Genomic DNA, 72,089 nt, shown 5'->3' with positions numbered 1-72,089 from the left:
CTGTAGAAGGTTGGTGGTGTTTTCCTGATCCTATCACTACCGCAGGCAGCTAAATAAGCTACAAGTTAGTTTTTTGCGAGCTCTGCACAGTGTTCACCTAAAGCTACCTGTAGAAGGTTGGTGGTGTTTTCCTGATCCTATCACTACCGCAGGCAGCTAAATAAGCTACAAGTTAGTTTTTTGCGAGTTCTGCACAGTGTTCAGCTAAAGCTACCTGTAGAAGGTTGGTGGTGTTCTCATACTACAGGCAGGCAGTTGATTTTGCTAGCTGCAGTATCAGTATATATATATCCCAGCTTAGTGCAGCTACAGGCCATTAGTATGTCTGGAAGGCCAACAAGGAGAGGCAGACAATCACAAGCCAATAAAAGAGGGCAAGCAGGCTCTGTGTCTAGAGGTAACAGTGCTGGTCGTGGAGACTGTGCATCCTCATCAGCACGTGGCTGTAGGACACGCTTGGCGTTTTTTTCGGCAGCTGGCCGTGTTGAGCGGCAACATGCGGAAGACATGGTCGAGTGGATGACCAAGCCGTCCTCATCCTCCTCATCCTCTATCACCCATGCTCAGGGTACTTTGTCTGGCAAAGCAGCTGCCAACGCGGCCTCTTCCCTCGGCTCAATGGCATCAGTGACTCCTTCCCTAGCCCCACCATGTCCTCCTGAGGAGTCCCTCGAACTGTTTGACCATAGCGTTGGGTACATGCTCCAGGAGGATGCCCAACGTTTAGAAGGCTCTGATGATGATACTGAGCTAGATGAAGTCAGTAACGTGAGCATGGACAGAGGGGGTGCCCAAGAAGGACAGCAATCTGGCAGTCATGCTCCCTCTGCTGCAGCATACTGCCAGGTTTGCTCCAGTGAAGAGGAGGGAAGGGATGATGAGGTCACTGACTCAACGTGGGTGCCTGATAGGAGAGAGGAGGAGGAGGAGGAGACACATCACCAACGAGGCAGGATGCCCTCCAGGGGCCAGCCTAAGGGCAGCACACTGACTGCATCACACCCCAAAGCTCCGCATGTGCAGGGCGCTGCTGTCTCTGCGCGTTATTCCAAAAGTTCTTTGGTGTGGGCCTTTTTTGAGACGAGTGCATCAGATCGCACCGCTGCTATTTGCAACATATGTCTCAAGCGTATCTCGCGTGGCCAAAACATCTCCCGCATGGGCACCACATGCTTGACCAGACATATGTCGACCTGCCATGCAGTTCTTTGGCAAGCGTATCTAAAAGACCCACACCAAAGAACAAAGAGGACCTCTCCTTGCTCCTCAACAGCTGAGATCTCCAACCCCACTATACCTTCAGTCCTCTCTGAGACCTGCACTGAGAGGAATGAAGGTGTAGAATTAGGTGTGTCACAGCCAAGTACTTGTGGGCAATCTGTTTTCGGTACACCGATGTCAGATTGTACCAGGCAAATTTCCCTGCCCCAGCTGCTGCACCGCTGAAAGAAGTTTGCTCCCAGCCATCCACATGCCCAGCGGTTGAATGCTATCTTGGCAAAATTGCTAGCACTTCAACTGCTGCCTTTTCAGTTGGTAGACTCTGCCCCCTTTCGTGAGTTTGTGGAATGTGTGGTTCCTCAGTGGCAGTTACCCAAACGCCACTTTTTCTCACGGAAGGCGATTCCGGCTCTCTACCGGCATGTGGAAGGCAATGTCTTGACCTCACTGGACAGGGCGGTCAACGGTAAGGTGCATATTACCGCTGACTCATAGTCCAGCAGGCATGGACAGGGACGTTACCTATCTTTCACGGCACATTGGGTGACTCTGCTGGCAGCTGGGAAGGATGCAGGACAAAGTGCAGTAGTGTTGGAGGTTGTTCCGCCACCACGCCTCCAAAATGCCACTACTAATGATTGTGACACACCTCTCTCCTCCACCTCCTCCTCTTCTTCTTCCTCCATGGCCTCTTCCTGTGCTTGGTCCTCGGAACCAGCGGTGCTCCGTAGCCGTTCAAGGGGCTACGCAAGTATGCAGGCCAAAAGGTGCCATGCGGTGCTTGAGCTGGTGTGCTTAGGGGACAGGAGCCACACTGGGGCAGAGGTTCTGTCAGCTCTGCAGGGGCAGGTTCAGAGGTGGTTGACGACACGCCAACTTAAGCCAGGAATGGTGGTTTGCGACAATGGCACCAACCTCCTCTCTGCCCTCCGACAGGGACAAATGACCCTTGGTGGTGCAGCGGTTCTTGGGCAGGTACCCGGGCTTACAGGATGTCCTGAGGCAAGCCAGGAAAGTCTGTGTGCATTTCCGCCGGTCATATAATGCCAGTGCTCGGCTGGCAGAGCTCCAAAAGGAGTTTAACCTGCCCAGAGACTGGGAGGTTACAAATTCCTGTTTCTGGACAACGTGTTGCTGAGGCTTCGGTCAGTCAAAGAAGGAGCGGTGGAGAAGGTGGCCGTCTGACCGATGTGTTCAGACAATTTTTTGGTCCGCAGCCCCAAAGTATGATCGGTTCCAGCAACCATCGCCAGCGTCTGTTTTACATGGTGCAGGAATACCTAGGGGCAAGATCTGACTTGGACACCTTTCCCACCAAAAATCCTCTGGGTTACTGGGTCTTGAGGATGGATCACTGGCCAGAGCTTGCACAGTATGCATTTGAGCTACTGGCCTGTCCTGCACTCAGCGTTCTTTCAGAACGCACATTCAGTGCTGCTGGAGGCTTTGTAACCGATCACAGGGTGCGTCTGTCCACCGACTCGGTCGATCGACTGACCTTCATAAAAATGAACCAGCTACCAAGCACCTGATGCTGATGTAACCGAATAATTTTTTTTGAAATCTCTGATCCCTTCAAAGACTGCCTATGCTGATGCTGAGTGACTATCCTGAGTAATTATCCTCTTCCTCCTCAATGATCATGCTGATAGCTTATAAGAACATTTTTGGTTCTGGGCACCGCCACCAGTGCCTAAGGCCCAATTTTTCAGCCCCTGTTTAACAGGGACATGTAATTACAATTTTTGATGCAATACTTTGCAGCAGGGCTCGTTCCTGCATTCCAACTAGAGTATCTGTGAGGGGTTGCAGTGTTGTGGCACCAGCACCAGTGCCTAAGGCCCAATTTTTCAGCCCCTGTTTAACAGGGGCGTGTAATTACAATTTTTGATGCAATACTTTGCAGCAGGGCTCGTTTCTGTGTTCCAACTAGAGTATCTGTGAGGGGTTGCAGTGTTGTGGCACCAGCACCAGTGCCTAAGGCCCAATTTTTCAGCCCCTGTTTAACAGGGACATGTAATTACAATTTTTGATGCAATACTTTGCAGCAGGGCTCGTTTCTGCATTCCAACTAGAGTATCTGTGAGGGGTTGCAGTGTTGTGGCACCAGCACCAGTGCCTAAGGCCCAATTTTTCTGCCCCTGTTTAACAGGGGCGTGTAATTACAGTTTTTGATGCAATACTTTGCAGGAGGGCTCGTTCCTGAGTTCCAACTAGAGTATCTGTGAGGGGTTGCAGTGTTGTGGCACCAGCACCAGTGCCTAAGGCCCAATTTTTCAGCCCCTGTTCAACAGGGGCATGTAATTACAATTTTTGATCTAATATTTCACAGCAGGGCCCTGAGAGGGCTTACAGTGTTGTGGCCACAACAAAACCTAAGGCCCAAATTTCTGCTGAGTATATAGGGCAGGCCCCTACTTTCAAACATCCAACTTACAAACCACTCCTACTTGCAAACGGAAGGAGACAACAGGAAGTGAGATGAAATCTACCCCTAGGAAGGGAAATTCTCTCCTGTAAGAGTTAATATGGGAAAAACATTTCTCCTTTCCATTGATGCTTTATCACCAATCCTTGTTTCACAAAAAAACCCAAATTTTCAAAAAACATTTGTCACTGGGACAAAAAGTGAGGTGAAATCTTCTGAAGAGGAGCACAGACAGCAAAACAAATGTCACAGGGGTGATAACCCTTCCCTATGTTTTCCAAAAAGCTTAAAATAGATTTTTTGGCTGGAGCTAAACATGTTAAAAATGTACCAGTTCAAAAATAACAAACAGATTCTACTTAACAACAAACCTACAGTCCCTGTTTTGTTTGCACCGCCTGTATGCTGCTGTTCAGAGTACAGAGCCTGTATACTGCTGTTTCCTTTTTTAATTTGGGTGCGGGGTTCCCCTTAATATCCATACAAGACCCAAAGGGCCTGCTAATGGACTGGGGGGTACCCATGCCGTTTGTCTCACTGATTTTCATCCATATTGCCAGGACCTGACATTATATTAAACCTGCAAGCAGTTTTAAATTACTTTTTTTCCTTTAAAAATGACATTTTGTGCAGGGACTGTTCTAAGCACAGGAAACACGCGCCACTTTACAGGCATACTATAGATACCCCCCAGGTACGATATTTAAAGGAATATTTCACTTTTTTTTTTTTTTTTACTTTAAGCATTTAAAAATCACTGCTCCCGAAAAAATGGCTGTTTTTAAAAGTTTTTTTTGCATTGATACATGTCACCTGGGACAGGACCCAGGTCCCCAAACCCTTTTAAGGACAATACCATGCAAATTAGCCTTTAAAATTAGCACTTTTGATTTTGAACGTTCGAGTCCCATAGACATCAATGGGGTTCTAACGTTCGTGCAAATTTTTGGTCCGCTCGCAGGTTCTGGTGCGAACCGAACCGGGGGGTGTTCGGCTCATCCCTAGTCATAAGGATGGCTGTAAATCGGTTTGTGCTGTCAGCAGATCACTTATGGCCCGTACAGACGATCAGAAAATCGTGAGAAAAACGCCACTTTCAGAGCTATCGTATAAAAATCTGATTGTTAGTACATAGCTTTTGAGACCCGATCATGACAATTCATGCTAAATTACCTGATGGGACAAGCATTAAATTTTTCTCATACGATACCAGATTGTAATCAGTACAGTTGTCATTTGAAAATACACTACAACACATTACATCACTTCCGAAATTTTATTCTGTCATACGAGAATTTTTGTAACTTTAGTAAACTTTTCATTTACGATATGAGATTAGCATGCAAAAAAAACGGACGATCATTCGTCCAATAATCTCATCATGTGTACCAGGCATTAGCCTTCTCTGGGGACCTTCCCAGAGTCACACAATGTATCAACATTCTTTTTATGCCCTCAGGCATACTTTACACTTTTTGGAACATCTCTGAAACATGACACTGGACATCAGAGAGCCTTCTGATTGGCCGCATTCATTTTTTAAAAGCAATTTCCTCACAGTTATTTTTTTAGCTTGTGATTGTGGCTATTTACTTTGTTTCAGATTAATTTCAGTAATCCTTCCATTAACCCTGACTCAGTCCTAACTATTTGATTTTATTCTCACTCTGGTTAAAAAGTAAATGTCCCCCGGCTATGCTTTCTGACTGTCTAATTCTCTAGCATAGACTCCATCTAGATGGATATGATCTTGACCTGTGTCACACCAATAACATAAGTAATAATTGGTACTCTGTCCTGGCCTGCCTAGCTTTTAGTTGCCACCAATCAAGCCATCTCAGGATCTGCACTCTGGGAGTAATGCTGCACAAGATCCCACCCCACCACTAGGGTCTTTGGTGAAGTCTAGGTACTTTCCAGAGCCAGCACCTGTACAAGAAATTCTTTCCAACCAGTTAATGACTGTGAGCAAAGACAGCCATTTCAGATAATCTGATTGAATCCATATATTCATCTGGTGTTGTTGGAGTGAGTTCTCATGTTTACCTAGGCCACTTTAATAGTACTGTATGCTTTGTATGACCACAAATCACTATGATGTGGTCATACAAAACAAACTATTAAAGCGACCTAAGTGAACATGAAAACTGACTCTAATATCCTCTTTACAAAAATACCAAGTGGAAACATTTTAATAAATATGTATACTTTGTTGCCAGACTGGGACATTCATTTTTTACTAAATGAAACCTTGATGATTACATCTGAAAAAAGGTTTTGCCTGGGGTTCAACTTTACTACTTTCACCAATAGCAACACTTCACATTCTCCTGTTCCTATTGTGTGCCTAGCTCCTTAAAAGAATTCTGCAGCATTTGTGAACTACTCAAATCCAGAAGATAATCTGTTTATAGAAAATGGCTTTAATCTGATATGACTATATGGCAGTCAACTTTTGCCTTTCTCAACCTTCTTGATAGAGGACACCTTAAAATAATTTTCAGGTGTCAGAGACCAGTTCACCAGGGGGTCAGTGGGAAAACACCCTTTACATTTGTGGTCAGTGGAAAGAATACCCTCCTTTTAGAGGTGATCAGAATGGCCAATATTACAAGCAGCTAAGAAGATTAATGGTGTCATGCTGCTGGCTCTGCTAAGTAGCTTTGGCTGTGGAATTATGCAGGTACCATCAGTTGTTAATCAGCCAAAGTTCAAAAAACCCTAGCAAAACCTAAGGTTCCACATAGCCCTGTTTGAAAATTACCGTTATGTCATGTACACACGAGTGGAAGGTCTGACAGAAAAAGTCAGACTGGAGCTTTTCATCATATATTCCAATCATGTGTATGCCCCATCGGACTTTTTACTTTCGAAAAATTCTGACAGACCTAGAAAGAGAACATGTTCTCAATTTTTCAGACGGAACCAATTCCTATAGGGAAAATCGCTCGTCTGAATGCTGTTCCGACGTACCAAAAATGACGCATGCTCTGAAGCACGTACGAGACGGAAGCTATTGGCTACTGGCTATTGAACTTCTGTTTTCTAGTCCCGTCGTACGTGTTGTACGTCACTGCGTTCTGGACGGTCGGAATTTGGTTTAACCGTGTGTATGCAAGACAGCTTGAGCGGAATTCCGTGGGAACTCCGTCAGAAAAACCTTCAGAGTTTATTCCGATGGGAAAACCGGTCGCGTGTACGGGGCATTACTGTAATTGTAGAACACTTTAAAGTGGATGTAAACCCGAAAAAAAAAAAAAATTATATCATACTGTAGAGTATATGATTTGCTATCATTTGAGCCCAGTCTTGCCACACAGAGTTAATCCATCTCTGAGCAATCCTCTTTTATTGTTCGGTGAGACAATTCTTGAGAAACTGAGAAAAACTTTGTCAAATACTCCCCCTTGCTGTGAGTGACAGGTGATTTACATCTCGTGCACCAGCCTAAGAGACATGCAGTATTTTTAAATTCCCTCCCCCACTCCTTTCTTCAGCAGCTCTGCAAGGATTAGCTATTTCACACCTTACATGATTTGGCATGCTGAAGTCATGTGGTTACTTTCCTGTCTTTTCACTGGATGTTAGAGATCATAGCAGAAGTTCAGCAGAAGTTCAGTGTTATAGGGCGTACACACGGTCGGACTTTGTTCGGACATACCGACAACAAAATCCATGGATTTTTTCCGACGGATGTTGGCTCAAACTTGTCTTGCATACACACGGTCACACAAAGTTGTCAGAAAATCCGATCGTTCTGAACGCGGTGACGTAAAACACGTACGTCGGGACTATAAACGGGGCAGTGGCCAATAGCTTTCATCTCTTTATTTATTCTGAGCATGCGTGGCACTTTGTCCGTCGGATTTGTGTACACACGATCGGAATTTCCGACAACAGATTTTGTTGTCGGAAAATTTTATCTCCAACTTTGTGTGTCGGAAAATCCAATGGAAAATGTCTGATGGAGCCCACACACGGTCGGAATTTCCGACAACACGCCCCGATCGGACATTTTCCATCGGAAAACCCGACCGTGTGTACGGGGCATTAGAAATACACAGGAGGAAATGCATATTGACAAGGGGAGTGTAGAGGTGGGCGGGGAGTTTACTGACATCACGACTCCACCCACCGAGCTGCAGACAACAGACCCACCCACAGAATCTGCAGTTTTTCGGGTCTAATAACAGACAGAGGGGAGACATTTGACAGGTAAAGATACATGCAGGAGGCATGTATATCCTTATAGATAACCCCTATGGCAGTAGTTTAGAAAGGATGACATTGGGTTTACATCCACTTTAAGTTAACATTTATGGGAAACACTTGTGAGAGATTTAAAATGATTGTAAGGGTTAGTTTTTTTGTTTTTTTTTTAAATAACAAACATATCATACTTACCTCCACTGTGCAGCTCATTTTGCACAGAGTGGCCCTGAACCTCATCTTCTGGGGTCCCCCGGCGGCTCTCGCGGCTCCTCCTAACATCAGATAACCCCCTAGGAGAAGCACTCTCCCGAGGGGGTTATCTTGCGGGCGTGCTCCCGAGTCCAGTATTTGGCGTCCATAGCCGCCAAATGTATGACTCGGCCCCACCCCCCAGCGCCCGCATCATTGGATTTGATTGACAGCAGCAGGAGCCAATGGCGACGCTGCTTTCAATCTATCCAATCAAGAGCCAAGAACCCCAGGCAGAGAGACAGCACATCCCCGCCGGGTCAAGTTCCAGGCTTCAGGTAAGTAAAACGGGGGGGCTGGGGGGCCGGTCACTGCTAGATGTTTTTTCACCTTAATGCATAGGATGCATTAAGGTGAAAAAACACGAAGGTTTACAACCCCTTTAATATCTCATCTTCTGATGCAGTTTATTATTAGATTTTCAGGAAGCTTGTTGTTGTCAAGTGGAATGTGGACTGTCAGAAAGTATAAATAAGTTAGTGCCTGCCAGCTGGGTGTGAGATAGTCACATTATCAAAACTTTGTTAATAAAATGTTTTCAGTCCTGCATCTGAGCCAAGTACTTTCATATGTTTCTGAAAGGCTGGCACAACATTCATGCAGACTAATATAAGAAAAGAAACATCTTGCGCTAACCATACAAAATTCAATAAAAAGGTGCAGCTGCTTGTGTAAGCCAAAAATACAAAAAAAGACCCAAAACAATTCATATAAAGTGACAAGCGCGCATCCAAACAAAGTGTATAATGATATAATATATGTAAGCCAAAAACATGTTGTCTAAACTCTTAGCGTGACAACCATATATATGTTAAAAATCTGTGAAAAAATGAGTGAAAGAAATGATGTGTCTAATTAACAACAATGTTGTTAAACAGCGAATACAAATATAGGTCTGTTTAAATTAGTGTAACCACCTAAACTTGTGTTGATGTGATACCAGCCACAATGTTGCTAAATAGTGACCGGCAACAATGTAGCATCCACTCCGCACAACAACCTAGTGCTAATAAATAGGTCTATACGTGAGAACTTTTAAACATTAAAGTAAAACTCTTATTGCTTATCCTGTGTAAAAAATTCCATTAAACCCCAAAAAAACCAAAAAAGTCCACATAGAACTATATTGTTAATGATGAATCACACTTCTTCTGATTTAGAATAAAACGATGATCCTCCCACTAATAGATATGGTAAAAATAGCCGCTTACCGAATCAGATGGATCTCAAGTCATAGAGATCTAATGGGCTTGTTGCATTAGCCTGCCGGCCTCAGTGATTGCCACCTGAATAGCGATCAAGGGAGATGTCCTCATCCACTTCCACCGATCAGCAAGCAGGCACTTCCTTTCTTGTTTAAATCACTGATGTCCACAACCGCGGAGGGGAGGGTTAATTATCTCCCCTGGATCATCCACAAAAACAGACCCCTCATAGGAAACAAAACGAGGAAGACTCCATAGTGCAGATGTGTAACACTGGTTTATTTAAAAGTCATTTTGAAAGTCAGTAAAAAACTCCACCGCAACCAGTCACAGCAATGATACATAGCACACTGGAAACTGCAAATCAAAAACTTCCAATTGCACAGCAAACGGGAACCAGATAAATATCAGCTATAAAATAGTATACACACAGCAGAGGAACAAACCGTCTGACTGCATGGGGGAAAAAGGAAAAAAACGTGATGGCGTCACAGCCTCTAGCTCCACCCAATGCGTTTCCCCTCAACAGGCATCCACTGGGAATGTTGCAGTCAGACGGTTTGTTCCTCTGCTGATGGTATGCTTGACAAAGGAATGGCAAGCCGATTCTGAAATGCGTCGCATTTATGTGACGTCATCACCGGGTGCCACGCTCTGTTTGCTCCCCAAGCCTCGCTGTGATCTTCCACACGGCCAGCCATGTTATAGCTTAGAGGCTCTCTATGTACAGCGGTGAGCGGCAGCGCGGCCGAACGGTTGCTTTGACGTCCCCCCTTTTCCTGTCTTTTAAACTTGGAACCCTTATCCTGATATCCAGGACACCACCAGGATAAACACAGCAGGATATGTGTTGGACTGATAACTACTAGAGTCTGCATCCGGCTGCACCAGCTTATCTCCCCTCTCTGGATTTCACATGCCTTGCAGGAACCGCTGCGACCCGTAGTTCTACTGCTCAGCCAACTGACCTGAATGCAACTTCTCCTACCCTCATGTGAGTGGATATTGCTGTTTTTAATAAAATTTGTTTGTGATATATATTCAGAGGCGCCCCTCTCCTTGTTATTGTTCTAGCTTGATGGATCCCGCTTTTGGCTCCTTCGGTGGCTGCCCTGATTGACCTCCATTTATACTCCCAACACATATGCATGAACATTTACATGCATTTTTCCTGTCTATTTTAAGTTTCTGGACTAATCGTTTTTTTTTTTAAGGTAATTGTGCTCTGCGCCTTTTTACTTGTTTTGTGGAAATGGATGAGGACATCTCCCTTGATCGCTATTCAGGTGGCAATCACTGAGGCCGGCAGGCTAACGCAACAAGCCCATTAGATCTCTATGACTTGAGATCCATCTGATTCGGTAAGCGGCTATTTTTACCATATCTATTAGCGGGAGGATCATCGTTTTATTCTAAATCAGAGGAAGTGTGATTCATTATCAACAATATAGTTCTATGTGGACTCTTTTGTTTTTTTTGGGTTTAATGGAATTTTTTACACAGGATAAGCAATAAGAGTTTTACTTTAATGTTTAAAAGTTCTCACGTATAGACCTATTAATTAGCACTAGGTTGTTGTGCGGAGACCGTATAGACCTATTTATTAGCACTAGGTTGTTGTGCGGAGTGGATGCTACATTGTTGCCGGTCACTATTTAGCAACATTGTGGCTGGTGTCACATCAACACAAGTTTAAACAGACATATATTTGTATTCGCTGTTTAACAACATTGTTTGAAGCATGTTGGTATATTTTTAAGATTAGATACATCATTTCTTTCACTCATTCATGCAGACTGCAGCATAAGGCTCGGTTCACACGGGGGCGACTCGTCAGGCGACCTAGCTGCCTGACAAGTCGCCTCCCGTTCTGTACAATGGAACCGTTCTAATCGGAGCGACGCAAGTCGCTCCGACTTAGAAGAGAGGTTCCTGTACTACTTTGGGGGCGACTTGCATAGAATTCTATACAGAAGTCGTCTTGCAAGTCGCCCCGGCAGTCGTGTGCAGGTCGCCTCGGTGAGGCGACCTGCAAGTCGTGCCGCCTCTGGTGTGAACCGAGGCTAAGGCAGAGGTCACCAGCAGATTAGAGGAGCCACATTCACAATATTCTGGTCCTAAGGATAAGAAGATACAGTGGTAATCATTGCTTTATACACAAGTACCTTGTGCACCACCAGAAGGTGCTAGCATGGGGCACCAGACTATGCAAAGACATCAAAAGGAATGTATATTCTTTTGAATGATTGTTGATAAAGTTTGGTATGTTTGCCCTGGGCTCTAGATGACCTTGTCCTGACATTGGGTACAGGTTCGACACCCAAGCTTTAGTCATGTTCTGTGAACATGATCAGATCAGCTCAGATTAGGAGAGAGAGAGCAGACGTGCACGGTAAGAACGCCATCAGCTGATCTCAGCTGTCAGCCTCCGGAGCAGTGCCACAGGACACACCGCGGACACACCGCGGCTCCGGCCAGCTCCGCATACACACACCACAGCTCCGGCCCGCCGCTCACCCCCCCAGCCTCCATCAGAAGCTGAGCGCTCCATCCTACCGGGCCCAATCAGCAGACGGGACCACAACCACCCGAGAGCCGAGCATCATAACAGCCCGCGGCTCGGGCCTAGCCCATCGGCCATCTTGGTCCACCCAGGGGGCCGCAATCTCCACCCTCCACTGGAGCTCAGCCCAGATCGCCACCCCGCAGGTCAGTATGAGGACCCGGTCCCTCCCCACCTTCCCAGGTCTGCACCGGCCTACCTCCAGGTAGGACCCACCATCCCTCGGACCCCCCCTGCTTACGGTCCCTGCCCCCCCAGGGCACCACCGCAGCCGCCGTCCAATTACCCCCACTGCTCTAAGTCACTAGACTCGGGGGACAGACCACGGCTGCGGCATAGCTCCGGCAAGCCAGCACCTCATACCCACACCCGTGCAGGGGGCTCCGTGCCCTATTTAGCTGGAACACCCTCTGCAGGGACACAGGTTAACACCGGGGACCAGGATATCCACGGCTCTGGCCTAACTAGCGTCCTCCGTAGATCCTCCAAGACGCAGGCACCACCAAACCACAATCAACCATCAAATACAGGGAGACACCAATCCAACCACAACAACTAACATGCGCCCTGATCAACACCAGATCTGCAGTCAAGCACAGACTGGAAATCCATGACTTCATCACTGAAAACAACATAGATTGCCTCTTCATTACAAAAAGCTGGCTAACATCCGGTTGCAACACCATCCTAACGGAATTGGTGCCTGAGAACTACAGCATCCTAACTGAGCATAGAATAGGAAAAAAAGGTGGAGGCCTAGCAGTGATCTTCAAATCGCACCTTGTGTTCACCAAACCAACTTTACAGAACTCAGTGCCTTTTATGGAACACTCTCCCTGCGTCTTCAAACAACACCCCAAGACACCATTCACATACCACTATGCTACAGACCACCAGGACCAAAGACCAATCTCCTTACACCACTCACTGAATTCATTTCAATGCACACCCTGAAAAACAAAAATTTTCTGGTACTTGGGGACTTTAACCTCTGGGCAAACTCTACCCAAGACCCCATCGCGACCGCCTGCATTAACCAAGTGGAAGAACTAGGTCTTCAACAGCTGATAAATGCTCCCACACATGGTTCAGGACACACTCTAGACCTCATCTTCGAACAGAATATGGAAATCAACATATTCGACAACACACCGCTTCCATGGACGGATCAACACGCTATCAAGTTTAAAGTCACCACCAACACCACCCTCCAAAAACAGAAACATATAACAACAACACATTGGAACAGACCTCAGAAGAAACTACACTCTGAACTCTTCAAAACCACATTATCAAACAAAATACCATTGTTAAACTTAAACCTCTCAACGGGAACAAACACTCAACTTCCTAAACAAGGCACTACTACAAACAGCAGACTTAGTGGCGCCAAAACGCAGAACACTCATCTGAAAAAAAAACTCCAGATGGTTTAATGGCACCCTCACACTACTCAAACAAGAACGTAGAAGAGCTGAAAGAGCATGGAGAAGAAATCCTACTAAGGAAAACCATACAAAATACAAAGTACTCACTGTGGAATACCACAAAGCAATCTTCAAAGCCATAAAAGAACATTTTTCAAACACCATCTCAACTGCTTTAAACCGACCGCGGGAACTTTTCAAAATAGTCGCCCAATCAATGAACCCTACCTGCTTAGAGCCCCCAGCAAATGATACTCAAGAATTCTGCAATGAGTTATCTAATTTCTTCATCAACAAAATCGACACTATTCGGAAATCAATTCAACAGAAAAAAACAACTCACCCAAAGCAAGAAGAGGATATGGACACGAACATCACAAAACCACCAGATTTCTCTTTGACCCCAATCTCCACTGACACGACTAGAAACATTATGAGAAGCCTTCGAGACAGCACATCACCAAATTATATAATTCCCACAAAACTCCTAAAAGAGTGTTCCGACATTTTGGCCCCTACTATAACACACCTCATAAATCAGTCATTCAAAGAGGGAATTGTGCCAACCACCCTCAAGCAAGGTATCGTCAAACCCCTACTAAAGAAACCCAATCTCGACCCTAAGGACCCTAACTACTGCAGACCGATAACAAGCCTCAACACCATCTCCAAGATTATGGAGAAAGCGGTAGTACAACAGCTACAGCGTCACCTGGACACACACCAACTCCTGGATCCCCTGCAATCAGGCTTTCGCCCAGGGCATGGCACAGAAACAGCACTTCTCAAATAATGGGACGATGCCCTGGAAGCAGCAGATGACGGAGAATCATGTCTCCTGGTTCTATTAGACCTCAGTGCAGCATTTGATACAGTGGACCACAATACTCTACTCGTCCGCCTCACAGAAGTAGCAGGAGTCACAGATTCTGGTCTAAAATGGTTTGCATCCTTCTTAGAGAATTGCTCTCAGACAGTGAGACTGGGAGCATTCACCTCTGAAACACGCACAATCTCCTGTGGAGTCCCGCAGGGTTCACCCTTGTCACCAGTTCTATTCAACATCTACATCTGCCCACTCCTCAAAATCATCAGAAAATCGGACCTCTGCTTCCACTCATATGCTGATGACACCCAACTGTACCTTCGCATCAGCGGACAAAAAGACCACCATCAGCAATTAGAGAAATGCCTCACTCTAATAGATGACTGGATGACCATTAGCTCCCTCAAACTTAACGGTTCAAAAACAGAACTTCTTCTCCTACACGCTAACCAAAATGCCAAAAACAAGACTCCGTGGACACCTCCCACCATCTTAGGACAAACCACCTCTACGAGCACCAAAGCCAAAAGCCTCGGAGTTATCTTTGACTCAGAAATGACAATGGATGCACAAATAGGATCGGTAGTTAGCGGATCCCACTATCTCCTCCGCCTGTTACGTAGAATTATCCCCTTCATCCCAGAAGAGGACAAAGCAGCAGTAGTTGGAACAATCATCAATTCCCGACTCGATTACACTAACTCGCTCTGCATAGGATTACCCCAATATCAGCTTGCGCGCCTACAGGTCATCCAAAACGCGGTGGCAAGACTGTTAACAGGAAAAAAACCCTGGGAGTCAATTTCCCCATCCCTAAGGAACCTACATTGGCTAATCGTAAAGAATCAGATCACATTCAAGGCCCTCTGCCTCACCCACAAATGCATACAAGGAAACGCGCCTCAATACCTTCGAGAGAAAATAAAACACTACACACCCAATAGCAATCTTCGATCATCTAACCAAAACCTCCTTCTCATTCCCAAATACCGCTACAAAGCAAAGGGACAACGAAGATTCGCAGTCCAAGGACCTCGGCTATGGAACGCACTTCCGACCCACATCCGCATGGAAGAAAACTACCTGAATTCAGGAAAAAACTCAAGACCTTCCTCTTCTAGAAGCTGACAACACCAAACGCATTAGCGCCTTGAGGCGATTCAGTTCGCATTAGCAGTGCTTTATAAATTCTTCATTCATTCATTCATTCAACCTGCCTTGAAATGAACCCAGGTACACTCAGCTCATTACTAGAAATGATAGATATCCGCACATTGGCACAGTCATATTAACTCAATACATACTAAGGCTCTGCTTCCTGCTTTGCAGTAGTACACAATTGTCAGGCTTTACTTTTTATTCTCCCATGGATGAGCCAAATAATTGAAAACAATGTTTTCTTTGTGTGGCCAATATCATATCTCAAACTTTATTACTAATATATGTAGCACTAACTCTCGGTGGAGCTGCTGGTTTAAAGCGGGCTGTTACCTTCACTCTCCATACCTCTGTTTCACCGGCACCAGGTCTAGGGTCCCGTTGAGTTTACCTCTGGACGATATAAGCACCAAACACTTGAGTATATTTTCCAATGATTTAATGAACAAGTAATAAAGGAAGTAGCAGGAAAGAGGCAGAAGGAAAGTTGCAGGGAAGTTCAAATACCTTTCCTTAGTATTCTTTAGAACATTCTTTGGAATTGAACACTTGTAGTTGAATGCACTCCCCTTGTGGGATTCAATCTTTGCCCGCCTGGATAGGCCTCTCTCACTTGCCTAGCAGCCAGTACGCAGCAAGAACAAAAGTCTCTGCCACAGACTTGTTTGGAATAAAACCCGTACGATCCTCTGCCACAGGATGTTTTGGTTTGCGATGAATGTCAGACACAGTACTTGAACCTTTAAGCCAACCTGGCAGTACTATGCAGTAAGATTACTTCAGGATACATCCTCCAACCGAGTCACCAGGCCCCTCTCCAGACCAGCACTACGCATGATCCTTCCATGATGGGTCCTCCCCTGGGATCTCCTCGGTTGTCCAGCTTCTTCACTCAGGATAGAAAGCTCAGGACCATTACTCTGTTGCTGTGGTAGGCCCCAGACAGACTTCTGGGCCCACCCACTCGCCACAGCGACGTGGGCCTCCGGAACGGAGGTGGTACTCCGGAATGTAGGTGGTACTCTTAACGCATACCTGTTAGCCAGGAGGGCCAGCAGGTGGCTGAAAACGAAGCCCTAAACATGGCGTCTGTTCCATAAATACCCTCTCCCAGAATGCAACTCGGAGGACCACCTCCACCGAGTTGTCTCCGAGACAGAGGAGCACCCATACGCCTCAACACGCTGCCTCCCCAACACCAGCCCATGGCGACAACGACACCCACAGTGCACAGTGCGGAACCATACGCAACTCAGCCAAGCTGGAACAGAGGCAAACCTACCTTCACCTAACAAGTAACCCACAAAATGTACCTATCAGTGGTAGATTAAAAATCCACCAGCGCTACATATGATTTAAGATTCATATAAACACAAAACCATAGACATAAAGATAAATATGATTTTATCAAAATAATGTATACAGTATATATAGAAAGATGAAGGCCCTGAATAAGACCAAGAGTAAGTAAGAGCAAATCTATATCCGTTTAGTGAAATACTCTAAAAGTGCCCCCCAACAATCGAATAATCCACATATCCCTGAAATTGTTTTTATGTAATTTAATTTAATAGCAAGAGGTCATTTCGGATCAAAACATTGTTGCCCTTTGGTTCAAATTATAGCCCATGTACTCAATGTTACTGAGTGTTGTGAAGTGTAAAAAGATTAATGACACGTATCTGCAAGTGAATACAGGCAGAGGAATAATCTAAAAATTGTGTTTATCCTATAAATGCTTTATGGGATTAAGAACTGGGACTTGGCTGGTCGGGAGAACAAATCTGCAACTAACCCCAACCCAATTACACAATGTCCAGTAAGAATGCTATTGTATTCTATTTCAGTGTTTCTCATGGCATCCTTTAAATTATACACAATAGTTAGCAGTACATGGCAGGGTGATCAGTGAACAGTGTGTAGTGGCAGGGTGGTTAGAGAACAGTACATTGTGGCAGGGTGGTCAGTGAGCAGTACATTGTGGCAGGGTGGTCAGTGAGCAGTGCATTGTGGCAGGGTGGTTAGTGAGCAGTACATTGTGACTGGCTGGTCACTGAGCAGTACGTTGTGACAAGTGGTCAGTGACCAGTACTTAATGGCAGGGTGGTCAGGGAGCAGTACGTAGTGGCAGGACGGTCAGTGTGCAGTATGTGGTGACATGGCAGTCAGTGAGCAGTATGTAATGGTAGTGTAGTGAGCAGTATGTAGTGACAAGGTAGTCAGTGAGCAGTATGTAGTGCCAGGGCAGTCAGTGAACAGTATGTTCTAGTGGTAGGACAGCCAGTGAGTAGGGCCAAATTAAGAACATTATGGGCCTGGTGCTGAGGATTTTGATGGGCTTTTTTGGGAATAAATAAAATAAAAATACAAACATTTTTGTTAAAATAAATAAATTATTAAAACAAATTAAATTAAATAGAGATGGGGTAAGGGTGCGTAAGGGGGGGTGAGAGAGAAGAGGGTAAAAGACGGGGGGAGAGAGAGGGTGCCTCTGGGAAGCTTAAGTAGAGTAGTAATGTGGCTCTTGTAGCGTGCCATGGCAAATTGTGGGTGGGTCCACAATGGGGGAAGAGTGGGAGGGGCTAAAAGGGGCATAGTTAAACAAAACAAAAGCATTCATGTAATCAGAAAATATACTGAAATTGCTGTCCTGCAAGCCAGAGTCTCAGGGACATATACAAACCTCATGGATGCAAGGTACAAAGGCAGTGTAATGAAATATGAAACATGGTTGGGGGGAGGTGGATTGGAGGGAAGTTCTGGAAGAGGTTAAAGATGGGTAGACTGGAGGTAGCATAATGGAGGAGGAGAGGTTTGCATTCAGAGGTGCTGTGATCTGTAAAGTAAAGTAGTTGGTAGAGAGTAGGGATGAGCCGAACACCCCCCTGTTCGGTTCACACCAGAACTTGCGAACAGGCAAAAAATTTGTTCGAACACGCGAACACTGTTAAAGGACACGAACATGAATAATCAAAAGTGCTAATTTTAAAGGCTTATATGCAAGTTATTATCATAAAAAGTGTTTGGGGACCTGGGTCCTGCCCCAGGGGACATGGATCAATGCAAAAAAAAGTTTTTAAAACAACCATTTTTTTGGGAGCAGTGATTTTAATAATGCTTAAAGTGAAACAATAAAAGTGTAATATTCTTTTAAATTTCGTACCTGGGGGGTGTCTATAGTATGCCTGTAAAGGGGCGCATGTTTCCCGTGTTTAGAACAGTCTGACAGCAAAATGACATTTCAAAGGAAAAAAAGTAATTCAAAACTACCCGTGGCTATTAATGAATTGCCGGTCCAACAATACACATAAAAGTTTATTGATAAAAACGGCATGGGAATTCCCCACAGGGGAACCCCGAACCAAAATTTTTTTTAAAAATGGCGTGGGGGTCCCCCTAAATTCTATACCAGGCTCTTCAGGTCTGGTATGGATATTAAGGGGAACCCTGGCCAAAATTTAAAAAAAATGGCGTGGGGTCCCCCTCAAAATCTATACCAGACCCTTCAGGTCTGGTATGAATTTTAAGGGGAACCCCGCGCCAGAAATAAAAAAAAAATGGCGTGGGGTCCCCCCAAAAATCCATACCAGACCCTTATCCAAGCACGCAACCTGGCAGGCCGCAGGAAAAGAGGGGGGGCAAGAGAACGCCCCCCCTCCTGAACCATACCAGGCCACATGCCCTCAACATTGGGAGGGTGCTTTGGGGTAGCCCCCCAAAACACCTTGTCACCATGTTGATGGGGACAAGGGCCTCATCCTCACAACCCTTGCCCGGTGGTTGTGGGGGTCTGCGGGTGGGGGGCTTATCAGAATCTGGAAGCCCCCTTTAACAAGGGGACCTCCAGATCTCGGCCCTCCCCCCTGTGTGAAATGGTAAGGGGGTACAAAAGTACCCCTACCATTTCACAAAAAAACTGTCAAAAATGTTAAAAATGACAAAATGACAGTTTTTGACAATTCCTTTATTTAAATGCTTCTTCTTTCTTCTTTCTTCTATCTTCTTTTTTCTATCTTCTATCTTCCTTTGGTTTCTTCCTCCATCTTCTTCTTCTTCTGGTTCTCCTGGTTCTTCCTCCAGTGTTCTCGTCCTGCATCTTCATCAGCGGCGTCTTCTTCCCTTCTTCTCCTCGGGCCGCTCCGCATCCATGAAGGCATGGAGGGAGGCTCCCGCTGTGTGACGCTTCTCCTCCTCTGATGGTTCCTAAATAACGGGGGAGCGGAGCCACCCGGTGACCCCGCCCCCCTCTGATGCACAGGGACTTGACGGGACTTCCCTGTGGCATTCCCCGTGATGTCAGAAGGGGGCAGGGTTATGTAACGGGGAATGCCACAGGGAAGCCCCCGTCAAGTCCCCGTGCGTCAGATGGGGTGCGGGGTCACCGGGTGGCCCCCCCGTTATTTAAGAACCGTCAGAAGAGGAGAAGCGTCACACAGAGGGAGCCTCCCTCCATGCCATCATGGATGCGGAGTGGCCCAAGGAGAAGAAGGGAAGAAGACGCCGTGGATGAAGATGCAGCACGACAACACCGGAGGAAGAATCAGAAGAACCAGAAGAAGAAGATGGAGGAAAAAACGAAGGAAGATAGAAGATAGAAGATAGAAGAAAGAAGAAGCATTTAAATAAAGGAATTGTCAAAAACCGTCTCTTGTCATTTTTTAACATTTTTGACAGTTTTTTTGTAAAATGGTAGGGGTACTTTTGTACCCCCTTACCATTTTACACAGGGGGGGAGGGCCGAGATCTGGGGGTCTGGTATGGATTTTTGGGGGGACCCCACGCCATTTTTTAAAAAAAAATTTGGCGCGGGGTTCCTCTTAAAATCCATACCAGACCTGAAGGGTCTGGTATAGATTTTGAGGGGGACCCCACGCCATTTTTTTTTTAACATTTTGGCCGGGGTTCCCCTTAATATCCATACCAGACCTGAAGAGCCTGGTATGGAATTTAGGGGGACCCCCCACGTCATTTTTTTTTTAAATTTTGGTTCGGGGTTCCCCTGTGGGGAATTCCCATGCCGTTTTCATCAATGAACTTTTATGTGTATTGTCGGACCAGCAATTCATTAATAGCCGCGAGTAGTTTTAAATGACTTTTTTTCCTTTGAAATGTCATTTTGCTGTCCGACTGTTCTAAACACGGGAAACATGCGCCCCTTTACAGGCATACTATAGACACTCCCCAGGTACAAAATTTAAAGGAATATTACACTTTTATTGTTTCACTTTAAGCATTATTAAAATCACTGCTCCTGAAAAAACGTCCATTTTTAAAACTTTTTTTGCATTGATCCATGTCCCCTGGGGCAGGACCCAGGTCCCCAAACACTTTTTATGACAATAACTTGCATATAAGCCTTTAAAATTAGCACTTTTGAATTCTCCCATAGACTTTTAAAGGGTGTTCCGCGGCTTTCGAATTTGCCGCGAACACCCCAAATTGTTCGCTGTTCAGCGAACGGGTGAACAGCCAATGTTCGAGTTGAACATGAGTTCGACTCGAACTCGAAGCTCATCCCTAGTAGAGAGGCACAGTGACCAGCAAGCAGGGAGGTGAGGTGAGTGCCTGGTGAGGCACTGGCTAGTATCAGAGACAGATACACACAGGTTACATACGTCGTGATTGTTAGAGCAAGAGCAATAATTCTAGCACTATACCTCCTCTGTAACTCTAAGCATGTAACCTGTAAAAAAAATTTACAGCATTGCCTATGGAGATTTTTAAGTACTGAAGTTTGGCGTCATTCCACAAGTGTGCACAATTTTAAAGCGTGACATGTTAGGTATCTATTTACTCGGTGTAACATCATCTTTCACACTATACAAAAAAATTGGGCTAACTTTAGTGTTTTTTTTTTTTTCGCGAAAATTTCAAAACGTGTTTGAAAAATTGCTGCACAAATACCGTGTGACATAAAAAGTTGCAACGACCACCATTTTATTCCTTAGGGTATCTGCTAAAATATATATATAAAATGTTTGGGGGTTCTGAGTAATTTTCTAGCAAAGAAAATGATCATTTTTACATGTAGGAGAGAAGTGTCAGAATTGGCCTGGGTGACAAGGAGTTAATTACCATAAGTAAGTAATTTACAAATAATTATTATATATTGTTTTTAAGGTAATTTACTATATTTTCAAAAGCTGTACTCAAGCAGGTAGCTTAACGGACAACTTAGTGAAGTTTGAAGTTATGACTGCCAACCAGTAATTTCACAGTGAATAGATAAATAATAAATTATTATGTTATAACATATAGCATAAATATACGATTTAGCTTTATTAAAACAGTACCTTTTCAACAGCAGCAGATTCTCATTCTCCCTCTTAACTGTGTGAGAAAAACATAGGATTGTGGGTAAATCTTACACCCGTAAAACCATGTTTTTTCCTTGTAGTTTGGAGGCCTGGGCTGGAAGTGAGTATTTGTCTTTAAGACACATGCACCCTTCTATGACACTGCAGTGAGAGGCGTGCTTCCACTGCAGCATTTTTATTGGACAGCTTGGGCAGAGATGGACAGAGATGTGCTCGATGTTCAAGTCAAACGTAAGTTTGACTCTAACATAAACTGTTCATTTGTTCGTAGAACAAATGAACATATGGGGCACTCGCGGCAAGTTCGCCCGCCAGAGTGCTCCATAATGCACTGCAAAATCGCAGTACATTGACGGCTGCTGATTGGCCAAATGTACCTGACCTGCATGCTTTGGCCAATCACAGTGCAATGTGCTGTGAGAGCCATGATTGGCCAAAGACACTGCTGCTAACAGTGTGCCAGCTTGTATTTAAACTGGCCGCTCTGTATGTAGCTTCTAACAGGCTGCACTGACCCTTGAAGATCGATCTTTTTTTTTTTTATTATGTTGTTTTTTTGTTCGTTTTTATATGTTCATGGCAGGTGAGGCTCGTCCCTGCCAGCGAGAGGTGGGTGGCAGATGCTGTAACTATGTAGAGAAAGTGAGTTGGTATGGGGGGTTTATGGTGGCAGGGAGTCGCTGTGACTAGGAGAGAGGGTGGACTGTAATGAAAATGGGGTTGGAGGGAGGTGTTGTGATTATGGGACCTTGTCAATGTAGGGTTGCCACCTGTCCGGGATTCACCCTGACAGTCTGGGTTTTGAATCATGTGTCCGGGTTTCAGTCTGCCTGAAACCTGAACAAATTATTCAAACAGGAATGTGGCTCAGAATAGGGCCTGACAGGAGGGTGAGGGGGCACTATGTGTGCTGCATTACTATTCTCTTTGGAGCGCCCAAAGATGTCCCTGGTCTGTTACAATCCTATAGTGTATACTTAAAACAAAAAAACATTTACTGTGCGCCTCTAAAGTGTTCAGGTTTGGCTTGAAGAAAAAGTGGCAACCCTATGTCAATGTTACTACTAGCTTCCTCCAGAGGTATATTTTGCTCAGCAGACTCCTGACTTAAGGAGCTCCTCCTGCAGATCCAGGGCTGCTGATCCCGCTTTTCACAGAGAATGCCAGCAAATCCACTACCCTCTCCTGCAGGAATTAGTGCTTCTGGTTAGTCTAGACCAGTGGTAGAGCTTGCTGCTGTCCCACCTGCTGTGATATCACTACCTGCACTGTGGCTAAAGGGTGGTAAAGGGTTCAGTGTGTGTGTGTGTAGTGGTTTCATTTCTGGAGAGCCAGTGACACTGTGCTGCCAGCTGCCTAAACTGATGTCACAACTGCTGTCAGCACATCTTTGTCAGGGAGCTTGCAATCAGTAGACGCCATATACAAAATGTTTTTGGGCACATAGTTCTCCTCCTTCTACAATTTAGCAGCACAATTCGGGGACTGATATTGCAGCAGGCAGCCTGCTTTAGTCATGGGACCCCATACAGAATGACAGGTCCCCTCAGCTCATTGCCCTGTGGCTTCCCTCTGCTTTGGTCAGCTATGGTATATATAGCTATGGTTGGGGGGGTCGGGGGTTTAGTTAAAGCCGGCCGTACATGGATGGAAATTTGGCCAATTCAGCAAGGACTGGGTGAATTTTGATTCATGTACAGGCTAACTTGTTGTACACAAGTTGATCTATCGATCGTCTTGTGTGCAGCCTGTCAGATTTTTTCCCAAATGACCAGTGCTGCCAGCTATAGCCAGCAGCACTGATCATTGTATTCTGATGGCAGGGAAGGCTCCCCACCAGCAGAATATAAAAGCACAGCAGATATGATTGTGTGGATCGGGGAATCAGCTTTTTTCTCTTTTTTTTTCAACACGCTGGTTGAATGAAAAAAAAAAAAAAAAAGAAGAGTATTGACTAGCCTGCCTTACACTCGCTATAAAAATCTTCAATTTATTGGGAAGGAGGAAACTTTGTCTTTGAACAGGGGGGTTTAGTGTTGGGACAGATGAGAAGGGGGTTCAGTGGTGGGACAGAAAAGCAGGAGGGGGGTAGAGCAGTGGGGCAGATGTGAAAGAAGGTGTATTGGTGGAACAGATGAGCAGGGTGTTACAGTGGTGGGACAGGAGAGCAGGGGGGGTACAGAGGTGAGACAGATGTGCAGGAGGTACATTGGTGGGGAAGATGAGAAAGCGGGTTACAGTGGTGGGGCAGATGAGTAGATGGGTTCAGTGTTAGGACAGATGAGAAGGTGATTCACTAGTGAGAGAGAAGAGCATGGGGGTACGGCGGTGGAGCAGATGTGCAGGGACGTACAGTGGTGGGGAAGATGAGAAAAGGGGTTACATTGATGGGGCAGATGAGCAGGGGGGTTACAGTGGTGGGACAGAAGAGCAAGAAGGTACAGTGGTGGGGCAGATGTGCAGGAGGTACAGTGGTGGGAGGGATGAGAAGGGGGTTCAGTGGTGGGACAGAAAAGCAGGGGGGTACAGTGATGGGGCAAATGATCAGGGGGGTTACAGTGGTGGGACAGATGAGCGGGGGGGGGCAGTGTTGGGCCAGAGGAGAAAGGTGGTACATTGGTGGAACACATGAGCAGGGGGGTACAGTGGTGGGACAGATGTGCAGGAGGTACAGTGGTGCGGCAGATGAGAAAGGGGGTTACAGTGGTGGGGCAGATGAGCAGATAAGTTCAGTGTTAGGACAGATGAGAAGATGGTTCAGAGGTGAGACAGAAGAGCATGGGGGTACGGCGGTGGGACAGATATGCAGGGAGGTACAGTGGTAGGGCAGATGAGAAAGCGGGAACATTGGTGAGGCAGGGGGTTACAGTGGTGAAACATATTTGCAGGGACAGTGGGACAGTGATCTGATGTGTGAAGGTGCATGAATTGGGGCTGATCTGAGGTGTGAAGGTGTATGAATTGGGGGTGATCTGAAGTGTGGAGTTGCAGGAATTGGGGCTGATCTGAGGCGTGAGAATGCAGGATGTTAATTTCTCACTAATAAAGTAGTTTACAGCATTTACTTTATAAAAAATCCTTTTCGTGATTGAGAGTGTGAAGTTGACATTTTTTGTTATAAAATCGGCACGCTCAATTTCTTTGAAAACATTTTTCTGGCACACTGGACTCAATAGATTGCCTATCACTGCAATAGACAGTTTGATTTAACCTATTTGCTACAGTTTTGTATGATCTTTGATAAATTGTACACAAATCTGTCATGCCCCGTACACACGGTCGGATTTTCCGATGGAAAATGTGTGATAGGATCTTGTTGTCGGAAATTCCGACCGTGTGTAGGCTCCATCACACATTTTCCATCGGCTTTTCCGACACACAAAGTTTGAGAGCAGGATATAACATTTTCCGACAACAAAATCCATTGTCGGAAATTCCGATCGTGTGTACAAAGTGCCACGCATGCTCAGAATAAATAAAGAGATGAAAGCTATTGGCCACTGCCCTGTTTATAGTCCCGACGTACGTGTTTTACATCACCGCGTTTAGAACGATCGGATTTTCCGACAACTTTGTGTGACCGTGTGTATGCAAGACAAGTTTGAGCCAACATCCGTCGGAAAAAAATCCTAGGATTTTGTTGTCGGAATGTCCGAAAAAAGTCCGACCGTGTGTACGGGGCATTAGTCTGCATAGTGCAGTAGGTCATGCTCAATTTTTAATGGTATTTAAGTAGTATTAAATGCTTCAAACTTCAAACGTTTATTTTTTTCTTTAACCACTTGCTTACTGGGCACTTAAACCCCCCTCCTGCCCAGACCAATTTTCATCTTTCAGCGCTGACGCACTTTAAATGACAATTGCGTGGTCATACAACACTGTACCCAAATGAAATTTTTATCATTTTTTTCACACAAATAGAGCTTTCTTTTGGTCGTATTTAATCACAGCTGGGATTTTTATTTTTTGCTAAACAAACAAAAAAAAAGGAAAATTTTGAAAAAAAAAATCATGTTTCATAGTTTGTTATAAAATTTTGCAAACAGGTAATTTTTCTTCTTCATTGATATGCGCTGATGAGGCGGCACTGATGGGCACTGATAGGCTGCACTGGTGGGCACTGATAGGCTGCACTGATAGGCACAGTTAAGGCGGCACTGATGGGCATAGATAAGGCTGCACTGATGGGGACAGATAAGGCGGCACTGATGGGCACAGATAAGGCGGCACTGATGGACACAGATAAGGCGGCACTGATGGGTGGCACTGATGGGCACTGATAGGTACCACTGATAGATGGCACTGATGGGCACTGATAGATGGCATTGATGGGCACTGATAGGTGGCACTAATGGGCACTGGTAGGTGACACTGATGGGCACTGATAGGTGGCACTGATGTGCAGTACTGTTGATGAGGCACTGATTGTGGGTACTGATAGGTGGCCCTGTGGGCACTGATGGGTGGCACTGTGGACACTGATGGGTGGCGCTGTGGGGGAACTGGTAGGCGGCACTGTTGCGTACTGTTGGTGGCACTGGCAGGTGGCACAGGTGGGCACTGAGGAGCTGGCGGCAGCTCTCCGTGATCGAGACCGATGTCCCTCTCAAAGCCGCTGGTGATCGGCTTTTTTTGACAGCGCGAGGAGAAAAAAAATAGCTGATTGCCGGCTCTGTTTACATCACATGATCAGCTGTCATTGGCTTACAGCTGATCACGTGGTAAGGGGTCAGGATCGATCCCTCACTCCGATCTGTGATCCAGCAAGTCTCATAGACTCGCTGATCACAGAGCGCACCGCGTGCGCCCTGCAGGAGGCGCGCAGGCTGCTCGGGCACGGGAGGACATCAATAGACGTACTCCAAAGCAAAGCAGGTCCATGCTGCAGCCGTCATTCAGCTGTAGTGCGGATCTGAACAGGTTAGCTAGTATATTGCTAGCAACCAAGGAAACGCCCATCAACATTATAAACACCATACAGTGAACTGTATGTTTCCATGCATTGGTACTTTTAAAGCTGAACTGCAGAGATGATTTAAATTGAATGCTTTTGTAATGTTACACCCTATGATTTTAAAGTGTTTGTATAGGTAAGTTAAAAAAAATAACTAACTTGATATACTTACCTGCTCGGTGCAATGGTTCTTCTCGGGTCCCCCCTCCCAACACTCCTGACTCCTCCCCCCTGTTGAGTGCCCCTAAAGCAAGTCTCATGTGCTCTTGAGCCACTCTATGTGTGTCCATTGACACAAACACTGCAGCTTGGCCCCACACCCTGGTCCCTCCTCACTAGCTGACTAAGAGAAGTAGCCCCTGCACCTATGGATCCCTCCTGGGGAGAAGGAGCCATGCTCCCCAGTACCTCAGACTATTTATCTCATTCTAGCCCCCAGCTGGACACTTTCTCTCCAATGATTGGCTAGTACCCGATAAATCTTCAGGCTGATTTGACTCACCTGTCCTAAGCTCTGTAAGCTTTTTTCAGGAGCAGGGGAAGCAATCAAACTCCCAGCTTCTGCATAGGCCAGAAAAACTACTACTTGATTACAGAAGAAGCCAGAGCTAAATTTGCCTAGCAACCTGCGCTAGGAGGGTGCTACACATACATTGGTCTAGCTTGGCAGAATGTTAGTATGCATATCTTACACCTATTGTGCGAAGTAATGTGCTTGTATAATATAACTCTTGCAGGTATCCATTTGCTTTCATAAAGTTCATAAGAGACTCCCTGACAATGGATTAACACTTCAGTCCAGAAAGACAGCACCATCTTTGTCCAGGAATCAACCAGTGTCAGTATCTACTTCCTGCATTAAGATGCTAGTCCTTTTATAATGGGATCATAGAAGTCTCAAAATCTACAATCGCCTGAGTAAAAAATCTCAGTAGTCTTGGCTATGACTTTTACAAATACAATCTTTGTCTGCAGTTGCTGCCTTTGGCTGGATCTTTTTGCGATATATGTTTTTTTTTTAACTCTCTCCGAGTCTCCGTACACATCAATTGGTGGAGGTGAGAAAAGGGATATAAACATTCGCTGATTTTCTGATTGCCACATTTTAATATCATAAAGAGAAATAGGTGACAGCATAGAAAGTATTTTGTTTCATAATATCCCAAACGCATTTCTTCTCAATTTTTTTTTGACCGTAGAGTAAACTTACAATGAATATTCAAGCAAAGGGGACCTTACTAAAAATTATTATATCATTGGTGATCAATAGGAGGAATGCCTTTCACATTGGTGGCCAAAAGTAAGAATGCTTCCTTACACTGGAGGTCAGTAGGAAGAATGCTCTGTTACACCTGAGATCAGTAAAGAAAATGTCTCTTAAAATAAAGACCAGTGAAAAGAATGTCCTTTACTTTGGTGGTGATTGGGAAGAATGACCTTTTAAGGAATCCCTAACAATCTCTGTAGGTGTCCTAAGATTCCATAGATCCTTGGTGGAGAAAAGCTGCCCTGGAGGGTGCCTGCTGAGAAAAGTTATAGAGCCCCAGTGGCAGCAAACCCCCCCCCCCCATGGTTGGCCAATGGCAGGGCCCCCCTGCTCCCGTGGTTGGTTGGTCATCAAGCCTAGCACTTACCCCATTTAGGTACCGGGCGGGCAGCGCTCCTACGGGCGACGGGCGGGCATCTCCTTCCCCTTTGCATCACGGCGGCTTCCACTGTGCGTCTCCTCCCTCCTCCTCCTAGGCGTCAAATAGGATCGCCTGTCCTTTCAGCCAATCAGGTGACGGGTCTCAGACCCGCTTCCTGATTGGCCGGGAGGAGGATCAGTGTGAGAATAGCGAATCTTCATTCGCTATTCTCACACAACTGGGTGGGCTTGGAGCGCAGTGCTCTGCAACCCCAGCCCACCCTTTTTTGATCCTATTAGAGCCTCTGGCTGTAATCACGTGCTTAAACCCCCTCCCCCCATTGGAATCAATACGTCTGGTGTCCTGCGTGTAGATTAAGGGTCCGGACGCATGGACAGGGGGGCGGCGCCCATGCGCCCCTAATGGACGGGCCGCCACTGTATACAGCACACATTTTTACACCTCTTCACATTACATACAGTTCCTGTGGTTATTATAACTTTGATCATAATGCTTCAGAAGCTCCACCAATTACACTTTCAGAAAACTATATATAAATAGCTATGTTAAAATTGTCAGGAGCACATACGTAGAAGCAACACTATGTTTATGAATACACTAACATGGTTATCCCAGTATTTAGAAGTTATTTATATTTTCAGACAGACAAAAACATTTGTAGGTGAAAGATAAGCATTTGATGAATATGTTTTTATCCAAAGGATGCCTCAGGGTAATGAAATAACAGAAATCAATGTGTCTTCATGTTTTTTCTCATCATTTTGTGCTGCTGTGTGCCTTGTCAGACTCAAAAATTCTTTGCTTCTAGTATTCTTCTTTGTGCACCGGAGGTCGGAACTCTCTGATCCTTTGCATTATTTATATCGGTTCCTTACGTAGAGCTGTGACATCCTTTGACAACTGAGCCAGAGGAAGCTTCAGGGGCTCAGCAGGCAGATCCATTCAACAGAGCGCCATAAGTTCTTAGCTATGATCACCAACAGACTCATCTGCGTTTGCAGCTATTGCTGAGATACTGGTATGCATGAGAAGTTTACTTAGGTAATCCAATCAGGACTTTTTGCCTGTGCCTCCTGGGGAGATTTTCCTTCACTTCCTGTCCTGGAAATGCAGAAGGGAAATATCTCTAAAGTGAACAGAATTTTCATCTTAGAGAGCTGTCTCAGGAGCAGGTGTCCACACTGGACGATTTTTCCTTGCTTCTTGCTCTGATGACAGCTCAGAATTTTTGACTTTCCCCTCACTTTCTGTCTCTGTGACAATGGTAAGTAGGACATTATAAAGAGTAAATCTCTCTAGCAGAGACAAAGACAGCCATAAAAAAATTAACATATGGTCTTACCCTTTCCAACACTAAAAGTAAGGTATAAGAAAATTGCCCTTACATAAACTTTAAAACTGCTGAATCATTAACAGGCTCATATATATTTACAGTTTCTTGCATAAAAAATCCAGGTAATCAGAAAAAATGCCCCACTTGCTTCATCTAATGCTCATGGAACCTAATAAAATTGGAAAATTATATCTAATACTTGCCATAATTTTCCTTTCCTGATGCCAATCCATGGCAGCATACATGTGATAGAGCTCCACCCCTATCTCAACCCACAGGACCCGTTTAAATCTATAAAAGAAATGGGAGTACAGCCTCCCCCATTCTCCATAAAAATACAAAGATCAAGAGGGAGGGTTTACATGCTTCCATGGATTGGCATCAGGAAAGGAAAATTACAGTAAGTATTTGATACAATTTTCCATTTTCCTGATGTGAACATGGCAGCATACATGTGATTAATAATGAGCTGAACAGGGAGGGCTATGATGCAAACTCAACTTTTATTTAATAAAGACATGGAGGCCTGAATATTTTCTCCCAAAATCCACTGTTGTGAGAGTCACTGGGTCCATTCTATAGTGCCTCAGGAAGGTATGCTGTGAGGATCAACCTGCTATCTTGCAAATGGTTTCCATGGACACTGTAGCCTGTCTAGGAGGTAGAGACAAACCTGGTGGAATGAGCTCCCAGAGGGTCTTGTGTAGCCACACTGTATGCTTTCTGCATGGTCTTGACTATCCAGCATGACAAAGACCTGCCTGTGGCCTCTTTCTCCTTGGATTTTCCTGAGGGTAGAATGAATAGTCTGTCTGATGTCTTACAAGGCGGTGGCTCAAACACAGATATTCAGGGCCCTTGGGACATCCAGCTCCTGCAGGTTAGGATCTGTTTCCTCCAGGAAGGATGGTAACACCCATTCTTTGGTGAGGTAAAAGATGGAAGCCACCTTAGAAACAAAGTGTTCAAGGGGTCTAACTTGACTTGTCTCATGACTCTGTCAGGAAAAAACAAAACATAAGGCTCTGTTGCCCTCAGAGTTTGCAGTTCTGATACTCTGCCTCCTGATGCTATGGCCACCAAAAATACTGGGTGATATCCCATAATGTACAATTTTCTGTTGGTGCAAAGGGGCCTGTGTGAGGAAATCTAGGACCAGTGTTAAGTCCCACTTAACTTGTTTCTTTTGGAGGGTGAAGTTTTAGGACTGCCCTCATGCAGCATTTCATTAAGTTCTCTGAAGCCCAAGCTTGAGATGGTGGAACTTGTACCTTTAAAGAAATCCCAGTACTGGGATGAGTCCCAGATCTGGCCCCATCTGAAAGAAAGACAGTATTTGAAACAGGTCTGAGAAAATGGCCAGAGAGAGCTACAAGTCAGGGTGAGAAAAGACAGAATATATGAAGTAAGACACGCATCATAGCCCAATACCAGGGCATTCATACCAGGTATGCCACGGGAGAAACAATATCTCTAGTTAGTGAACTCCTCAGCCCCAAAGGATCAGCAGAAGAGGCTCTCCACTTTGTTGGTGTATTTAGCAATCTGTATTTGGTGTCCTTAGCAGGCTGGCATAGTATAGTATATCCGTACTTGGCCAGGACTGCAGCAACACGGCAAAGGATTGGACCAGACCTCAGCCATGTGTAATGCTATAGAATATGGTCAGAGACTGTGGACATAGTGAGGGAGAGTTTAAAACAAGTAAATATATTATTCATTCCTTCCTATTTACTAATGTTAGAAGCATAAGGATTGCAAATAGTCAATGTTGATTGAGAGAGTGAAGTTATGCTTTAAAGCTGTATTCCAGGAATTCAGTAACTTTGAAAAAAGTGCAGACACAATATTAGTTAAGTCCAATTAGGTGTATATCACCTCAGGGACGTATCTCTTTTACTTATAAGTGACAGGTTTATTGCACTTCCAGAGGATACACTCAGAAGCACACAGAGCAGCTACTGTATGCCTGCCCCTACTCTCTGCTGCCCATTCACAGAAGCCTTTGTATTTTGTGAATGAGTTCACATAATGCAAAGGCTTCTGTGAAATGGCAGAAGGAGATGAGGGGCAGGCATAGAAGTTCCAGCAACTCTGTTCTTAAGGGAACTGAGACCACAGCGCGCAGCATTGAAGCTCTGGAAGTTATCTTCCTGGGGCACAATAAACCTGTCAGATGTGAATAATAGAGATAAGACTATGAGGCGGCAAGCACCTTGTTAGAACTAACTCAAGTTATACCTGTAGTTTTTACAAAGTAGTTGAATTCTTGGAATTCACCTTTATTATTCACAATATGAACGAAGGTGTACAAAACCCTTTAAAATGGGGAACAGTCATTCCAATCTTTGTGCTCTCAGGAGCTTTATTCTCAGAGGGTTATTATAAGCTTAATACAAACAGAAAGTTCCTGCTTAATGCCATCTGAATAGTTTGCCTTAAGTACAATAACAGGGGAGAACATTGTTTTTTTATGACTGCCCAGCCAAACCATAAAAGTGGATTTGTCATACCTATGTAGCACCCTCTAGTGTGCTAGATTAGGATTTTTGTTAGAGTAGGTATATTGTTTGGCTTGGATGGCAGCCAAACCTGTGTTTTTCTGGGTCAGAGTTTGAGTGACTCAGGGAGGGCTGGATGACTCACAGGCAGCATCTCTGAGACCTCCTCCTACTTCTGAAACTTGGTGTAAACTTCCAGAAGAATGGGTGTGAAGTGAGGAGGAGCTGCCTTTAGTATTCTGAGGGCCCTGACAAATCCCCAACATATGGGTTGGCAGGGGGCAGGCCCCCTCAAATACTCAGGGTCAGCTTAGCTGGAGTAGTGGAGTTCAGGTGAAAGCTGGAGATGGAGTGTTAGGCTGTCTGTGGCCCTTGATGGTAGCTCCCTAGTCTGGGGGGGGTTGACTTTGGGCCTGGACTCAGGTGCGGAAGGGACCCTCTTCACAACACACAAAGGTGTCCTGACCAGAGGCACAGGAGCAAGTCGAGGACAACAGGAGGAGAACACTCCCGGGTGGACTGGGGAGTGTTACATTCGAGAGAGGACTGAGAGGCATGCCTGAGAATACTGGGAGAGAGCAGTCTGGGATGGATGCAGAGTCAGTCTGGGAGGTCTGTGGAGTCTTAGCCAGGACGGCTGGAGAAAGGAGCAGCTGCAGCCAGGTGGACTGGCAGTATTTATAGAGGTGGTGCTGGGATCACTGGACTGTTCTTCTGACTCAAGTGTGTTGTAAAGATGCAGCGTGCTTGGCTGTGCAGGGTGGGGGATCCCTTTCTACTTGCAGCACCTTAGGGGGTGCGCTACACCAATAGAGGTTATCAATGATGGATGGGTTGGTTTAAGGTCTATCAACTTAACTTAGATTAGTCTTAAAATTATGATGGCAGATTGATTCCTAAATATTAAAAAGATAATCGTGTCCACTGAAAACAAAGTAGGACTGGTATCTACAACCTGCTCGATTAGAGACTAAAAATATTTAAATCTATGAAATTACTATAGGTAAAATCATTATTTTTCATGATCTTGCAGGCCTTAATTCAGTAGGATTAATCCACAAGATATCTTACCAATGATCATCAGCATTGTGATTATTCTGTATAGAGTGAGATAGAATTCCCCTTTAATTCTTGGTAGTATACTGTACATTTGGTGATCCTATAGAAATGCACAAAAGCATACTTGTGGTTGCAGTACAGACTGCATTTGAACTGCATCGTTTATACAGATTAATGGTTGCTGCCATTAACAGAATGCAAGGTATTGTAGCTATGGCACAGGACCAATACACCATCTGGTTTTATCAGTGAGAATGTGAGGAGGTTTGGATGATTCAAAGAAAAGAAAATATTCAGCAAAGTAACATGGGGGAGACCTGATCATGAAACAGACATTTATGGAATGATTTATTAAATCAGAAACCACCCTTGGCTTTCAGACATCTGATTGTGCATCTCCTGGGAAAAGGCAATATCAGTGTTTTACATTTGTATATTCTATTGATAACAATAAAATTCTCCTGTCATCAAATTGAAATTGGAAATGTGTTTTATTTTGAAATGTGGATAAGCAGATTGTTTGGCTCTTCTTCTAAGAGCCGTATTAAAGTAAAGAGAAACGACCTAAGCGGTTCATATCTCCGCATATAGGTCCACATGACTGTATGCAGGGTTATGCCCCGTACACACGATCGGACATTCCGACAACAAAATCCATGGATTATTTCCGACAGATGTTGGCTCAAACTTGTCTTGCATACACACGGTCACACAGATCTTGTCGGAAAGTCAGTGCGGCTCTTCTGCTTGATTCCGAGCATGCGTGGAACTTTGTGTGTCGGAATTGTGTACACACGATCGGAATTTACGACAACGGATTTTGTTGTCGGAAAATTTGAGATCCAGATTTCAAATTTTGTGTGACAGAAATTCCAATGGAAAATGTCCGATGGAGTCTACACATGGTCAGAATGTCCGACAAAAAGCTCCCATCGAACATTTTCCTTCGGAAAATCCGACCATGCGTATGGGGCATTAGAGGTTAAATGTGGGCAAAAACAAAATTGCAACAATCAAAAGTGCAAGTACCATGTAGTAAAGTACATGTTTTCACCTGATAAATTCTGTCTATTTTATTCAGAAAGACCAAAACATGGGGGGCGTGGCCTGGACGGGAATGAGATAGGACGTGAGTGACCAGAGCTCCGCTTGTGGCAGATCCTGTACCCGATATCCTGAAGACCCGAATCAGTAATTTCTCCTGTACTCCCGCGAATCCGAAGCTGATACAGCCTGGAACATGTCTGCGCCGAAGAGGAACACAGCCACCTCCTCTTCCCTAGATAAGTACCGAAGAACGGAACGCGACCATGAGGGACAAGATGGCGCCTCCTCACTAGAGCACACAGCTCCCCAAGCTGACCAGGGGACGGCTGATACAGCCAAGGTGCTTGAGGCGATATCCATATGCCAATCCACCCTCACAACGAAAATAGAAGAGGTTAAAGTGGACATATCTCTCATTAGGCATGACATGACCAAGCTCAGGGAAAGAGTTACAGAGACAGAGACCAGAATCGGCCGGGCGGAAGACACGCTTTATCCCCTGCAACACTCCCAGGAAGATTTAAAGCGCCAAATTCAGATGCTGGCACAGAAGCATGACGATTTGGAAAATCGCGCTCGTAGATCCAACCTACGCTTTATTGGCCTCCCGGAGGGCTCAGAGGGATCAGATCCAGCCACCTTCCTTGAAAAACTCCTAATTTCCACATATGGCAGAGAGGCCTTCTCTGGAACTTTCGTAGTTGAGCGGGCCCACCGTATGCCGGCGCGCCGCCCACCTGAAGGGGCCCCGCCGCGCACGTTTATTGCGAAGCTACTAAATTTTAGGGACCGAGACGCGATACTACGCCTAGCTAGGCTAAAAGGTAACATCCCATTCCAATCGGGTCATGTGTCGGCCTTTCCGGATTTCTCCGCCGAAGTACAGAAACAGCGGGCCCGGCTCCTGGATGTTAAAAAGCGCCTTAGAGCTCACCAACTGAAATATGCTATGCTTTACCCCGCCCGACTCCGCGTGGCTGGAGAAGATCGTGCCTACTTCTTTGAGGACCCGATGCAAGCATCGGAGTGGTTGGATCATCGCGATGCCGAACGGAACCGTCCGGCCCAGGACTGATATCCAGACAACGGTATGTAAAGTTATGACCCTGTGAAAGACTCCAACTGGTCGCATTCATATGTACTTTACCCTTGCCTAATTCTCTCCAAGCTGTGAAGGCCTGGCATTGTCAGACGCAGTTACCTCACTCCTGAAATCTATATCCGTTTCCCAGGGTATGTTAGCGCTTAGGGAACTGCTCAATGCATAGTCTAGCGCCCGAACTCATACCCATATTGCGGATATGCATAAACTATGGCCTACTGAACCCACTATACAGATCACGGGACTTAACCTAAAGAACTGCCGAGCCCTGAACTCTGAAACTCTTCCACTACAAGGAAATATATACATGAAGATGAACTGCACCCACGCGGCCCTTTCCCCTACTCCATAGGAACTTATGCCAACTCTTCACCCATGAAAAGGCAAGGAGAGGATCAGAGGATGCAGCGTGATACACAGGGAGTAGCCTTTCGCCCATGCATTGCACTACAGCTTGATTACAACGTCTATATGCCACAACCGGAAGGGAGACAGTCTCTCATTCCTGGTAATAACCCAGTGTTTATTTGCCTTTACTAATAGGTTTGACCCTACGCCGTGAGTGTAGCTGGATAGGCTCACACTGTGGCTGTTAGGGGTGTTGTGCACTACCTCGGCTCATACAATTTGTAATATGTTCAAAGGTAGTGACACCAGTTATGGGGTTGATGTCCCAGCTAGGTTGGGGTGGCTGAGGACTGGGTGGGAGGTTGGGGAAATGTTTTTGTTATTACTACTGCTTTTAAAGAACATAGACATTATTCTTGTGCAACTCAAGGAGTGTGAACATAGATTGCGCCTAGCACTGTTAAGATTTCAAAATCTCAGATGTATTGTATTGAATGTACATGGGCCTGCCCTGGGAGGTTGTCTTGCACCGTTCCCACCACGCTATATGTCTGCTGGAGGATGACTGACATCAAGTTTCTGACTTGGAATGTCAGAGGAATCCGTGACAGGGTTAAGCGCACCGCAATTTTCGGGTGCCTCAAGTCGTATCGGGCAGACATCACGGTGCTGGTCGAAACGCATATCACAGGCCAACTCCAGTTGGCGATGAGGCGCCCATGGATAGGCTGGGCGTATCACGCCACCCATTCTTCGTACTCTAGAGGAATATCCATACTCATTGCCAAATCAGTTTCGTTTGGCATTTTGTCGATGCGGACTGACCCCCAGGGCAGGTTCATTTTTCTACAGTGCACAATATGTGGTTCGCAATACCTACTCATGGCCTTCTATATTCCTCCACCATACAACTCTAGCCTTCTTACTGAAGGTTTAACATACATGGCACAGTACCCAGCAACACCTGCTATCTGGTTGGGTGACTTTAACGAAGTTATGAACCCCTCTTTAGATAGACTACGCACGCAACAGGATAGCCTATCCCCGGACACCACTAGATTTGGCCGGCTGCTGCGTGACTTTTCTTTGACCGACGCGTGGCGCTATAGACACCCCCACACTCGAGCCTACTCATGCTTTTCGGCGACACACTCCTCTATGTCCCGAATAGACCTAATACTGCTCTCAGACACACTTATACCATCCCTCACAGAATTAGGGTATCACACTAGATCCCTTTCGGACCATGCCCCATGTTGGGCCACCCTGCGCATTGCTCCCCCCGCGGGGCCCCGCACCTGGCGACTACACTCCTTTTGGCTCTCACTACTTGAGGACCAGGAGGACATTAGCTCAGAATGGCAATTCTATTTCAATATGAACCGTGACACTGCCCCTATGGATATGATATGGGAATCGTTTAAATTACATGTCCGTACAATTATCTCCCATCGTATTAACAGGCTAAAAACCACATCCAAACTCAAATTGACACAGGCCACCGAACAACTGGACACCGACACCAGAGAATTTAACCTAGACCCAACGCCCGCCAATGCATCCCTTCTTAAATTACGAACGAGAGTGCTAGACCAACTCCTCTTTGAAAAAGCCAACCAGAAGCTTCTCTTCTCTAAACAACGGGTATTTGAGCAGGGGGAACGGGCGGGCAAACTCCTGGCATATCTAGCAAGACAAGACTCGAACCCCCCGGTGGTGGTCTCTCTAAAAGACCCCCAGGGCACAACAACATCCGACCCAGACACAGTGGCAAACATATTTCGTAGCTATTACGCTGATTTATATTCTTCCAAAGTTGGGGCTGCAGCGCAAGAGACCCAGGCTTTTCTCCAGAACATACCCCTTCCTAAACTGTCAGAGTCCCAGATGCAAGAAATGGAGGCCCCAATATCGTCTGATGAGATACTAGCCGCGATAGCTTCACTAGCCCCAGCTAAGGCCCCTGGCCGAGATGGTATTACCCTAGATTTCTACGCTACCTATTCCGAAGTCCTAGTGCCTGAACTATTAAAACTATACAAGCATATCTTCGAGACTGGGTCTCTTCCACATTCCCTTAGGCAAGCAGTAATTGTAGTGATTCCCAAACCCGGCAAGGACCCCCTATACCCAGAGTCCTACCGCCCAATCTCGCTCCTTCAGGCAGATATCAAGATTCTAGCCAAAATATTAGCTATCCGTCTAAACCGTATTATCCTATCCATAATCCATCCCGACCAAACGGGATTCATGCCTGGGAAAAATACAGCCATGAATCTCCGTAGGCTCTACATCAACATTCAAGCGGCACATGACACAGTCGGAGACAGAGCAGTGGTGGCACTAGATGCCGCCAAGGCTTTTGACTCCGTGGAGTGGGAGTACCTATGGGAGTGCCTTAGGGGGTTCGGCTTTGGCCCCAACTTCACCAAATGGGTCCAATTATTGTATTTCTCACCAGAGGCCACTGTACTTGTGAATGGGAGGACCTCGACACCTTTTCCACTACAACGTGGAACTAGACAGGGGTGCCCACTCTCCCCACTCCTTTATGCCCTGGCAGCTGAGCCTCTGGCCATATCCCTCAGGGAGCACCCAGACGTTCGGGGTCTTAGGGTGGGGAACCTGGTGGAGACGGTGAGTCTCTACGCAGACGACATGCTGCTGGACTTACAGGACACAGGCCCGTCTCTCCAGGCTGCCCTACAGACCATTGAAGACTTTGGTAAACATTCAGGCTTGAATATAAACTGGACCAAATCACAAATCATGCCACTGGACCCAACTGCACCCATGCACCTTTCCGCATCCCTCCCTTTACAAAGAATGGCGTCTTTCAAATATCTGGGTATACAGATCACTAGGGAGCCCCCAGAGTTTCTCCCCAATAATATTGAGCCACTACTCGCATATTTAAAACTGCGTACACAAGCTTGGGCAAAACTCCCACTGGGAATTATGGGTAGGATTAATTTATTCAAAATGATACTCCTTCCAAAATTCTTATATATAATGTGGAACTCGCCAGTTCTTATCCCTCTTAAAACCTTTAAAGTAATAGATTATATACTTAATTCATTTATTTGGGGAACCAGCCGACACAAGCTAGCATGGCACACTCTGAAGAACCCAACCTCTTCGGGAGGTGCGGCCCTCCCAGACCTATATGCATATTATATATCGGCACAACTTTCACACTTACACCATCTCCACAAAACTGACACCACTAGATATCAAACCCTGATCTGCAGAAAACCAAACTCAGCTGCTCATTCCCCCCTCCAGGTGATTTTCAGAGGCAGAGGCAACAGGGGGGGCTGGGCTGTTCAGAACCCCCTGCTGCATCAACACAAGAGCGTATGGGGGGGCGCACTCAAACTTGTCGGGGCGGATTTCTTCCACTCACATACACCATTATGGCACAATCCACAACTACCAGAACTGAAGCATTTACCTGGAGCGACTACATGGGCTACAAAGGGTATAATATATCTGTTTCAGGTGATCTCCCCTCTGGGTGTAAGAAGCTTTCAATCACTTCAAGAAGAGTTTGAACTACCCTCACTTATGAAATTTAAATACATCCAATTAAGACACGCTCTAAACACCCAATTTGCGACAGAATTCCCCAATATACAAATGCTACCTATGGTTGATGTAGTCATGGGTGAGGATCCCGAGAAATTAATTTCCACTCTATATTCCATTATACGCACACGCACGGTAGCGAGGGTAGTTGACACAGCTAAGCTCAAATGGGAGGTAGATATTGGCCCAATAGATAATTCGGATTGGGATGAGGTATTGGAAAATATTAAACAAGTGTCTCCTAAACTCTCTGACCGTCTTACCCAACTGTACATTGTCCATAGATCTTATCTTACGCCGGCCAGACTAGCGAAATTCCGCCCAGACCAGAGTCCTGACTGCCCAAGGTGCGCAGAAAACCCTTGTTCGTTTTTCCACCTGCTCTGGTCCTGTCCACATATCCAGAGCTACTGGGCACAAGTTATCAAATTCCTACATGACCAAATGGGCTCCCCAGTGCAGGTGGACCCCAAACTGTGCCTTCTGGGACTGCTCCCAGATGTCACAATCGAGAAATACCAAGCCACACTCTTACAGGAAACTCTTTTCTGTGCCAGAAAAGTTATCGCCAAATACTGGATGCGGTCCCATGCTCCCTCAACTCAAAATTGGTTTGCTGAAATTAATAAATCGCTGCCCAACAAAAAATTGCTTTATAAGCATAGAGGATGCCCAGGTAAATACAATAGAGTGTGGGATAAATGGCTTGAGGCTAGTGAGACCTGCACGGAATAGCCTGCTGTGGGCGTGTTACAGGGGTATAGTGTAAATATGCTATTCTATATTGGTTGTAATGTTTTCATATTCCAATGTAAACTATGATATCGCATTAGGATCAGCAAATGTAATTGAAGCCCCTATGTCAGATTATAGTATGGAATATATTATGCTAATGACAACTCTGAGACGCATTGTGAACACATCTCTGTTTATTCTGCAATACATTTCACGTCTGTAACTGTATGTTGTACAAGATATTTATGTCTGCCATGAACACGAATAAACATGTTCTTTCTTTGAAAAAAAAAAAAAAAAAAGACCAAAACATAGTGTTGGAACCACTCCACCCCCCCCCCCCCCCCCCGCATATTGTTAGACAGGATAATTCAGTTAGTTGCAGACTGGTTGGTAAGTTGAGCTGGGAATTTTCTTTGGTTTTGTTTGACATGAGTTGCCCTCCATGTGCTCCTTGCTACAAAGGCCAGTTATTGGTGAGGGCAGGGGCCATTTGTTTGTACTGTTGGAATATTGGTAAGGGTATGCACTAGGCACCTTCGCTGCCATTGTGGTATATGCTGGGTGTCCGGTGTGCCCCTGTGGGCTCCCTCCAGGCTCACCTGCCTCTGCCTATCTATTATAATGCTTGTTCTTCCCCTGTAGAGGCTCTCAAAATTTAGAGTTAGGATTGCAGATAATACTGGGGTGCCGTGAAGTGGCTCTGCAGCTTACTCATGTATTTGCAAATGCGTGCAAACAAAATCCCTGTTTTTAACATATACTGTTAGACAGGATAGATAGTATTGGTTGCAGACTGGTTGGTGAGTTGAGATGGGAATTTCTTTGGTTTTACTTGACAAGAGTCATCCTTCCAAGTGCTGCTTGATGCAAAGGCCAGTTATAGGTGGGGGTAGTGGTCATTTGTTTATACCAAACATTTTTGCCTATCAGGTGGTAGATTGAATTTTGCCTTGCTGCCTAACATGTAACAGTGATCAGGATATGGATATTAAAATATTTACCTAATCATGATAAACAGTAAATAAGGTTTAAAGAGACTCTAACATAACCCTAAAAAATGCCGAAAGCAGTTCTCTATAATAGTGACATAGGGGTTAAACGAAAGACTAGAGTGTTAATTGCTGAAGATTCTGATGGAAGCTCCTACCCTTAAGAAGTCAGAAGACACCTGTGGCTTTAGGCAATTTTTTTTCGGGTGGGGGGGGGAGTGCAACACAGTCACTGTACAACAAGTCCTAATTGATCTATATATCTGCAGACAATGTGGAACAATTCATTCTCAAAGTTTACAACATTCTTGCACATCATGGGGTGCACCAACCCTTTTGTGTGCCCACCTTCTAAGCTCGTGCTTGTTGCTCCTTCCATGACCACTGACATCTGGTCATGGTAGGTCACCAGGTCACCACTAGTGATCTATGTATAAAGTGAAATATCTGCACTAACCCAATTATAACAAGTGATAGTAAGACAGGTGCTGCTGCTTAAGATAGCCTGAATATTCAGCTAATAGTAAATGTGTATAAGATAAAGCGCACATCCAACATTAGATATAAGCTTAAAATAGAAGATGAAATTAGTAAATCCAATACTCAATAGTTGATCATAAATAAAGTTCTAAAAATTAACCAGAAAAAAAGAAAAAAGCAAAAGTCCATAAAGTGCTGCAGAGAAGTGCAGATTGATAGATGGACACAATATGTTCACCCGGTGCTCCTGTTCACACAGAAATCAATCAGCGCCGCTTACCAGAACTGTTGGATCTCAAGTTATAGAGATCATACATGCTCACACAAGAATTGGCGGACAGGGAAAAACTCCTCCTAGTACTCCTCCAGGGTAAAAATCCTCTCTAGTACAGCAGGCTGTCCGGTTATATGAAAGTCTCAGAGACACAAAAACAACCTTCTCTAGGTAATCTCCAACATCATGGTATATCATGGGATAGAAGGAAGAGGCGTCATGGTTTAGTATTTTTAAAGATATTTATTTAAAAATATATGTAGCACTTAAATCCAAGATCACAGTAGAAGGTACAAAATCACACAGCCACGGCTCAAGCCAGCAGGCTGATACGTGGTGACATTGAGGATTGCTGTTCCAACTGAAGCGTTCCCCAGACAAGGCATCGACTGGAAGCGGAGGCTCTACCTGGACGTCACTCACCGCGCACTATATAATTGTAAAGCAGGAGAGACACCGGAAGGGCCATTTCTGGCTCTTCCTGTCTGATGTCATCCATTTCAACCACTGGTGATCATCTTGGCACCTAGTGTTGGTCTCATCCTATTGCAAATGTGGAAAGTTAGGATTTTAAAGCAGAACTTTATTCCCCTAAATGTTTAAATTGTATGTACAGCCATTTTTTTTTCTTTAAGAGTACTTCCTTCAGTGCACAAAGTAATGGGAAATTCAAAGCTTTACAGATTTTACAGGAACAGGAGGTGAGGGAAAGTCTTATGATGTGGACAAAAGAGCCATTGACAGCTGTTTAATGCCGCTTACAAACTCAGACGGTTTCCATTCAAGCGGTCTTGCCTACACACGGTCTACCCAAAGTCTGACCAAAGTCCAACTGTCCAGAACGCAGTGACGTACAACACTTACAACGGGACTAGAAAAAGGAAGTTCAATAGCCAGTAGCCAATAGCTTCCATCTCGTACTTGCTTCAGAGCATGCGTCTTTTTTGGTCTGTCAGAACCAGCATAAAGAGGATCGGTTTTCCCAATAGGAATTGGGTCCGTCAGAAAGATTTAGAACATGTTCCATTTCTAGGTCCGTCAGATTGTTCGAAAAGAAAAAAGTCTGATGAGGCCTACACACGATCGGTATATACGATGAAAAGCTTCTGCCTGACTTTTTCTGTCTTACATTCCGCTCGTGTATACGCGGCATTACAGGGGATTTCCAATTACTTTAGATTTAGATTTCCCTATATTTCCTGTTGTGCATCTGGGACATGAAAACGAGGGAAACTTCTATGACATCTGATGCTGTCACATAGACTAAAATAGTAATTACTTAAAGTAATACATTTGTTTTAAAACTTTAAATGCATTCTTATATTAGAGAAAGGGTAATAAGGGTCTAAACTGTATGAGATCCTGGAGTTCAGCTTTAAATCAACCTTACTTTCATGAATTCCACTTTGTTACCGTATTTGCTAAATCAACACGACTTGAACTTGCCCTAGTATGTATGCTGTGCTAATACCATTTCACTGAGAGATTATTCATTCTCTTTAAAACCAATAAAGTTGTTGTTTCACATCTGGTATGTATATGTTAAGTTCCATGGAGATGTGTTAGATGACAAAGTGTTGAAATTCACCATATGTTTCCTACTTGCAGTGTACCAACATGAATGTGAATCGTACAGAGCTGCCATTTAAATATGTTGCAATGATCTCTTAAAGATATCAGCAATAGTTAGAGTCCTGTGTGACATACGTATTTCTTTCTTTGCCATCCCAATGTGAAAACGGCAAGGAAATGAAACTTAAATATAAACATATGTAAAAGATCTTTTAGCTTTCCCTTACCCCTGGATGGTGGTTGGGGACCCCCAGGTATCTTGGTGGGCTAGCATCTCAAACCTCAGGGCAAAATGTTTGATTCTTTGTAGGCTGAAAAAAAAAAATGCATAATGGGCAATGTTCTTCAACACTGTTCCTCAGTACAGGTGTATCTCAGGGTAATGTGTTAAGTGTTTTTGTTTCCTTTGTATACTTATGACTGTAACTCCCAATATGAGGGAAACTTGGATATAAACATGGATTACACCACTATTATTGGTAGCATAATGGATAATGATGAGGTTGCTGATGCTGGGCAAAGATAGAGGGGTTGTTAGACTGTGTTAGACTGGTGTAAGGAAAATAATGTAGATCTCAATGCGAGTAGGACTGAAGAATTGATAATAGATTATAGGAGAAGAGGGGTGATTCCTACGATCCTGTTTTTATAGATGGAGTGGAGGTACAGCAGGTGCATGGGTTTCAATTGCTGGGAGCAATGATTACAGGAGATTTATTGTGGTTGGATCATATATCCCCCTTGGCTGGTAAAGCTCAGCAGCAGGTTATATTTCTTAAGGAAACTGAAAAGAGCTGGGTTTTCTAAACAAGTCTTTATAGATGTGCCATGGAGAGTATTTTGACTTGCCATGTCACTTTGTGGCAGTGTATGTGTACATCTCAGGACATGAAATCCTGGCAGAGGGTGATAAAAACTTCCCAGAAGATCATAGGTGTGACCTGCCTAGCACTGAGGAGCTTGAGGCAAGAAGGTGCCTTTGGAGAGTTCACAATTTTGTTGGGGAAAGTTCCTATCTAAGTTTTTAGGGGGACCGTTTGGGATAGCTTGTTTTACTACTGGGATCTATTTTCTGGAATGTCATAAAATGTTCTAGTGTTTTCTTTTTTTAATGTGTTTATGTGTGAAATGCATGCAGGATTTTATGTGCAACATTGCAAGGGGCTGCAACTGTATTTAATCTCATGATTGTTTTTGTAGAATTATTTAAAAAATGTAAAAAAAATCATTTCTTGATTCTAAATTGACTTTAAGTGTATAATATGTTCAGTAAATTTAAAGATGAACTCCAATAATTAAAAAAAAAAATTAAAAGTCAACAGCTACAAATACTGCCACATTAAAAGTCAGCAACTACAACAGACATTCACCAGCCCAGGAGTCCAGTGCTCTCTTCACTTTGGCCAGTTCTTCAACAAGCTTACATAATTATTGCCTAAACGAGAATTGCAGAAGTGGGAGCAGGTACCTGTCAGAAAAACCTGCTCCCAAAAAAAATAGCAAACATACAAATCTGTTGAGGGGAGGTGCATTAGCAGTACTTTCACTTTTAAGTGAAGGTTCACTTTAAGAAGAGAAGGTTACCCAATAAGCGACAAAACAATGCAGCCCCAAGCATCATCGCTAGCAACAGTCAATACAGGCTACGAACCAGCTGAGACTGGCAATCCGTACTCTTCAGTTCCGTTGGGCAGTTTCAAACAATAAAAAGACTTTCTGGAGTAAGTAGTCAAGACTCCCAAGAAGAACCCCAATTCCTGCCACGAACAGCTTGTAAACAGTTTTCCAGGACACTATTTAGCAGGACACCTCTTCCTCAGATGCTTCTGCAAGGTAGGAAAATCTCCAGGCCTCAGGGCCAGACCTCTCTTCAAGCAAAGGCCTTCCTCAGGCAGCAGGCTTTGGAGACAACAACCCCCAACTCAGTCTCCTCTCCTGGCAAAAGCTCAGGAGGCAAGGACCTTTCTAGAAAGTTACCAAAAATATTTTTATCCTTCTCCTATGGCAATAAACATCCTAGTAGTTAACCAGGGAGACATACATATTAATCACTCAGTAATATTGTGTTTTCTTGCTCAACAATTCTAGGAACACTTTCCTGAACAGGCAGATGTAAACAATAATCTAAGCTCAGGGGAAACCCAAGGAAAGCAGAATTATAACAATCCAAGCTCAAGCTGACTACAACCTAGCTGTACCACTAAATATAGGCTTTGGACACTCCTATTTAGGGCAGGATCCCTATAACTTAATTCTTGTCTAATTATATCATTACCCTTACAAGTTTAATACATTATATCTTCACAACAAGAATTATAAGCACCTTAAAGAGGAAGTAAAGTCTATGGGACACGAACATGAATAATCAAAAGTGCTAATTTTAAAGGCTTATATGCAAGTTATTGTCATAAAAAGTGTTTGGGGACCTGGGTCCTGCCCCAGGGGACATGTATCAATGCAAAACATTTTTTTTTTAAACTGACTTTTTTTGGAAGCAGTGATTTTTTTTAATGCTTAAAGTGAAACAATAAAAATGAAATATTCCTTTAAATATCGTGCCTGGGGGGTGTCTATAGTATGCCTGTAAATTGGCGCATTTTTCCCGTGTTTAGAACCCTTCGGGTCTGGTATGGATTTTAAGGGGAACCCTGCACCAAAATTTTTTTAAAAATGGCGTAGGGTTCCCCCTCAAAATCCATACCAGACCCTTATCCGAGCATGCAACCTGGCAGGCCACAGAAAAAGAGGGGAGGACGAGAGAGTGCCCTCCCCTCCTGAACCGTACCAGGCCACATGCCCTCAACATGGGGAGGGTGCTTTGGGGTAGCCCCCCAAAGCACCTTGTGCCCATGTGGATGGGGACAAAGGCCTCATCCCCACAGCGCTTGCCCGGTGGTTGTGGGGTTAAGTGGGCGGGGGCTTATCGGAATCTGGAAGCCCCTTTTAACAAGGGGACCCCCAGATCCCGGCCTCCCCCCCTGTGTGAATTGGTAATGGGGTACGATGTACCCCTACCATTTCACAAAAAAAGTGTCAAAATGGTAAAAAAGACAATGGCCGGTTTTTGACAATTCCGTCAATAATGTCTTCTTCTTTCCCCCACTTCTTCCTCCACCTTCTTCTGGTCTTCCTTTGGGTTTTCTCCTTCTTTCTCCATCTTCTTCTTCCCCCGCTTCTTCCTCCATCTTCCTCTGCTTCTTCCTCCGGTCTTCTCCATCTTCCTCCGGCTTCTTCTTCCCCACTTTGTCTTTCGGACGATCCGCCTCAGTGGGAAGCTCCTGCAGTGTGACACTTCTGTACTTGTGACAGTTCTTATATAACTGAGGTGACCCTGCCCCCTCTGACACCACGGGAAAGTCATAGGGAAGTCCCCTTGGCATCATAAGGGTCTGGTATGGATTTTGAGGGGGACCCCCACGCAATTTTTTTCATTTTGGTTTGGAGTTCCCCATAATATTCATATCAGACCCAAAGGGCCTGGAATGGACTGGGGGGGGGTCCCATGCTGTTTTTTTCAATGATTTTTATCTATATTGCCGAGACCCGACAATTCATTACAGCCGTGATCAGTTTTAAATGGCAATTTTTCCTTTAGAAATGTCATTTTGCTGTGGTACCGTTCTAAACACGGGAAAAATGCATCACTTTACAAGCATACTATAGACACCCCCCAGGCACGATATTTAAAGGAATATTTCATTTTTATTGTTTCACTTTAAACATTAAAAAAATCACTGCTCCCGAAAAAACGTCAGTTTTAAAAAAAAAATGTTTTCATTGATACATGTCTCCTGGGGCAGGACCCAGGTCCCCAAACACTTTTTATGACAATAACTTGCATATAAGCCTTTAAAATGAACACTTTTGATTTTTCATGTTCCATAGACTTTAACGGTGTTCCAGCGGCTTTCGAATTTGCCCCGAAAAATCGCATATTGTTCGGTGTTCGCAAAACATCCGAACAACCAAAGTTCGGCCCAAACTTATGCTCGGGCCGAACCGTTCGCCCATCCCTATTCACAATCTTCATGATCATACCCATGCAGACAGTGATTAGAACGGAAATCTGTTTATTTCTCGTTCCATGGTTCCTCCCTCCCTGCTAATGATTTTTTTAAAAATAAAACCTTTCTGTTTCCATTGCATGCATTATTTTAGACCCCGTGACATCATCACTGGGTCTATGTGCTGCTCTATGCAACACAGGCACATCATGGCTGGTGGGAGGGGCCCACAGGGTATTGTATAGCTCCCTGAAAGCATCACAGCACTATGCCTTAGTATACCTTTAAAAAGACATCAGTCTGATGGATTGGGTTTCCCTAGGCAGACTCCCCTGGATAACATCCTCATGTAATGCTGAGACTTCATGACTAAAAGAACTGAAATCCAATGAATGAAGTGGGCTGGCCAGGGACAGTTCTGTTGGGGAGGAAAGAACTAAATGATGCTGGATGGCCTCCATCTAGGAAATAAGGTAGGCTCTGTTGGACCTGCTGCAGCTTCTAATATACACTGTGACATGCTTTCAGTGTGCAGTGAATACAGAGTAAGCTTTATCTGTATCGGAAAGGAGCCTGTACAGCTGTGCAAGACTAATGGTTAGGCTGGAGTTTATATTTTTTGTACACTTTAAATAATTTTACAACATATATAAGTGGGCACAGGTTTTGCAGTTCAAATGAAAACGGATAACCAGAAGGCCTCATAACCTGAAAGATCAGATTCTCCATGCGTAGTTCATTTTGACTCTTGTTAAAATATTATGACCAGATTTCTTTGCTATTGCTTGAACAGCCGGAGCTGTTGACAAATAAAATACAAATGAAACATTCCATTGCAGCTCTGCAGATAGACACCTATGTGCTCAGTAAGAACAGAGGTATCCTAAAAAGAGACAGAGAACGATCAATTATTTAAGGGATGCAAACAAGTTCTTCACTGATGTGCCACCACAGGGATGCAAAGTAGCAATGATGTGCTTACACAGACAAGTAAATAATTAACCACCACTGAGCAAGTGTATAGACAATCTCTGAGAGTGTCCTAATTCGAGGAGCATAGCTGGACAGAAACAGGACATGGCAATCACTGGAAGTTGACAGGTAACACCTATCCTACTTATAGAACTGCTGAATCATGGGTGTTCCAGACAATTATGAGACTTACTACCATTTAGTTCTTAGTGCTTAGCTGTAATTATTTATATTACATGTCACATGTATTACATTACAACATTTTAGTGAGAATTCCTTTGCACTATACAGGAGATACAGTTTAATCCCTTGAAGGAAACCTGTACGGAGAGAAATATGGAGACTGCCTTCCACACGTGCTACTTTCCTGGTGGACTCTTGCTTCAATACTTTCATAGACTGGCCAATAACATTCATGTAGATCAGAAAAGCAGAGTCAAATTTGAATGTCTGATCTGCCTTCATGTTCCAGATAAGTAACTCAGAAGGTACTGAAGCGGTTAGATCGGTATGACTGTCAGGGACCTCATATTTGAAGGAGAGATCACCAAATACCTCCCCTCCCCATATTTATTTCGACAAATTTCCCTAAATAATGTATTCAGATACAGTCGTAAATATTTGTGATTTTTCTTCTAGTTTATATTATTCCATTGCAAAGACACATTTATCCAAATGTACTTGCACAGCCATCTGGGAGAATCCTGGTCTGGCAGCAGATGGTGGGAGTTTGTACTGCTGAGATTGATTAGTTCACGTATGTCTAAAGACATTACATAAAGTATGTAAAAAATAAGCATAATACAAATATAGGAAACAGTCTCCATCCAATATACGGTCCTTTTTTTTTTTTCATCACAGAGGAGGTAAGGTAAAAAAATGTCTATGTCTGTCTAGGACTGAGCAAGGAATGTCTATGAAACCTGACACTTTATATCACTAGACAGACTAATAGGAATCTACAAAATTTCTAAAAGTGAACACATAACTTTTCTTTTTAAGTTTTTGAATTAAAAAAAAGTAAGTCCCCTTTCACACTGACGGACAGATTGACTATCCATTGCTCTCTATGGATCCAATCCTGTCCTCTAAAAACAGACAGATGGGGATCTATTCCCCATCCGCCTGACGGATAGGATGACGGACCGCCTGGCCATTTCCATCCGAAAGCCCCATTCAGAACAGCAGCCTGTGTCCGTGTCCACTCTGCATCAGCAGAGGGGACACAGACCAGTCATTCGTCTGCTCTGTGGGGATCAGCGGAGAGATCCCCTGCTCAGCGAGCGGATCCGCTGGCAGACTCCACCAGTCTGAAAGCGGTCTAAAGCCGGGTACACACGGTCCAAATGTCGGGAGACAATGGCCGGTTAAAAAAAAAAAAAAGGCTGACATTCGGCCCATTTGTATGTCGGTCCGTCCAATAGAAGCCGGCCAAACTAAGCCAGGCCTCCTGAAGATGCCATCTCTCTGACGAAGCACATTGGGCTTAGCCAGTCCCCAACAATGTCATCTCTCTTAAAAAATGCGTTGGGCATGGCTACCACGCTACATCATCATGCACACTCGCTGACCGGCGTGTGGAGTCCGGTACAGCCATACAGCTTGTTGCTCTGGAAAAAAGGATTATGGTGGGTTTTTTTTACTGCATTTATGCAATTTTTAGGCTTTTTTGCCCATCTTTATTTGTACTTTGAAGTGAATCCTTTTGCAAGTATTGTGTTGCTTTCTATCATGCTTTAAAATAAATAATTTTTTGGATTACACTATGGGCGCATATTTTCTATCTTCCACCATATCCTCTATGCTGATGGAGTATTCCTGACGGGACACATGCCTGGTGTCTGGAATTGTCCTCAGGCTCATCCAAGGGATTTAATAAGCATGTTTGACCATTTATCTGATGGTCCACTGGATCTGGTAAGAGGGTATCTATATGGTGTCACTCTGTGGTGGATGCACAAGAAATTGGAATTGTGGGGACACTCATATGAGAAATGGAACGTGGATTCAGTTTTTGAAATTTATTGCATACACACATTTTTGGAACCTTTGCTGATTGATTCTTATGGACTAACTTCATGTTGTCACATTTGCACTTTATACATTTTTTGTCACTTTTTTGTTTTTATTAATTGTATAGGTGTATCACTGCATCATTAATAATTTTGATTTAGGGCTACTTTTTTGTTGCTTATGGTCTATTTAAATCCTTAGGCTTTTAGTTACAAAATTACTCAGATCGTATTTCTTTCTTTGAAATTCAGCTTGAATGAAAGCTGGTAAGTAATTATCAATATATACACAGGGGCATTTCCTGAATGTTGTAGGCCTGTGTGCAAGATCATAATTTGGATTCCCTTCCTCGAGAAAAGGAAAATGCAGCATGCTGCAGCAAAAGAGGGGCATGGTTTTCATTGGGCTGATTATTGGATGTGACTTGAAGGGTGTTGTTAAACAGAGCATGAGACAACTTGCATAGTATAGAATGAGGCAGTGTTGAGTAGGAAATGTACAGTATAGTGAACAGAATGGGTTGGCGCAGATTGAAAAATGTGCAGTACAGTATCCAGAAAACGATGATGTGGAATAGGGAATGTACAGCGCAGTGTACAGAATGTGGAGGTGTGTAAAAGGAAATGTACAGCACAGCATACTGTGACATGGGGCTGTTAGCTCTCAAGGTAGATGTGTTTATACAGTGAGTTTACTCCACGCCAGAAGTACATTTCAGGGCTTTTCCTGCACACTCTTTTATTTAAAAGAAAGCAAAAAGTTTAGAAACAAACACATATCGTCCCATGCAGTGGGTTCTCACCATCAATATGACAAAACAATATTCAAGCCTTCTGGCTCTCTTTATCAGCTCTGTATCACGGGCCTCATGCCTTGGTCTTCTAGAATGTCTAGCACCTGTGCACATTGGTAGTACACAAATGCTGTACCTCTTCCAGCTCTGTGTCTTTCGTTTACAGCTCCCAGCTGTTCTGTCTGTCATAGACTTTCTCTCTGACTGAGGCCTCTGGTTTGTGGCACCTCTGACCCTCGGGTAAGACCCTTTCTCTCAGCTTTTTTCTCTCAGACTCAGGCCTCTGGCTTGGGGCACCTCTGACCCCTGGGTGAGACCCTGTCTCTCATCTTCTTTGCCTGTCCTGTCCTGGACAGCACACGTGCATCTCTTGTCTCCCTTACAATCACTAACCCCTTTGGGGGGGTGGAGCACTGACCTCGAATTCTGATACCGCTGTAGCGCTACCCTCGTGAGGGCCGTTGGTAGAATCTGTACCCCACTGGTTGCCCCAACTCTGCAAGTCCTCCGATACCTCTGACACCCTGGGTTCAGCCATTTTTACCAATTGTCACTAAAAATAATGAAATTACACACTACAGGTGAAATGATTTACTGAGGCAAAAGTGGCACGTAGAAAAGCATAACATAAGTCTGTACGTCATAAAGGCAACTTGTTAGAAATAATACATCACTAGTATGCAATGTGATTGTGTGATCTAAAGTTTTCTACTTAGTAATACAAAATAGATGCAAAGAAACACTGGGCAAATGCAATCCCTTTAAATCCTTGAGGCCTATGTGAACAGGCAGCAGAGAAGCAGGGGACTGACACTTAAAAGAACTATGTTAGACCACTCCCCTCTATCTCCTCAGCCCACAGGCACTGAACATCAATTACTGACAAACATTCAGCAAACTGTTGTATTAAGGTTGACTGGATCCTTTAAACAGAGTTCCAGAGAAATGTGAGCAGACCCCTAGTGCTAAATAATCTTAATCTCTTAGGAAGATGAGGAAAGAACAAAAAGGAGTTAATGATCACGCCTTGGAATCCGGCAAATCTTCAGCTAGCACTCAAGTATGATGTAGGAAATAATTCTTTAGTTGTGGAACAGAGCAAATTTAGCTGTTGTGTAATCAACTCTTTGTAATTGCAAACTTTTCTTGTATAACCTACAAGGACATGGTCACCATGTATGTTATTTCAATAGTATTGTATCCAATAGGGTCACAGATGACAGAGATTGTAAGGGAGACAAGAGATGCATGTCTGCAGTGTGCTGTCCAGGACGGGAAAGTGTCTATTGATGATAAAGAGCTTGCTTCCTGTGGGATTACAAGTGTCAGAAATATGGGCGAAGGAAATGATGTTTCTTTGCAGTGTCTATGGATTAAAATGGGCAGGTGCCCACTCACCAATCAGCACAGAAGTTGCTGGCAACAATGCAGATGATGATGATGATTTCAGGCTCTCTCTCTGGGACCTGGCTCAAGGGATGGCGTCCGATCCTCTGATCACACTGCACCACAGCCTACCCATGTCTGAAGTGCAGGTAACGATGAAGGTTCTGGATCAACCTCCAGACCGCTGCCACTAGGAAGTGATGCTGTCCACATATGTCCCTCTGGTTGCAGCTGTACGGCTCCTTTTTATGCAGACCGTGACTCGGCCACAGCTCACACTGGTGCAGAGCTCCTGCTGGCAGATCCAGGCCGACATCCAAAGAGAGCGGTCTGGGCCTAAGCCAGCCTTTTTATATTCTCCCCCAGCAGTCTGTTCTTTCCTCCTGTGCAATTTGGTGGTTGTAGTTCAGGCCAATCCTACTGGAATTGAAACCCCAGCACTCTGCACTACACATCCCAAGATGCTTTGCTGTGCTATATTTTCTGTCAGGAAATGACATATGGCATATGGAAATGACATATGGAGTCCAAGCCAACAGGGAGGGAGGGGGACAGCTTCACATTAAAGTGGAAGTAAACCCACCTGTCGTTTTCAGCCAAGGAAGCTGCCATCTTGGCCTCTGTTTAATCTACACCTGCCATGATGCAGCACATGTGATCAGTTAAGACACCAGCCATTGGATGGTTTGACAGTTTGGTTGAGAGCACAACCAATGGGAGTGTCACGTTTCTGGCATGTGCCGGAAATGTAACCGTTGTATGGATGGGTTTTCTTACGATTTAGCACGCTGCATAATGTCCCTGAATTGCAGGCACAATTGCCAGCTCCGGGCTACACTGCTAAAAGAGCAGCACACCCCTGTGCCATTAGTGGGTCTGTTTTCTCTAAAACCTGCCAAGACTGCCTTATCACATAGTGCATACCTCCCAACTGTCCCTGATTTCGAGGGACTGTCCCTGATTCGGAAGAATGTCCCTCTATCTCTCTTTCTTCCTTATTTGTCCCTCATTTTGGTCTGATCTATATAGTTGTATATAAAATGCACTTTTTATCTTTCAAAAAGTGTTTCCCAGAGGTAAACCTTTCATCCAAGTTCTAAATTGCTGCATTTGTAAATTTCAAAAGCCAGTATAAAGGAATAGTAGTGGTAAAAAAGAAGCACTTGTTGGTTTAACCAATCTTTTTTTTTGTATAATTCTCCTTTAATCCTTTAAAGGGACATGGCAGGGGGTGTATCCTATGCCTACATACTTTTGCTAATAGATGTCCATCGTTCCCATCTCAAAAAGTTGGGAGGAATGCATAGTGGCATGGCCTCTTCCTGCCACAATAAATAATATGAAGGTGTGGAATAAGGACTGTAAAGAGCAACGTACAGAATGAGGTGATGTGGAATAAGGAATGCACAGGGCAGTGTACAGAATGTGGAGGTGTGTAAAAGGGAATGTATAGCACAGCATACATAATGTGAAGGTGTGGAATAGGGAATGTACAGCACAGTGCACAAAATGTGGAGGTGTGGAAAAGGGACTGTACAGCACAGTGTACAGAATGAGGTGATGTGGAATAGAAAATATACAGTGCAGTGTACAGAATGAGGAGGTGTGGAATAGGGAATGTACAGCACAATGTATGAATGTGTGGAATATGGAATGTACAGCACAGTGCACATAATGTGAAGGTGTGGAACAGAGAATGTACAGCACAGTGCACAGAATGAGGGGGTGAAGATACTAAAATGTACCCCCCATTCCCCTATATTGAGATGGATGGAGCTGGTGCAACCACATGTACAGTGACGGAGCTGGCAGAGTGGGCAGAAATGACAACCCTACAACTAGCACCATTAAAAAATTACCAGGATGGGGAGAGGCTTTACAATATGGTTAAACCTGTTTAAAAGATTACCTGCATCTAGGCTGATCACTCACATGTGATTGCTGCATGAGTGGTTACACATGAGTGACCACAAATGGCTGCAAGCAATGGCATCCTTTATTGCTTTCAATGGGGCTTTCTCTCGCAGCTAATCTCCAGGAACCCCCAAATGGAATCGGTGTTGGATGCACTCGCAGGTGTCATGAGAAGTCATGGTACTTACGACATTATTTTCTTGTAACCTCAGTCAGTGCTCTCTGCTAACCTTTTTCTCTGCCATATTTTGGGTGAGTGATGTACATGCAGGCTGGCAGATGACATTTGCAAATGGTATTTTTGGCAGTGTTAGTAGCACTGCTTCTTTAGCAGCACACTCCCTTCTTGACTACTTGTGCCTCTGTCACTTCTGTCTCGTGTGGTGCTGGCATCCTCCCAGCACCCAGCATTAAGTCAGCACCCGCTCCCCATCATACATAGTCACATAACTTCTTTAAACTGCTGCAGCTCAGACTCAGAAGTCAGAAAATACTTAGTTAATCCCCGCAGACATGTTGTGTAGTGTGTGAGAGTACATTGGGCCCCATCCCCTTGTGTGACCCACATTGCACACGTGGAGGATACACCTTTGTGTACGCATCATAATATATGCTTTCCATGTACCAAAGAATATCAAATAATGTGCTTGTTTTATAAATATGTAATACTCTAGTTATTTACTAATGTTGGTCTAAGTATGAAAGCACAGATATTAGATGGTAGGCTTCATGCTTCTCATATGACTGTCCTAGAATTGGCAACCTTATTCCTCAAACAGTAGTAGAAAAGTTATTTTGTATTGCTCTTTTAGACCTTTTTCATATGGGCGGTTGTTCTGCTGCTTATAAATGTATGTGTTTTTATTTTGAAGTTCCACCACTACTGGGACAGAGATCACTCGCATTTGTACACTGCAGTAGTAAATACTTTCCTTTTCTATAGCAACTGATTCCTTTTTTGTTTTATATTGCAAGTACATCGGTCCTGCAAACTGTTAACGTTATTTTTTCAAAATGCACACCACTATATGTTATGAAAATGTTGCTAAACACATTGTGTGGACAGGGCCATAGTGATTCATTGCAAAAAAATGTTTTACTATTGTATGACGCTTCTATCGTGTCTGGTTTTCCAATTCATTAGATTCCTGCATCATGTTTTTGCTGTGTGGCAGTCCAATTGCTCTATACACTGAGATGGGTCTTTCCCAATCAGGGGGCCAAGACATACATTGAGCCTTGGATGCCAATTGGCCATTTTTAAAACTAAAACGAATTTTGGATACAGACCGGTCGGCCATTTTTAAAACGAAAATGAGACCGTGATATTTTCTGGCCGTTCGACAATCTTTGATAAGGAACAAGACTTGGTAGTCATCTTTGTGGGACATATTGAAAATTGATTTATTGACAATTAGGGTGTAATTTTTCCTGCTGAATAGATTTATACTTGGCTTGGTGACTCGCGGCTCGTTAATTACATCAGTTATGATGAAATGCGTTAGAAAGAGATGACGTCGCTATTGCCTGTTCGAAATTTTTGTAATACCTGGAAGCACTTGTTACATCTCTTGGGAATGACCTTCATGTACAGCACTGTTTTTATGATTCATATGTGAGTAGTCTTACATTTTACTTTTAATAAAAGTGTTTTACTGATTCACGCTATGTGGGCATTTCTATTTTGATTTCATGGTGGAATCCTTGATAGCAGTGGCAGTAGCTGGACTATTTTGCTCAGCAGTGGGTGCATTCTGGTAGTACCTCTGCATTTGTGCTTGGCACTATGGGCAAAAGGGGAGGGGAAAAAAGGGAGGGGAAATTTTTATTTTTTTTTGAAAAGCCTGTGGCGTGTGAAACACACCCAAAACTCCACCCAGTGCCAAAAAAAGTGCACACACATAAAGAGTGAAACACAAAATGTGCAACGGGTGTTACACTAGTCCTCCCTAGGAAGGACCTTACCCTGATCCCCCGGGGCTTTAGGCTCCTGACGGGGACTGAGGTACTTCACTAGGTCCATCTGGCCGAAACCAGACAGAGCCCTTTCTCTAGAAGGTCTGCCGAAACAGACCCACCCACGTACTCGGTGGGACTCCCCCGAAGGGAGACCCCATGAGAGAGGGCGAACCAAGCCAAAAGGCCTATGTCCCCCCCTCCCAAGACTTTCAGGGTAGGCCCGAGGACCCACACCTTACTAAACACACAATGCCAAAACATGTACACACCAAACAAAATAATACAAAAAAGTGACAAACACGGGGTTCAAAATAGGAAAGTGGGGAGAAGGTAGTAAGAGAAGTGGAAGTGTGACCATTGTGCAATACAATGGCCAGGCCATTCGGCCAGGAATAAAAATTTCCCCCAGTCCTAGCCAAAGGGCTCGGCCCTATAGGCATGTGTGAAAAACGTGTGTATGTTGAAGTGACTATGGTGCCATAAATCAAAGTGACCCTCACTCACAGTGATTGTACGGCACCCCTGAACTACCACTTCAGGGGCACATTCACCACAGGCTTTTCGTCCCCACCCTGACCAACAACCCAGACCAGTGCAGCCCCCACCCCAGGCAGAAAGGCATGAAGTTCTGAGAGCTTAGGGAGAGCCCTTACCATCAGGCTCAACCGTTGTTCCCATCACTCCTACCTAATTAAATTAGGGAAATACTAACCGCTACACCGGTGGGAAAGGGGATCCAGTGTTCTCTCCAGAAAAACTGACCGGAGCTAGAACTACCCCAATCTGGGCCAGAAGGCCTGGGACCCGACCCTCTGGCTAGACCCAATGCAGCACCCATCCTCACCAGGAGCACCCTGACGGCTCAGACTCGACCCTGACTGATGTCTCTTAGGGCACCCAGACACGAGTCTACCAAAACCGCCCTTCCAGGTGCAATGACACCATTGGATTTGCATCTGCCCTCCCCACACTTGGGAGTAGCATAGCACCTCCTCTGGCAACTGATAAGAACAGATACTACACTTGATCTTAGCCAAAAGGCCGAGAAGCGATGGTAAAAGTACCCTTTTGCCAGTTAAGAAAAGGAGTAAATGTCCCTCATTTAAATGGCCTCTTTTTCCAGTGCCAGGGGCATCAGCCTCCAGGCAGTCGCGACGGCCTCCACCGTCAGGTTCAAGAGGTAAAACTCAGAGTCAACCCCAGGGACAAAAGAAGTCCTGGGGGAGGAAATCTACAAGACAGAATGCTAAAGCCTCTTTATGAAGGGGCGCCCCCGCTCGTTCGAGTGGAGGGAAGACTGCTACAGTTCTCAAGGGTCTGGCAGGGGGATTTTCAGGATAGATGCGTCTCCACAATAATTCTAGGTTACAGAGTTTCGAGAATTCCTGTCTCAGATCAAATGTTCCCAAAGACCCAGAGAAAAAGAAGTCTCTCTTTCAAAGCCAAATGGAGATGTCAGACCCATCCTAGATCTCAAAGATATAAACCGGTTCCTAAAAATTCAACCTTTTTGCATGGAATCAATCCGATCAGTAGTCTCCATCCTAAAGGGAGGAGAACTTCTGGCATCAATAGACATCAAGGATCCATACCTGCTTGTACCTATTTTCCCCGCCCATCAGAAATATCTGCGTTTCGAAGTGGAAAATAGTCATTTTCAGTTGGTAGCTCTGCCTTTCAGTCTAGCTACTGCACCTCGGGTGTTCACAAAGGTCCTGGCTCCTCCTCTGGCCAGATTAAGGGCCCAGGGTATAACAGCGTACCTAGATGACCTGCTCTTAATAGACAGGTCGGTAGCTTGCTTAGACCAAAGCTTGGTCACCACAGTCAACTACCTGGAATACCTAGGTTGGGTCCTCAACCTAGAGAAGTCTTCTTTAAAACCAGTAAGAAGACTAGAGTACTTGGGTCTGGTCATAGATACAACCCAGAAGAGGGTGTTTTTACCCCAGGCAAAATTCGGTGCCATAAAGGAGCTGGTTCAGGTAGTCAGGGCAAAGAAGGGTCCTTCTATTCGCCTTTTGTATGAGGTTGTTGGGAAACATGGTGGCTTCATTGGAAGCGATTCCCTATGCTCAGTTTCAATTGAGACTGCTGCAAAACAGTATCCTGTCTGCCTGGAACAAGGAAGTCCAGGCGCTAGATTTTCCGATGCACTTGTCACCAATAGTGCGTCAGAGCCTCAGTTGGTGGTTGGTATCCGAGAATCTGCAGAAAGTAAATCCTTTTTACCAGTTACCTGGAAGGTGGTAAAAACAGATGTCAGCCTTTCAGGTTGGGGAGCAGTTCTGGAAGGGACAACTGTCCAAGGGAAATGGTCCAATACCGAGAAGACCTTACCCATCAACATTCTAGAGATTTGTGCGGCGTACCTAGCCCTAAAGGCCTGGACATTCAGGTTGCAGGGTTGTCCTGTCAGGATTCAATCCAACAATGCCACAGCAGTGGCTTATATCAATTGCCAAGGGGGCACCAGGAGTCGTGCAGCCCAGACAGAGGTAAACCAGATCCTAATCTGGGCAGAAAAGCATGTGCCATGCATATCGTCAATCTTCATTCCACGGGTAGAGAACTGGCAGGCGGACTACTTAAGTCGCCAGCAGTTGTTCCCAAGGGAATGGTCTTTTCAACCCCGACATCTTCCTGGCTATATGCCAAAGATGGGGGATCCCGGATGTAGATCTGTTTGCGTCCAGGTTCAACAACAAGATCGACAACTTTGTGTCAAGAACAAGGGATCCACTTGCATGCGGGACAAATGCGTTGGTGACTCCGTGGCATCAGTTCTCACTGATTTATGCATTCCCTCCTATTCTGCTGCTACCACGACTTCTTCGCAGGATCAAGCAGGAAAAGAAGTTGGTGCTTCTAGTTGCCCCAGCGTGGCCCAGAAGATCTTGGTATGCAGAAATAGTGAAGATGGCGGTAGGCACCACATCCAGACCTGCTATCGCAGGGACCAGTGTTCCAGCCTACCTTACAAATGCTAAATTTAATGGTTTGGCTATTGAAACCCACATGCTGAAGAGTCGTGGGCTTTCAGGCCCAGTAATTTCTACCTTGATTAATGCAAGGAAGCCAGCTTCCAGAGTCATTTATTATAGAATCTGGAAGGCATATGTCTCCTGGTGTGAATCCAGGGGTTGGCATCCCAGAAAGTATGTCATAGGGATAATCCTTGCTTTTCTGCAAATGAGGTTAGAGATGAAGCTGGCCTTGAGTACATACATTCATCATCATACTTCATTCATGCTTCAGTCCATACATTCACCAGATTCTATCAGGTGGATGTGAGAAGACATGAGGATATCGCCTTTGGGCGCAGTGTGCTGCAGGCAGCGGTACAAGGTCCTCAGGTCTGATTGCACCCTACTTTTGTTGTGTCTCCCTCCCCTCAGATAGCATTGCTGTGGGACATCCCATACAGTAATTACCGAGGCTCTGTGTCCCGTGATGTACGAAAAAGAAAATAGGATTTTTTATAACAGCTTGCCTATAAAATCCTTTTCTTCGAGTACATCCCGGGACACAGAGGTCCCTCCCCTCTTCTAATATACATATATTGCTTTGCTACAAAACTGAGGTACTCCTCGTAAGGGGAGGGGTTATATAGGGGGAAAAACTTCCTGTCTAGGGTGTGCCAGTGTCCATCACCTAGTGGTGCCTATATAACCCATCAGTAAATACTGTGGCGCTGTGTCCCGTGATGTACTCGAAGAAAAGGATTTTACAGGTAAGCTGTTATAAAAATACTATTTTATTGTCTTGTGACCTAATGTAGGATAATGAAATTATTAATGTTAATGTTTAGGAGAGGCCTCTCTTGAACAAACAGATGAAGAAGTCGCAAATAGGACAGAACAAAACATGTCTGCAAACTATGGTTTGTCTTACTATTTAGGTTAGGTAGTTGTGGACATTCCAGTGTTGAAGGTACTTTTTTTTTTTTTTGAAAATTGACAATTTTTATTGATTTTCCAAAGAAAAAAAAGAAATTACAACAAAAGTTACAAGGAAGTGTGACTTTGTGGCATTATAAGTACTTCTGGTAAACATTCAGCAGAGGAGTATATACATGCACAGAGAGATAAACCCTCTAGTTGAACAATCATCAGGAAGTAGCATCATCGGATTATTATTTAGATGGTACATCATTTATACCTTGTGCAATTAATCAGAGAATAAATGAACAAGAAAAAAGGGGAGGGGTAGAATAGAGAAAGTAAAGAGAGAAGAAGAGTGGTAGAGGATGAGGAGGAGGGAAGAGTAGCTGTCCGCCTCTGGAGCCCGGAGTTTCCTGAAAGAGAAAAGGGAGCCATACAGGTACATCAAAGGGTGAGGAACATTAGGTTATGGGGTTTTCAAAGAAGACCCACAATTCCCATATGCGATTATGTTTCTCAAGAGTATCGTTCATGGAGGCTGTCAGATATTCCATTCTCTTGACATCTCTGATCCTGGAGTGTAGCTTGGATAAAGAGGGTGGTTCTCTCTGTTTCCATTTTAAGGCCACCAAACATCGTGCGGCAGTTAATATGTGTGATAGAAGTTTTTTGGACAATTTAGAGAGAAAGATCAGTGGAAGACCCAATAAAAAGGTCTTCGGGTCACTTCAGCATCAAAGACGGACTGGAGCAGGGAATGTACCATTTGCCAATAGGGAGTAATCAAAGGGCAGGTCCAGTAGATATGGAATAGCGTCCCCCTATCTTTACAGCAACACCAACAGCGAGAGTCAGTCGATGGATATATGGAGTGGAGCAGGTCCGGGGTTTGATACCAATGAAACAGAATCTTATACTGATTCTCCTTATAGAGTGTGCAAACAGAGCTCTTAGAGGCCTGAGATCATATGAGCTGCCATGTAAGTAAAGGAAGGTCTACACCCAGGGCCTGCTCCCACTTGTCCATGTAAGTATGACGAGGTCCCGTTGGCGAGAAATCCCAAGTTAAGAGTTGATAGGTGTGCGAGATCATCCCCTTAGGGGACGAGCCCTCTAAGCACAGTTTTTCAAGTTCAGTTAGAGGGGAAAATTGAAGATTGGGTACCAGGGATTGAGCATAATGTCGTATTTGCAGGTAACTAAAAAAGGCCTGTTTGGGGATATCAAAGGCGTTTTGCAGATCCTGGAAAGATCTCAACAATCGGGTTCTAGGGTCGATCAACTGGCCATATCGGAATAGGGCCTTCTCCATCCAGAAGTGTGACATCTGTGAGGTCAGACTGTCGGAGATATTAGGTGTAAATAAAAAGGACGTAACTGGTGAGGCAGAGGTGGTAAGTGTCGATTTGGCTCGTCGCCACAGCAGGCGTAATAGAGACATTGGCCCCAATAAAGGTAAGCTATCGGTAGGCACATCAGAACTCCACAACATGGAGTTCGGGTGGACAGGGGCCAACCACAGCTTCTCAATCTGCGTCCAACGGTTAAAAGCATGAAGAGTGCACCAAGAGGCTACAGGGCGTAGCTGGGTAGCAAGATAATATTTGGCTATGTTAGGAAATGCCAGGCCACCTTGACTGCGGGGAGTGTACAAAACCGATTTAGCAATCCGGTGCCTCTTATAATTCCAAAAGAAGTTTATCAGGTCACCCTGGAGCCTCTTGAGATGCGGGGATGGTATAGGTATAGGGAGCGTCTCAAAAAGGTATAAGAGCTGGGGTAAAATTGTCATCTTCCAGATCGCTAGACGACCGAGAAGAGACAACTTCAGAGACTTCCATTTGGCCAATGAGGCTCTAATAGAAGTGTGTAACTGGGGAAAGTTGGCCTTATAGAGAGTATCATATGTGGGAGTGAGGTGGACCCCAAGGTATTTTAAGGAGGAGGTTTTCCAGAAATAGTTAAATGTTTGCGAGAGAATCGTTAATGTCTGAGGGGGTATATTAAGGTGGAGGGCTTCAGTTTTAGAGTTATTAATTTTATACCCTAAAAGGGCACTATATCGATCCAGCTCTAAATGTAGGTTCGGAAGAGAAACACGAGGTTGTGTCAGGGTGAGGAGGACGTCGTCAGCGTATAAGGATATTTTAAAGTCTCTGATACAAACTGGGATGCCATGAATATTTGGATTCTCCCTTATATGGGCTGCTAGTGGTTCAATATACAAGGTGTAAAGGAGAGGGGATAGTGGGCATCCTTGTCGGGTCCCATTTGATATTGGAAAAGTAGAGGATGAAGCGAATTGAGTGCGGACTAATGCCGAGGGGGATGAGTATAAGTGGGAAATGGCTCTGAAAAAGGGGCCTTAAATTCCGGCTCTGCGGAGGGTTGCGAACAGGAAGGGCCAGCTCAGCCTATCGAAAGCTTTTTCCGCATCAAGACTGAGCAACAATGCCTCTAATTTGTTCCTGTTGGCAACCTCCACAAGGTCAATGACCCTTCGAGTGTTGTCCCCTGATTGACAAAGAGGGATAAATCCCACCTGGTCCTTATGTATCAACGACGGCATAAAATTGTTTCGTCTATTTGCCAATAGCTTCGTGAAAATTTTCAAATCTGTGTTGAGGAGTGCTATAGGTCTGTAATTGGATGGGAGAGTGTGGTCTTTCCCTGGTTTGGGGATCAGCTTGAGATAGGAGGTTTGCATATCTCTCGGAACAGGCCTATCAGACAGGAACGAATCAAACAGGGTTGTCATATGGGGGAGTAGGTGCGGTAAAAAGGTTTTGTAGTAGTGGTACGGTAGTCCATCGGGTCCCGGGGCTTTATTATTCAGCAAGGTTTTAATCGTGTCAGTGACTTCCTCCTCTGTAATGGATGCGTTTAGGGTTGCGAGGGCAGAAGGGGAAAGCCGGGGTAGGTCACAGTCCACTAGGTAGGAGTGAATCGTTTGGGATAGGTCAGGTGGGGAAGGATCATGTGGAACAGTCGGATCATTATACAGCGCGGAGTAGTAGTCATGGAAGATCTGGGCAATTTTGGTGGGGTGGGATTGAAGAATGCCTCTCTCATCCTTAAGATGAGAAGTTGAGGCGGTCGCCGCGCATTCTCGTAGTTGTCTCGCTAGTAGCGTGTGTGGTTTATTAGCCTTGTCGTAGTAGGTGTGTCATAGTCGTAGTAGCGCTTTTTCAATCTTACCCAGATTGACATCTTTTAGTCCAGCCCTGACACTTATAAGTTCTCTAAGGACGTGTAGGGACGGGGAGGAAAGCAATTGTGCTTCTAGAAGCTTAAGCTTATCTAATAGAGCCCGGCGAGTTGCATTAGCATTTCTTTTAAGCGCAGTAGAGAGTGAGATGCATTGGCCTCTAAAGACCGCTTTATGGCCCTCCCACAGGGAGGAAGTGGAAACCTAAGAAGAGTGATTTTCTGCAAAATATAGCTTCAGGGTTTGTTCCAGTTCCACCTTGGAGGGGCCATGTTTGAGCAAAAAGTCATTCAAGCACCAATGACAAGTGCAGAAAGTTCCCGGGGAGAGTGTAAGAGATAGTTTGATCGGGGCATGGTCCAACCATGAGATAGCCTGAATGTCTGAGCCTGTACAAGCATCTCAGGGTCGGAAAAAGTAGTCTAGCCGTGAATGGGATATATGCGGGTGGGAGTAGAAGGTGAATTGTTTAGCTGACGGATAAATGGTTCGCCAGGTATCAAACAAGGCATATTTCCTAGTTAGTTGGCGGAAAAAAGTGGATTTTCTATCGAAGGCTTTAGGGGCCTGTCCTTGCCCTAGGGAGTGTCTATCCAGGCATGTGGAATAGGTTAGACCGAAGTCCCCTCTGATGACTAGATATTGATGGAGAGATGCAAATAGACATTTGTATACTTTGGATAAAAAGGAATTTTGGTTAGTGTTCGGGGTGTAAATGTTGCACAGAGTCAGATTGGCACCTTTCCATGTACCTCGTAGAATAAGATAGTGCCCTAAAGGGTCAGAGAATAAGGATTGTAACTGGAAAGGTGAGCCTTGTTTGAAAAGAATTGCCACCCCAGCTCGTTTACGTGGGTTAGAAGCTAGGTGTATTTGGGGATAATGTTTGGATGCAAATGCCATGTTGTCAGTTTTAGTGAGATGTGTCTCCTGAATAAAAATTATATCTGCCTTGGACCCTTTAAATCCCCGCAGTGCTAAGCTACGTTTGGTGTTGGAGTGGAGGCCTTTCACATTTAAAGATAGTATGTCAATCATGGTGGATGGGTAGGGGGGAGAGGCAATAGCTTACCCAGCCAGTTGAACGAGATCTTGATATTTAGGAAGTGGGGCAGTTGAGTCCGCCAAGTAGGTACATATCCAGGATTCCCAAATCTGTAGATGGAGTCCGGGCTCCAGAGGCAGGAAATGTCCATGGGACGGTAGTGAAAGAGAGAGAGAGGGGGAAAAATTCCAGCAATAGAAAAAAGAGGGGAGAGATAAATGAAAAAAAAAAAAAATTAGTACAAAATTAGATGGTAACCATACACTATTTAACCCACCTGACAAAGGTGATGGGTTGGGGATCTCCAAAGGGCTCCCCACTATAGAGGAGGGAAACAAATAACCACCAAAGGGGGTTGAATAGGAAGCCATTCGGAGATCACCAGGGGGAGGATAGGATAGGCCCAGGATGGGTGTGACCCTCTCCCAGGCCTGCCTGCGCTTAACTAAATTTGCAGCATAGCAATATAAATCAGAAAAGAAACATGCTTTTATCAAATGATAACTAATATATCCTTTAACCGGAACTAGGACCTCATATATAGAGGGAACTGATATGAAAATTTGCTCAATAGATAACCATAGTTGAACAGTCTGACATCAAAAATAGAAGCATGTCATCCGTCCTGGTGCCCCGTTAAAGGAGCCCAGGAGGGGCGAGGATGTTCTTCTAGGTATAATACTTTACCTTGGTACATGAAGGATAGGGGAATAGTGGGGAGTGGAAGGGGGAGGGTGGGGGGGAGGATTAGGTGGGTAGGGGTAGGGAGGGGACGGGGTGTACCTTCTACTATTTGAAAGCGTTAAATACTATCGGTTAGTTGTAGTCTTAACAGGTTACATATCAGAACCATGAATCTGGATGCTTGGTAGATATAACTTAGCCATTATTTAAGCAAGGGAACCAACAGGGTAAGTCCTTAAGCTCAAGAAAAATAAAAAAGTGGTTAGAAAAAAGAGACCCAAATAGTAGCACAGCAATGTAGTTAGGTGTCTCAGAAAAGTGAAGCGTTATCTCTGGTAGGAGGACGAAGGAGGTCCGGCAAGATGCGGTCTCGGGCATTTTCTCCCATTCACCTGGATCCAAGGTTCCAGGCGAGGCGGAGGGGCGGGGAGGGGGTCCCATCCAGGGGTAGGCGGAACCGGGATATCCAACTCTCTGCAGAAAGAATGGAGGTCTTCGGGATACCGTAGTGTGTTGGACCTCCCGTCTTTCTTAGCTGTGAGACTGAAAGGAAAGCCCCAATGGTAACGAAAGTCATGTTCCTTCAGGGAGGTGAGGAGCGGTTGCAGGGAGCGCCGTTGCTGGAGGGTGATCCAGGACAGGTCTGGGAAAAGCATGGAAGCGCCATTAAAATCAATGGTATGCATATTACGTGCTTTCCTCATTATGTCCTCCTTCAGGGCAAAGTTATGAACTCTGCAAATTACATCGCGTGGTCTGGGTCCCGGTCCTCTTGGGCGGAGTGCACGGTGGGCACGGTCCATTTTAACTCGCTGGTTTTCCGGGCGACCCAGTATGTTATTGAAGATAGCTTGCAGCGTTACATGCAAATCCTCATCTTGAGTAGCTTCTGGGAGGCCACGAACCCTAATGTTGTTGCGCCTGCCTCTGTTATCAAGGACTTCAAGGTGGCGTTGGAAGTCTCTGAGAGCTGAGGCTTGGGAAGTTAGGCAATCATGTATTTGCGATATTTCAAGCTTTGTGTCACATGCCTCTTCCTCCAAAGATGTGACTTTGGTAGTTAGCTGGTGTAAATCAGTTCGAAGCATATTGATTTCAGATCTGCATGTGTCGCGCACTTCTTATATAAGTAAGTGAAAGTCCTGTTTTGTGGGCATACAGCGAACATAATCCCTCCATGATGTGCACTCTTCAGGTTCAGGTTCAGAGTCTATTGTAGCGTGGGCATAAAAGTCCTGCGTAGTGATTGAGCGGGTGGTAGATGGAGGGTAACCTCTCTGGGGTGTGTGTGAGGGAGCAGTGGATGTAATTTTTACTGCTGTGCTTGCTCCATGCTGATGACCGGCAAGTGAATGAGCCCCCTGATGTCCTGCATGCTGTGGGGTTGGAGAAGGCACTGAGGCCTGATATGAGTCCTTGTGCTGCGGGAACAGAGAGGGGATTCTGTCTCTGGTGTTCTGAGGCCTTTGTGGGAGGGAGCGGGGGTCCCAGTCCGAGGCTGAGGGTTCCCAGGAGGGAGACATCTGGCCGGTATGGGCCGATGGCGGGGGCTCCACGAGGCAGGGGAGAAATGTCTGCGATAGGCTTCCCAGTACGTGTTCCCCAGAGGGAGCGGGGGACCCAGTCAGGATGGTAGCTGGGGGAGCTGGGGGGCGATCAAGCAACAGATCCCCCTCAGAAGCGTACCTGTCAGTCCTGTGCCCTGAAGAGATCCGCGGTGGAGGAGAGGAGTGGGCCGCAGCATATGATGCTGGAGCTGGCATCGGGGCCATCTTGGCCTCATGCTCTCCCGCCGGAGCTCCGTGCCCGAAATACTCGGTTATGAGAGGGAGCCGAGGAAGACCTTGTAGCATGCCCCCTGAGGTCCGCTTCTTTAGCCTTAAGAGGTTTGCCCATGGTGCTGGAGCTGTTGTGCTGTTTTTAGCAGTATGCAGGCAGTCCTGGCCGGGAGCTTCAGGGAGACACGTCTGATCCGGAAGCCATCCAAGCCATGCCCCCGAAGGTACATTTTTTAATGATTTGCTTTGAGTCATTAAAACGGGCTAATGAATCCATTATTAGACAGACACAATTTCAATTTATAGTAAAGGTCTATTTTTACCTACCTCGGGTGATGTTGAACTTTGTAGAAAAACAGGGGATTGTTCCGAATACTTTACTTTACAATACAATATGGGCCAGAATCAACAGGTTTTTGTTCACATCATTGATTCTCTCCTCATACATACAATTTGAAACACAAATGCAAAGTTAAGAAGGTTGACGCACCTTAGGAGGTCGAATGCAGGTCAGAAGGAGGTCAATGAAGATCAAATGCAACTGTCACTGAACTGTGAATGATCTAAAAAATATCTCAGGCCCAAGGCCCAGGGCTATCTTAATGAGTGAGCACACCTGGGCACTGCCCAGGGGCCCCAGCTGCATGGGGGCCCCTGCACGTTACCCAAAGCAGCTGGTCCTTGGGCCCATGCTGCCCTAAAATTGGGGGCTCCATGATGGCACTGAGAGTGATGGATACACAGGGGAGGCAGACTGGCAGCTGTGCGCCGTGCTGTGCAGAACGATACCTATTATTTCACTGCCAGCAGGGTGGGGAAGGACAGGAGCGCCAGTGATACTCTGACCCCACCCCATGCAGCTTGAATGCTCGGGACTCGAAGGCTGCGGGGTAGGAGCTGGAGTGGGAGCTGCTGAGTCGGCAGCACTGAGAGCCCACCTGCGTAAGTAGCATTGTGGATGGTGTCATGGTGAGCCCAGCTGTCCAGCACTGTTTGCACCGAAGGGCTTGGAATGCCCAGAGGGATGCTTCCTCCTCCGCCCCTCCTTCTGCCTGCTTGATTGGTAAAGGTGAGTCCAGTGCTGGAGGTGGACACATAGCCAAAAGTTTACATGCACTGTATCTCCACTGGAAAAGGGGGTACTACATAGATGGAATAATGGTGCTAGGGAATATCAAGGATGTATGGGGGAAAACAATGCTGAGGGGGGATCTGGGGTGTATAGGGGGTAGCAATGCTTGGGGTAGCTTGGGTGGCTATAGTGCTAGAGGTATCAGGGATGTAGAGAGGCCACAATACAAGGGGTATCTTATGGTATATGGTAACAGTGCTGGGGGGGGAATATCTAGGTTGTAGAGGGATCAGAGTTCTGGGGGGATATCTGGGGTATACAGTAGAGGGGTCAGAGTGCTGGGGGGGATATCTGGGGTGTAGAGGGGTCAGAGTGCTGGGGGGATATCTGGGGTGTAGAGGGGTCAGAGTGCTGGGGGGATATCTGGGGTGTAGAGGGGTCAGAGTGCTGGGGGGGATATCTGGGGAGTAGAGGGGTCAAAGTGCTGGGGGCATATCTGGGGTGTAGAGGGGTCAGAGTGCTTGGGGAATATCTGGGATGTAGAGGGGTCAGAGTGCTGGGGGGATAGCTGGGGTATAGAAGAGTCAGAGTACTGGGGGTATTTCTGGGGTGTAGAGGGGTCAGAGTTCTGGGGGGGATATCTGGAATGTAGAGAGGTCAGAGTGCTGCAGGGGATATGTGGGATGTGGAGGGGTCAAAGTGCTGGGGGGGGGGTATCTAGGTTGTAGAGGGGTCAGAGTGTTGGGGGGATATCTAGGGTGTAGAGGGGCCATAGTGTTGGGGAGGCATCAATCTAGTAGATTTATGTATGTAGTATTTTCCCACTATTTCTTTGCTGTACAGAATGATTGTTCATGTAGTTAATGCAGAGCTCCACCCAAAAGGGGAAGCTCCGCTTGTCTGCCTCCTACCTACTCGATGTCTATTTACTTGCACTGTCTCCATTGTAGGGGCCCCAGAGCATTACTTTGCCTAGGGGCCCATGATGCTATTAAGACAGCCCTGCCAAGGCCCATTGACATAAAGACTTTTGCATGTTCATTTTTTCTTGCAATAGCACCCTTGTGGTGCTGGAATATTGCTGCAGTGTTCAAAATTATTTGCATAGTTTCTTTTCTTCAGAAAATTTGAAGATATACAAAAGCACCTTTACGCTCAAGTCTGTTTCTTAACTCATGCTCCTGCCACTTTACACAAGTTCATGCTCTGTGTGAAATCATTTCATAAAACATTCTGCCTATATAAATGCAAACCAGATCTGTAGGCTATATTTGAACCGCTTTATGCTGGCAGTTGCCCCAGCCCTTAACGGTTTAGATCACAGTCCAAGAGCAATAAATACAAAGCCACAAACTGTTAGCGCTGTCTTAGTCCCTCACTACAGGGAAAACATCTCACCTCATTTGGAGTTTGTCATGTGCTGTGTACATCAAGGTCAATCCTTACCACATCCCTCAGATGTGGAAAGCAAAAATGCTGTGAAGAAGATTTATCTGATCTGATCTTTGGCTGAACCACCCTATCCCCAAGGAACTAATAAGGAATGACAGCACTTCATAAGATACTTTGAGAGCATATCATGTTGAGTTTTTGGAGTTTATTTAGAACTTAATACATTTGTAAATTTTGAATTTATTTTAATAATTAATTTGAGCCAATCTAGATAATGTAGTTAGCAGACCTTCCTCATAATCAGGTGGTAGGGATAATAAGGAGGTAGGTCTTAGCTGATGTCATTAGGGCTTATTCACACCGTGGTCAGTTTACAAAAGGGAGGGCAGAAACTGATTGGATCAGCCAGGTATTTCAGGTGATACAGGGGGCCAAATGACACAGCACATGCACTGTGCTGTATAACATGCTTTAAAGGAACAGGATCTTTTTTTCTTTTTTGAGAGGGGGAGGTAACTGCTCTGTGCCATGGTTTTGCACAGAGCAGCCCCGATCCTCCTATTCTTGGGTCCCCCTTGGGTGCTCCTGGCTCCACCTGTGTGTCCCCATAGAAAGCCACATCATAGCTATAACTAACTGTTATGCCGCATACACACGGTCGGACTTTCTAGAAAGCTAGGTCCGACGTACTTGCCGCCAGACTTCCGGCGGACTACCGCCGGACTTTCTGAACGGCCGGACTTGCCTACACACGGCCGGACTTTCCGGAATCCGGTCTTCCCGACGGACTTCCGCCGGACTTTCAGAATGAACGGACTTTCCCACACACGGACAAGTCCGTTCATTTTGAACGTGACTTGGGTACGACGGGACTAGAAAAGGAATTCAATCTCGCCGCTTTTTTTGGCGAGATTGAAACCTTGCGAGCCCCGTCGCAGGCCCTTAGGTCTGGTATGGAACTTTAAGGGGAACCCCTTACGCCGAAAAACCGGCGTGGGGGTCCCCCCAAAATCCATACCAGACCCCGATCCGAGCACGCAGCCCGGCCGGTCAGGAAAGGGGGTGGGGACGAGCGAGCGCCCCCCCCCTCCTGAACCGTACCAGGCCGCATGCCCTCAACATGGGGGGGTGCTTTGGGGGAGGGGGCGCCTTGCGGTGCCCCCCCACCACAAAGCACCTTGTCCCCATGTTGATGAGGACAAGGGCCTCTTCCCGACAACCCTGGCCGTTGGTTGTCGGGGTCTGCGGGCGGGGGGCTTATCGGAATCCGGGAGCCCCCTATAATAAGAGGGCCCCCAGATCCCGGCCCCCCCACCCTATGTGAATGAGTATGGGGTACATGGTACCCCTACCCATTCACCTAGGTAAAAAGTGTCAATAATAAAACACAACACAGGTTTTTAAAATAATTTATTAAACAGCTCCGGGGGGGGGTCTTCTTCCGTCTTCGGGGGTCCCTCTGGTTCATCTTCTCCCGGCGTCCGGTTGGTTCTTCTCCGCTCTCCGGCCTCTTCTCCCGGTGTCCCAGGTCTTCGGCCGGCCCCTCCGCTGTCTTCAGGTAGCTCTATTGCCAGCGGAGGTCCGGACGTCTGGGCTTCTTGGCTTCTTGTGTTCTCTTCTCTTCTCTTCCCCCAGATGTTGACACGACGCTCTCTCCGGCTGGACTGGTCTCTGAGGGCTGCGTTGTGACTTATATAGGCGGAGACCCCGCCCCCATATGATGTCACAGTCCCTGGGCATGCTGGGACTGTGACGTTTTAGGGGGCGTGGTCGACCAAGTCCGGCGGCGTCCGTCGGACTTTTGCAGGTGAAAAGTCCGACCGTGTGTACGCGGCATTAACCTTCCCTTCAGACTAAACCTGATAACGAGCCATTTTCATCCATTGTCACTTTGCTACACGAGACCTATCATACCTGCTCCTGCATCCATCATTAGGCCTCAGCCATCAAAGCCATATACGGGGCCTAAAGCCATTAGTATGCCAGGACACTGACTTTGCTTTAATGTCCTTCTACTCTCCCTGGCTATCTAATATCTTAGACCTTATACCCCCACCTACCTTTTAAACTTGCTTCATTTTTTGCCTGCCTTCACCAAGGAGAAATGGTTTTGCTACCTACTAAGGCCTATATTTACCCTAGACCTCTGTTGAACGCCACCCCTTTGAGTCATCTTCACATTTCAATGTTTAAAGGGACCCAACATTGCAGAAAGCAGCTCACCATAAAGACTGTCTAAGTCACAAAATTTTTTGATGGTGGAACTGGGTTGCTGTTATTGAGCTTCAATTTCAAGGCCTAAGCCTAGTCCCCTTATCTGAGAATCCTCACGTGACTTATGCCCCGTACACACGGTCGGATTTTCCGACGGAAAATGTGCGATCGGAGCGTGTTGGTGGACATTTCGACCGTGTGTGGGCTCCATCTGACTTTTTCCATCGGATTTTCCGACACACAAAGTTTGCGAGCAGGCTATAAAATTTTCCGACAACAAAATCCGATTGCGTCAATTCCGACCGTGTGTGGCCAGTTCCGATGCACAAAGTGCCACGCATGCTCAGAAGAAATTCCGAGACGGAACAGCTCGGTCTGGTAAAATTAGCGTTCGGAATGGATACAGCACTTTCGTCACGCTGCAATGTTTTAAATTGTTTAATACAGCGCACTCTCTTCTTCTTTATAATGTGAGAAGAATGAAGTAGTTTTGCTGCTCATATTCACACAGACTTTTCACAAACTTATTTC

The 72,089-nt window shown here is 45.3% G+C and overlaps 1 pseudogene; it reads right to left on the bottom strand.

The window, feature by feature from the left end:
* Positions 1-57,224: 57,224 nt before the first annotated feature.
* Positions 57,225-57,334, bottom strand: LOC141130789 (U2 spliceosomal RNA; annotated as a pseudogene).
* Between the last annotated feature and the right edge of the window lie 14,755 nt (positions 57,335-72,089).

The sequence above is a fragment of the Aquarana catesbeiana genome, linkage group LG02 (genome assembly GCF_042186555.1).
Source record: "Aquarana catesbeiana isolate 2022-GZ linkage group LG02, ASM4218655v1, whole genome shotgun sequence".
Taxonomy (NCBI): Eukaryota; Metazoa; Chordata; class Amphibia; order Anura; family Ranidae; genus Aquarana; species Aquarana catesbeiana.
This window is presented reverse-complemented; position numbering and strand designations above follow the sequence as displayed.